General features: G+C 43.5%; 3 protein-coding genes across 7 annotated transcripts in view; 1 reads left to right on the forward strand and 2 right to left on the reverse strand.

Moving 5' to 3' along the window:
* The window catches only part of ino80 (INO80 complex ATPase subunit), a 97,974-nt gene extending 82,145 nt beyond the window's left edge, over window positions 1–15,829 (reverse strand). For 3 of the 5 annotated variants that reach the window (XM_080744242.1, XM_080744241.1, XM_080744238.1), the window contains exons 1-12: window positions 15,694–15,829; window positions 9,290–9,346; window positions 8,324–8,526; window positions 6,943–7,109; window positions 4,612–4,679; window positions 4,108–4,257; window positions 3,857–3,977; window positions 2,892–3,097; window positions 2,470–2,523; window positions 1,703–1,906; window positions 1,226–1,418; window positions 20–87 (exon numbers count right to left, since the gene is read on the reverse strand). In XM_080744242.1, the coding sequence (XP_080600368.1) occupies window positions 20–87; window positions 1,226–1,418; window positions 1,703–1,906; window positions 2,470–2,523; window positions 2,892–3,097; window positions 3,857–3,977; window positions 4,108–4,257; window positions 4,612–4,679; window positions 6,943–7,109; window positions 8,324–8,481 (1,389 nt within the window). In that variant the 5' untranslated portion in view covers window positions 8,482–8,526; window positions 9,290–9,346; window positions 15,694–15,829. Of the gene's footprint in view, window positions 1–19; window positions 88–1,225; window positions 1,419–1,702; window positions 1,907–2,469; window positions 2,524–2,891; window positions 3,098–3,856; window positions 3,978–4,107; window positions 4,258–4,611; window positions 4,680–6,942; window positions 7,110–8,323; window positions 8,527–9,289; window positions 9,347–15,476; window positions 15,606–15,693 lie in introns of those variants that run through there. The other 2 variants (XM_080744240.1, XM_080744239.1) reach the window with 2 other exon arrangements.
* Window positions 15,830–19,484: 3,655 nt separating this feature from the next.
* On the reverse strand, window positions 19,485–31,839 carry vps18 (VPS18 core subunit of CORVET and HOPS complexes). The gene is made up of 11 exons (XM_080743952.1): window positions 31,538–31,839; window positions 30,808–30,949; window positions 29,776–29,867; window positions 29,097–29,347; window positions 27,866–28,219; window positions 26,576–27,193; window positions 25,731–26,006; window positions 24,658–25,026; window positions 24,109–24,318; window positions 22,730–22,966; window positions 19,485–21,338 (listed from the first exon to the last, which is right to left on the reverse strand). The coding sequence occupies exons 1-11, from the start codon at window positions 31,638–31,640 to the stop codon at window positions 21,033–21,035; spliced, it is 2,958 nt and encodes a 985-aa protein (XP_080600078.1). The 5' UTR covers window positions 31,641–31,839; the 3' UTR covers window positions 19,485–21,032.
* A 768-nt stretch (window positions 31,840–32,607) lies between these two features.
* rhov (ras homolog family member V) lies at window positions 32,608–37,693 on the forward strand. The gene is made up of 3 exons (XM_080744076.1): window positions 32,608–32,931; window positions 34,294–34,352; window positions 34,941–37,693. Exons 1-3 carry the CDS (start codon window positions 32,727–32,729, stop codon window positions 35,388–35,390), a joined length of 714 nt encoding a protein of 237 aa, XP_080600202.1. The 5' UTR covers window positions 32,608–32,726; the 3' UTR covers window positions 35,391–37,693.
* Window positions 37,694–72,089: the final 34,396 nt, after the last annotated feature.

The following is a 72,089-nucleotide window of genomic DNA, read 5'->3' on the forward strand; positions in this document are numbered from 1 at the left end:
CTTGTAAAGGTGTACTTACTCTCTCCTGGTGAATGTGGTAGGCTTCCCTGGCATTCCTCAGAGCCTGAGACTTGTAATAGTCACTGTCTGGAAACAGAACACAAAAGAAATGTTAATAAATGTAAACATGTGTACAGTATCGTAGTTAGTGATCTTAGGCGTCACTCCATTATACCCTGGGAATCATAGGGTCATCTTAGCATTGCTGCATGCGTCATATAAGAACTTGTTTTCCAAAAATAAACAAATCAGCCAGGAAATTCATAAGACCTTTGATTCTCAACTCTACATCACCCGGATTGGTAGTAAATCTCATGTTCATGGTGAAATTAAACAGAATGGCTGGCATCAAGGGCCATCAATCAAAATAAAGTCTGGCAGTCAGTGTGTTAAACTCATTCTTAGCCATTTACAATAGGCTTGTGCGCCTATACTGCCAGGAATTTTATTAATTTCCAAGTTAGCTTTAATCTAACCCAACAGGGATCATATTGTTGTAGAATGTAGTACTAGTACTATCCACTAGAGTGTGCCCAACGATAATCTCCTAGAGTCTGGACTAGCAAGTGGACAGCAGTAGACCCATAATGGCGGCGCCCATTGGCGGCCATTATGTCTCCCGGTCCGCCGAACGGGAGCTATAAAACACGATCCGAACGTCGTGCGCACGCCATTTACACTCGTTTTTGCTCTTGAGTGACCAATCTGTCAGTCCAGCCATTTTTTTCCGAATGAAAATCGGTCTAAATATGGTAAAGTTTGATAAGAAAAACGTCAACATTCAATGCTGTAAAAAGGCCCATTCTATGTTATGGCCGAACGACTTCCGGGTTACGTCATCGATGATGTCACTTCCTTCGAATATGTAACTTTAGACTAAAATTAAGCTAGAAAGGTCATTTATAGCTCAAAAAATGTCAAAAAAATACCAAAATGATCAGAAAATGATCCCCAAGGCGACGTTTGGCGATCTGGCTGCCTCACCCTCCTCAAAATGGCGATGGAAGGCGATTTGGCTGGCTAAGAGTTAATGTATTCGTGAATTCAGGCTTTCATTGACTTTAATGGGAAGATGGGAAAAAGACGGCCCAAAGTTTGGCACTTGACTCCTCCCAGTTTTCGTGGCACACACTCAAGCCATATGTCAAATCGCTTGGCTTCATCGGAAATGGTGTGCTTCCATTTTGCTAAGAGACATCATCTTGAATAGTTTTGTTTTGCCTACCATAGTCCTCGTGTCCAACGTTGACCATCACCCCTCCCCCGATGTCGATCTGTCTGTGGGAGGAGGTATCGTCCAGCCTCCTGAGGATGTCCTCCTGGCTGGCCTCTCCCGCTGTGGTCTTTCCCCCCATGAAGTGAGCGTACAGCTCTGTCTGCGTGATGAGGAAGTTCAGCTTACGCTGCTGGCGCTTAGCCTGGGGAGGGGAGGGGAGGAGAATAAATGAAAGAAGTTATCGAAAAAACACAGACAGCTCACGTAATAGGAGGACAGGACAGTAATAGGAGAGACAAGTCTGGAATTCAAAATGTAAAAGTACAAAATTGTACTTAAAGTAACAAAAATAGAAAGTACTATTTATGCTAAATGTCCCAAGTTTTCAAATGTATTCAAAAACTTTTGTAAAGTAAAAGTATCAAAAAATTGTACATACGTTCAGTACTTGTACTTAGTTACTTTACACCACTGGTCGTCACCTACCTCCCTCATCTCCTCGTCCAGTTTGCGTTGCTCCAGCGCCTCCTTCTCGGCCCTCTTGCGGTGCTCCTTCTCCACCTTGTCGTACTTCTTCCAGTAGAGCATCATCTCCTTGGTGAGGCGGCGGGCGCGAGGCAGCGTCTCCTTGCAGTTCTTCTGGGCCTGGATGGCGGCGCGGCGGACCTCCCTCATGCACTGGTGAGCCAACTGGACGGGACAACAACACACGTTCCACACTGTCAAGGCTGTGTTCATTTTGTTGACTTGAACCAGTGTTGATTTTGACAGCAAATTTTGATTTTGTCAAAATGTTGTCTTTTGAATAAAACTTCAGTTTTAATCATATTTTAGTCATCTGAAATGTTTTAGTTTTAGTCGACTAAATCTACAGTTGAATTTGTCGACTAAAATGTATTTATTTTGGCAAGCCTTGGTGGCTGACTTTACACTTGGTTGCAAGCTGGAAATAGCTGATCGACGCCATAAAGGCTTGCGAAAAGAATTATTTGTCGACAATATCAATTGTAGATTTAGTTGAATACATATTTTATTATTTAGTCGACTAAAACTAGAGATTCAGGTGAATAAAACATGATTAAAACTAAATCGAGATTTGCTGTCAAAATCAACACTAGGATATAGTCTGGCCACGTGAGGCTAGAAACAACATCTTTCTGCAGAAATGTGCATACGACGGTAAACAACATGGTGTCTTTCTGCAGAAATGTGCATACGACGGCATTTAACACGCGCCAAACCTCACTGCCTACCTTCTTCGCGTTGGTCAGGACAAGGTTCTTAGCAGACGTCTTCTGCTTGAATGTCTGTAAGAAAAGATATGAACGGGACAGTTACAACAGTGCAAATAATCAGATATAATAAACACTGTTAACCCATTTAGCCTAGAATTATTTAATGCTTTAACTATTTTTGAAAAATCTAGATTTTGTTTTGCAAGTCTTTGAATATATCTTTTTAAAAGCTCAAATATTTGCTTCTGGGTGGTCCCTGGAATAACATATTTTGAGATGGGGGTCCGTGGCCAAATCTATGTAATTTTGGGGGCAAACACTAAGAAGAAAATAATCTTTTCCCACATTTTTATTTACCAAATGAGTTCCCAGATTGATCAAGTGATAATCAGATGTCAATCTGGTGTTACTCGTTATGTTAATGAGGTATACATCCTGACCTTGGGGATTTCTTTCTTGGCGATAGCCAGCCAGACTTTGCGCCGCCGAGCGTTCAGCTGCTCGACCGTCAGGTGTTTCTTCTTGACGACGGGCAGAGGTGCATCGTGGGAGAACTTGGCGAAGATCTTGGAGATGTAGGGGCGCCCCTCCTCCAGGAAGTCCCCCTCTCCTCTCTTCTTCTTCTTCTTCACCTTCTTCAGCTTGGCTGATGGCAAAGAACAGAGACAGGAAGAATGTATTTATTTAAATCACAGAAATATAAGTACGCAAGTAGGTCGGAGAGGCTTAATGTCGGTGTCAGCCATTTGTTAATTCTGAAGAAGGCCTAAGTGCCGAAATTACATTAATTAGAATTACTGCATATGGAGTGGGAGTGTGCAACTTTTTTCCCTCCAATTTTAAGAGTACTCGCAGTAAATCATATAAATATAAACAAATTAAAGAGTAATTTCTTCACCTTAAACATGTCTTAGGTGTTGTTACATTTAAAGACAGAACGACAGATCATTTTAAATGCTGCTATAATTTAGCATTTTCATAAACAATAAATGTGTATATATATATACTGTATATGTTTAATTAATTTAGCTTTTAGTTTCTTGAACTTTCTACAGTTTTCAAGTATTCTCTTTTTGATTATTTCAAATGATGTCTGGAAATGTATACATGTATGTTGTTTTTCATTGTTGTACAATCTCGGTTACGTTGTAAATGAGTGCTTGCGCTCAATTGTATTTCCGAGTCTAAATAAAGGTAACAAACAAACAAACAATACACATTTATGGAAATCGTGTTTGAAGAGCCATGGACCCCCATCTAGGCCAATATGTTCGGACTCTTACAACACGGACAGCTGTAGCCGTTATGGAGAACTTTTTGTCATTTTAAGTCAGTTGTTTTTTATTAGAATTGTATATATTGTTGTCTAGATAGACTAGTATGTAAATAGTTGAAGTTGTCTCACCTTTAAACTTCTTCTCATCTTTGATCTTCTTCTTCTTAGTTCCCAGCAGGTGGCGCTGTTGTTCATAGAAGGGGTCATGGGTGGAGAGCAGTCCAGTGCTGTAGTACTGATACTGATGGAGCTGAGACACACAGAACACAGCTCTGTCAGTGTGTGTGTGTGTGTGTGTGTGTGTGTGTGTGTGTGTGTGTGTGTGTGTGTGTGTGTGTGTGTGTGTGTGCGTGCGTGCGTGCGTGCGTGCGTTTGCAAACCTCGTGGTCAGACTGGAACTTGCTCTGGTGCAGTCTGGTGTAGCGGTGCAGCCTCAACATGTCCTGCAGCTCCTCTCTGGACACACACAGGTCGGAGTCATCCGAGTCGTCTGAGTCCGAATCCGTGGTGTCATCACTCAACAGAATACTCTACAGAGAGAGAGCGAGAGAGAGAGAGTGAGAGAGAGAGAGAGAGAGAGAGAGAGAGAGAGAGAGAGAGAGAGAGACAGAGAGAGAGAGAGAGAGAGAGAGAGAGAGAGAGAGAAAGAGAAAGAGAGAGAAAAGAAGAAAGAATAGATGTTAGTGAGCGACACAACCTTAAAATGTTATCCCTTCACTTCACTTTAGCATTCCTATTCTGGCGGCTAACATTCACAAAGTAGATGATCTTAAAGCACACAACGCGTCACGTTGCAATGTGCTGTGAGCTTGTAGATCTTGGTAGGATCCTAGCAGAGGATAGAAAAAGCAGCAATACTAAAAGACACCAGAACTGGGAATCACCTTGAGCCATTTTCTGTTCTTCTTCAGTTTGGAGAAGTTGTAGAGGCTGGCCTTGTCTGCTTTCTGGTCTGTGGAGGATAAAGACATGAACCGTTTTTTTATTTTATTTGTATTTTCCTTTTTTTCCCCTGACTATTTCTACTGCATAGTACTGTGTTCTATCCGTCTGTCATTCAATGTTATATGAGATACTTCAATGGTTTCCTGTGTGTAAATAAGCCAAGTGCTTTTCTAGGATCTCCGTCATGAAACTGTACCTTTTCCTATGCAAACTTTGAATAAAGTCTTCAATCAATGAATACAATGACTCGCAATACATCCATGATGAATATACTGACTATACTGATCATACAATGATCTGGGTAATTATGTTTTGTTATCTCTCCATGTATAGATTTTTGTGTTTTTCCATAAATGAACGCCCTCCTTGATCATACTACAGTGTCACACGGAGGCACAAAAGCAGCAGATCCACAAGCTCGAAACGCGGCGCGAAGCCATGTGTTTTGAGCTTGTCGATCTGCTACTTTTAGTATTTTCGAATTGGAATCCAGGAAAGTAACTGTTATGGACTTAATTTGGACAGGTTTCCACCCGACAGAGAAGATTCACTAAATGAATTATATCAGAGATCTTCAACAGGGGGTCCGGGACCCCTAGGAGGTCCTCAGAGTTACTACAGGGGGGCCGCCAAATCTTTGTGTGATAGGATCATGTTTTTTACATTAATCACTTAATCAACCCTAGCATCCCTATTCTAGGTCAACATTAGCCCAAAAAATTGCAGATCTACAAGCTCACAACGCCTCACGTTGCGAGGCGTTGTAAGCTTGTAGATCGGCTAAGTTTTGGCACAGAGGATTGGTGTAGAGGGGGAAAAAAGAGCAGACGAGTAGGTATTGACAGTTCAAGTGGTTAAATGTATGAAAATACACATTACTCCAACCTACACAGATGCTACTGTGCTGTCAAACAAGCCCAGGCTGTATAAGAAATCAATGAACATCTGCAACACAATTTTATACGATATGTAGGGTCCCTGCTTCATCTCTCTCTCAGCTAAGGGGTCCTTGGCCCGAAAACGTTGAAGACCCCTGAATTATTGCGACCGTCATTAATCACTTAATCAACCCTAGCATCCCTATTCTAGGTCAACATTAGCCCAAAAAATAGCAGATCTACAAGCTCACAACGCCTCACGTTGCGAGGCGTTGTAAGCTTGTAGATCGGCTAAGTTTTGGCACAGAGGATTGGTGTAGAGGGGAAAAAAAGAGCAGACGAGTAGGTATTGACAGTTCAAGTGGTTAAATGTATGACAATACACATTACTCCAACCTACACAGATGCTACTGTGCTGTCAAACAAGCCCAGGCTGTATAAGAAATCAATGAACATCTGCAACACAATTTTATACGATATGTAGGGTCCCTGCTTCATCTCTCTCTCAGCTAAGGGGTCCTTGGCCCGAAAACGTTGAAGACCCCTGAATTATTGCGACCGTCAGGTCGCAGTTTAGTATCAAAACCTCCACCGGCCGTCCGTCCGTCCGTCCGTCCGTCCGTCCGTCCGTCCGTCCGTCCGTCGGTCACACGTCACACGTCACACCTTTGCCCTGCTCATATCTCCGCATCAGTATGACATCACACTGCTTGGTGTGTGCCGTCAGGGTCATTTGTGTACGGTGTGATGTCATACTGATGTCAGCAGTGTGATGTCATACTGATGTCAGCAGCTATGTCTCTATATATGGAGTTATATGTTGTCCGTGTCCAAATATGGGGCTTGTGAGGTCAGACTTAGTGAGATTCGTCGGTTATCTCCATATATGGAGGGAGAACCAGTTTATGAGCCGATGAGTTGTGTCAGAGTCGAGATCCTGCTTGCATCTAATCTGTCGGTAGATAATGCCGGTCTTATATAAGGGTCATTTGTGTACGGTGTGATGTCATACTGATGTCAGCAGTGTGATGTCATACTGATGTCAGCAGCTATGTCTCTATATATGGAGTTATATGTTGTTCGTGTCCAAATATGGGGCTTGTGAGGTCAGACTTAGTGAGATTCGTCGGTTATCTCCATATATGGAGTGATGTGTTGGTTATCTCCATATCTGGAGATTCAACCTTCAACGATTTTGACATCTTGTTACTAATCTGTCGGTAGATAATGCCGGTCTTATATAAGGGTCATTTGTGTACGGTGTGATGTCATACTGATGTCAGCAGTGTGACAGGAGATAAGCGACCAACGGTCGCTTATCTCCCGATTAGGGAGTCTTACTGGTATCATTTATTTGCCAATAGAGTAAACGAAAAACACAGTCAAACTGACCTTTGACCTGGAGCAGAACGCCATTCAGAGGTTTCCCCTCCACCAGACCCTCCTCCTCCTCCTGCTCGCATGGCTCCTCCTTCACAGTCAACGCCGCATGTTGATTGGTGGGGTCCAAGGATAGGCCCGCCCCCAGCGCAGCATCGTCACTGTCATCACTGTCTTCACTAGAATGTGAAGGAAAAAATAACGGGGGTCCAGAAATGTACTCGAGTAAAAGTATGAAAGTAATGGCATCAAAATGTACTTAAAGTACCAAAAGTAAAAGTTCTAAATGTTTGAAAATAGCCAATCTACAAGCTCACAACACGTCGCATGTGAGCTTGTAGACCGGCCATTTTCAATTAGCCAATATATAAAATAGGGCTTAAGTGGTTTATGTATTGTAACTAGTAACTATAAAAGTAACTAGTAACTAAAGTTTTCAAATAAATGTAGTGAAGTAAAAGTACAATATTTGGATCCGAGATGTGGTGGAGTAGATTAAGTATTGGAAATTGGAAATACTCAAGTAAAGTACAGATACCTCAAGATTGTAAGTAAATGTACTTAGTTACTTTACACCACTGTATCTGATAAAAGAATATTTAATCTGATAGCTATTGTATATGTTACAGCCTGTCTGTTTTGTTATGGTTCATCTTGTCCTTGTAGCAGCTATAACTATTATGGTCTGAGCTCCATCAAGATGGCCTGTCACACGGCCTTGTGTTGTTGTGAATATCGTAGCATAGGTCGCAGTGACAGACACTGGTTGCTTGGAGACAACAAGATATGGGTCTGTTCACTAGAGTCTGAAAAGCTGCCGGACCCCCATAACTCTGAGAGTGTACAAAAATGTGTACAATCTCATAGTTACAGACTTGTAAGGGTCCATTTGGAACAGACTCAAGGACACCTGACGACCCCACTTTGAGAGCCACTGTCCTAGATTTTAATTTCTTTTATTAAACAATGGAATCGGGTCTCGGTATGGACCGTCATGGATATCGCTATCGGGAAATAAGTAATGGTATCGGTATGTCTCTACTGTTCGCCAGCTGGCCGATGAGGTTGTGAGAAAAAAACGCTTCAACACATTCTATGTATAAGTGCTTGTACTCGCTGTGTAAACTTCAGAAACCATCTCGAAAACAATCTTGCAAACCACCAGGAATAAACCCTTTTTTAAACATTTTTAATTAGGGGTTTCCTCTCTTCATTTGGCTTAAATAATGTATATTTGGCTACAGAGAGTTGAGCTGTGTACACAGAATGGGTTTTCGGGGCTGTATTCGAATGTGACCCGGTCTTCTTGTCTCCTTCTTGCATTGAGCCAATCGCAAGCAGTCAGGGCAGGTGCTTGGTCAGAATCCAGATATCTTTAACGAATATACGCTACCTGCTTAATACGTCTCTGTTGAAGAGGGCAGAGGTCTGGCGCAGGAAACAGTCCAGCCTCAGGGAGCGGTCCAGACGCTGCAGGTAGAGAGGTTTGGCCAGACCGGAGCTCCCTGTGGCCCCCGTGGCCTCCAGTCTGCCCTGCTGTCCTGACGCCATGCCCAGGACAGAGACACCTCCACCCAGCAGGGTGGGAGACACTCACTGGAAGACAGAGACCAGGAGGAGAGAGAGAGACAAGCACAATGAGAAAGGGGAGAAACCAGTGTCATATGAAACGTTTGTGAGTGCTGAGCTGTGGTTTCTGTTGCCGCGTTTGCCATTCACTTACAAGGTAGGGTAATTGATATGTTTTGGTCAAAACTAAAGGCACTAGGTTAAAGCACAATATTCTGATAGTAATCGTTGCTATAGAATCAGAGTGTTTGTTCAGTAACCGGAGTATCTCTCTCCAGCGCTTTAATAAATAGAAGGAAAATCAGGAGAGAGTGCCCAATTATCAGCTCAATTGTGTTCCAGTTCCAATATTGTCTGTTCATTTCTTTGTATCATCACTTCCAATTTCACTTTAATGTTACATTTTCCAGGAGGAGCCAACATACTAGAGACTATGCTCTGGGGGTATATGTTATGTTGGTTCATGTTCCGTACTCAAAAGAACTTTGGGTAATGTAGGCTAGAGAAGGCCTCTCTAAAGGTAATGCAGATAATTGTGTACATACTATAGATACCGATATGCCTGAAATGCCTCATTTCTCACATGCCCCTCTTCTAGCGCCACCACAAGGTTGCGGACCTGACAGGTCACTTATCTCCCGATTAGGGAGTCTTACTGGTAGTATTATTGTTTGTCATTGTTTGCTGCAGCCACCTGGTGACAATCAGGTGACAGGTGTGGACTATAACTACTTCAGAACCATGGACAGCGCTGTTTGTTGTGTGCATTTGTGAATCTGTGTGCACATACCTTCTGAATTACAGTCGTCATTTGTAATTCCAAGACTGTCAGAGAATTGAAAAAGACCTAGGGGAGAGAGAGATAAATGTCATCATAAGTCAATTCAATTCAAAGGAGATTTATTGGCATGAGAAAACATACGTTTACAATGCCAAAGCAAGTGTCAAAATATTTAAAAAATGTTGAAAAGGGGAACGTCACTACTGTTGGAGGGGGGTTTGTGTAAACAGAGCTATGTCACATTGCGTCGTTAAGTCACAGGGCCATGCACAGACATTTTAAGGGGCAGGGGATCAAGCTAAAAAGAAACAGGCACTGACTCACCCCACCAACACGCACAATGACCCACACTATCACACTTTTAAGCACCTGACTAAACCTTGTATTAGAAAAGATTCTTAGGACTTTAGTGTTTATCCTCCAACCGCTGTAACCCTGTGGTTTTATTGCATTTCAAATGAATCAAATCTAAATCACACACTATGTCAGTGGTTCTCAAGGTGGGGCCAGGGGACCACCAGGATTCCTTGAGGGGGTTCCAAATGGACCCTTACACACACACACACACACACACACACACACACACACACACACACACACACACACACACACACACACACACACACACACACACACACACACACACATCACTTAATATTTTTGTATTTGTTGCTAAGACAAAATATATAAATATAAAATTATAGTAAATTTACCCCCATTCACTCCAGATAATCAACGGGGGTACATTTATTGTAATCAAATTGTCTGCGACAAATCAAGAAAGAAATGTTTTCATTTTGGGGGTGACCTACTCCTTTAATAGTTTTAGTTTTACAGATACTGTATATGACATAATGTAGAAAACATTAAGTATTGTTTTGGTTTCATAACTAATAGAACTGCCTACCGGAGGTATATCATTCACCTTAACCAAACTGGGGTGAGGCCGTGAGGGTGGGGTCTCTAGCACTAAATATTTTCAGATGGGGGTCCGCAGCCAAATACTACTGATCTAGAAGGCATTTGCAGAATGGGCCTCAGAGTAATGTATAGTGTATGACATGATATCATAATGTTTCAACATAGGCTTGTCCTGTTTCATGTGGTGCGTTGTTGCAATTAGTTTGTTCAACAGAGCAGTTTGATACTGTGGTTTCATAACGTAAAAATTGACACAGCAAAAATAACTTTTACTGTTTTTTTCCCCCAATAAGATATTATCTCTTTTAGCAACATGAACTTAGAACAGCCTTTGGACATTTGTTCACAGCTGTAGAATTTCATACGTAAAAAGTTCAACTCATAAATTGTCTCTTCAGAAGAAGCTGCTATTCTAAGAACTGATTTATTTACACTTTACACAGTCATTTACGTTTGTGTGTGTGGCATTTTGTTTAACGTAAACTAGGGATGGGACGATAAGCGATATTAACGTTTATCGCGATAAAAAACACTCACGATAATGACATCATGGAGATTTAAATTTATTGTGAAATTGTTTTTATTTGCCGAGCTGCATATCCGGTGCCATTTAAAACCTGGTAAAACGTATTTATAATTGCGACCGTAGGTCGCACTTACTACAGAAAGCTCCACCAGGTGTCCGTGCGTCAGTCAGTCAGTCAGTCCGTCCGTCACACGTCAGACGTCACACTTTTGCCCTGCTCATATCTCCGCAACCGTTGCCCCGATCCATGACAGATTTTGCACACACACTCCTTACCTGCCAAACTACAACCTCCAAGGACCCCCGGAGTTCCAGGGACCCCCAGGTCCCTGGGGGACCCCCAGGTGTAAAAAAAATACCAAATGTGCAAAAATGACCAAATGACCACCCCCACGGGGCTGCTCACGGGGAATTCCCGGGGACCACCCACTCCTGCTACTCCAGAACGGATGCAAAAGTGGTGGCGCCCCCAGTGGAGGACCCCCTCCACTGCAGCTCACATAAAATGCCCTAACTCGGCCTAGGAGCGTCCGGGAGAGCCGGGGCCGGTACCTATTCGTCCGCCAAGGCAACGCGGAGACCCCACCCCTCATTTCTCACACGGCCCTCTTCTAGCGAGACCTACGGTCGCTTATCTCCCGATTAGGGAGTCTTACTGGTATACGTATGTCTTTTTTTTCTCTCTCTCTATCAAATCTCTTTGCGTTGCGACGTGTTGTGAGCGTGTAGATCGGCTATTTTTTGGCAAATGTTCCGTCCCAGGATAATGGATGTTGGGGATATTTTGATTATCACGATAATATCATAAATCGCGATTTCTTTGGTCAATAACAACAATAATCGTGATATTGATTTTTCATATCGTCCCATCCCTAATGTAAACATGGATGGTTAAAGCCCTGGCGCTCATGTCCCCTAGCTGGGACTATCATCTTTTAGCACCCCTTGCTCCCACCCCCCTACCCACCATAGCACGCTATACCCTACGGGCAGTCTGGTGGGCGAACGCAAACACACTGCTCACGTTACTTTTAAAGGGGGAGTTCAGTCAAATAAAGATGATAACAAGGGTATTCCCAGTTTGTCACACAACAGAGTAATGTATTATTAACCAACAGACAGTGGTTCAGAAATGACTATTCTACATGTACAATATGTATATAAACAAATAGCTTAATTCCCTGAACTGGGCCTTTAAGGCATGTGTGTGGGTCAAGAAAGCAAAGCACCTTTAGACATACAGGATTTACAGTATAGCATCTAACCTAAAAGCGGTGGTTCTCAAAGACCCTTGGTTCCATTTGTACACTCTCAAGAGTTACAGTATGTTGGCCTGTGTGGTCTAATGCAGGGATTCTAAAAGCTGGGTCCAGGGACCTCCAGGGATCCTTGAGTGGGTTCCAGGAGGTCCCCAGCAAAATGTGTGACATATCCACGACTTTCCAACGTCCCATCGTGCATTGCGCAGAAGGCATGCAGCATTTCCGGCGTTGCAGCTGAGTGTGATCTACAAGCTCACAGCGGTTGCGTTTGCGACGTGACGCGAGCTTGTATGTCTGCTGTTAACCGGATGTGTAGGGCTGTAATCTAGCCCTGTTTTAGGGATTCGAACTTCGGGGGGATTTTCCGAACGGACCATCGAACCTTAGATGGTTCGTTCAATTGAATAAAAACCGAACGTTCGAACCTCCGAACCATCGAACGTACTGTACCTTTAACCAGCTAAAAGTGTAGGAAATGTTTTAAATGCGCTGTTTTATCCATTGAAAACGCGTGGATGCGTGGCTGCATTAACACCTAGGCTAACACTTGGAAAATCCAACCCAATCGGAGAAAGTGTTGCACAGTTTGTTGACGAACAGGCTCAATGTATAGCGGAGTTGCACGGATGATGATTAGACTTGGTGACTGCGTCGGAGCGCGTCGCGTTCGGGCTGAACTGGTCTCGATGTAACAACCCCAGAAATCGCATTATAATCCTTTAGGGGGTTGCAATGAAATCCATCTTTGCTCATGCTTAGGAGAAAGGCTGTTTAATCTTTGGGTGCATGGATGGGTGTTCGCTGTTCAGAGCACAGCAGCACACACACCCGTCTGTCTCTGCCCAGCTCAGCTGCTCTCACTCTACTGTCATCAAGCGTGTGTGCGCGGCCCCAAATTGGAGCGGAATTGGAGCGGAGGACGGTCCTTGATCGCTCCAAGCTGTTCTGGTGCATTTTATAACTACTATAACGGTCACCATTAACTGTTAGTGTTTACCGGTAGGCCTAACTTATTTCGTATTTGGCTATCTCTACTACTGTGATATTCTGAATAGGCCTATCACATTCTGATAATTATTTTTCGTGTAAAAAAAAGAAGAAAAAAAAAAGAAAAAAACCTGAACCCATTAATTTCGAACTTCGATTGCCAACGTAACGAACGAACGTTCGAATCCCCGAAGGTTCGCTTGCAGCCCTACGGATGTGGCCCACAAATAATTCTACAGTGAATTCTGGCGGAAACAGGTGGATATGCTATCCACATGCCGCTCGCCTTCTGCGCAATGCACGATGGGATGTTGGAAAGTTGTGGATAGCCTATAAAAATAATGTTTAACCCTATATATACTGTACATCGTCAAAAAAAAAAGATATTAAAGGGGTCTTTGGCACAACATTTTATTAATATTTTCAGATGGGGGTCTGTGGCCAAATCCACATTAATTTAGGGGTCCTTGACACGAAAATGATTGGGAACCATTGACCTACAAGTACAATACAATGTGTGTGCATGTATCTGTATGTGTTGTTGTAGTTCAGACTTAAGCGCACATAGATATAGGCCTATTCTTACTGTTTTATTTATATTTATTAATATAAAGTACATTCATTTATTCAGGGCTCCAGTGCAGTGTAGGAACCACAGGTCCACAGCTACAACATGTTTGTTTTTTTATCTTTATTTGTCATGGCTTGGTTCTCTCCTCTCCTGTGTTTCTCTCTCACTGCTGTTGCTATGACACCTGACTTTCCCTCTTCGGGAATGAATGTAAAAGGGTTTATCTGGTGTTATTTTTATTTATTTACCACAAGAAACAAAATGTTCATAATTATGCCGTCGCACACACTGATTGGATCACAATATTTAACATGCACGTCAAAGGAGGGGCGTTGCAACAATGTAACCACCACTTAAAATCCATGATACTTTCCCTGACACATGTATCCAATCCATGCAAGCCGTATTCGTCGAAAATAGCAGATCTACAAGCTCACAGCGCGTAGTGGATGCGACGCACGGTGAGCTTGGAGATCTGATATTTTCGGCGCGTGACACACGGAGCATGAATTAGGCTTTTTTGTCACGACTAAACCCACGGGTTGTTTTCAAGTCAGTCAGTTTAGTTAGCACTGCGGGCTAATCTATGATAGCAGGCAGCCGTTAGCTTAGCTACCACACACACACACACGATAAGCTAATGCTAGCTTCTGCTTTCCTCGCTGCAGTGGATCAATGAGAGTGAAGGGTCAAGGTGCTGTAGGCGCGCGCAGACAGACACACACACACACACACACACACACACACACACACACACACACACACACACACACACACACACACACACACACACACACACACACACACACACACACACACACACACACAGTTTACATACCAACAAGACAGCTCACTTAGCTAATCCTTTACTATTATTTGACATTAGCTCATCAAATTAGTTTGACACTTTCCCCACACACAAATAAATAAATACAAATGCAATATGACCTTTATTTTATGGCATATTCATTCATAATATTCATTTTCTGCTTGAAGGCCTTTAGTAGCCTTTTAACTGCATTGAGTAGCCTAAGCCTATATGAACTATCCTACCTCATTCTGTGTATATGACATATTTATACACATATCCCACCCTCCCCAGCACATACACACCATCAGCTATAAGAGGCTCTGTCACTTTAAAGCCAGTCACCTATAATAGTCACATAGTAGGCTACCCTATCAACATTATATAAGTATACCTATAAGGTTGGAAAACGTCCCTTGAAATAAGGAATTGTCCCTTAAAAGAGGTATCCCTTAATTGAACCGATAAGGGACACACTTTGTTCTTTATTTTTTTTAGGGGGAATCAATCACTGACACACATCTTAGTTCAAACAGCCCAGGCTGTAAACCACTTGAACCCTCAGTCTAGACTTAGTAAGTCTCTGTACTTGGAGCTCCTTTATTATGTCTACACACCACCAAATATAAAGAAATAAATAGCGAATCTACATGCTCATTTGGAGCTCTTACATCTGCAAAAATGTTTCTAATGTCCCCAGACTCCCCACCAGAATATGGATGCTGAATGTTCAAGCAGTTCATATAATATAGGCCTACAATACTATAGTTGTACATGAGTACTTTGAGATTTGTTTCAAGTGTAAAGTGCAATATAAATAAAATGTATTATATAGTACAGTCAGTGAGATTGTATCATGTTCTGGGTGTTCCTTTTTCCTAGGAAAGGCCAAATAAGGGACACCTGGTCAATATGAGAATTTCAGGTAGTTTGGCAACCCCAAGTATAACAGAACCCCATATAGGGAGGTCCAAAAAGGACCCTCTGCAGGTCTTGTAACTCTGAGAGTGTACAAATGTAACCGATAAGACCAATTAGGATACATTGTGTACACTCTCAAGAGTTATGGGCCTCCTTTGAAAAAAAAATTAAAGATCAGATTAAGATCCACAGCTGTTTACCAGGGTAGATCTGTCTATAGATCCATATGGATAACATTATTTGTTGGTGGGTGTCTCTCTCTATTAGCACTAGGCCTCGCGTCCTAGCCTGGCCGCTCACGTACACATCGCATCCCAAGCCCCGTGGAGCTCCGTGGATCTAAACTCCTCCACCAGGGCCCGTATTTCCTTCCCGTTTCCCCCCCATCCCCTCGCGTCTTCCCCGGGTCTCTCTCACCTCGGCCGGCCCGTGTCACCCCTCTCCTCTCCTCTCCTCCACCGTCTCTCGTCTCCCTCTCGTCGCCCGCCCCGCTGCCGACTCTCGGCAACGACGGAGTTCTCTCAAAATGGCGACGAGGCACCGAGTCAGCCGAGCGCTGTGCTGTGAGCTTTGGGTCGACAGGCAGGCGGCGAGGAGAGAGAGAGGCGGCCACTTTCTGTTGCTGAGAGGCAGAGCAGCGACACGACGCCATGGCCAGGGTACAAGACAAGGAGCCTAGGGAGGGGAGTCGACGGCCGAGCGACAAAGATCGCTCCCCCAGACCGTTATTCATTTTATGATTGTTTTTTTTAAAGCAGTGGCTCTCAAATAACTAAAACTCTTAACAACAAATATCTATTTATTTATATTTTAAGGACCCTTGTAACTCTCTCTGAGAGCATACAAATCTGGTACAAATTTGTACGCGTACACATTTTTACAAATTTGTAATCGTACAAATATGGTACAAATGTGTACGCGTACGAATATTTTTTCAGATTTGTACGCGTACGTTCCAGATTTGTACAATAACTCTGATTTGTACGCTATCATCAGTTCCATACCGTTTGGAGACCCATCAATCAACTAAGGAACCCCGAGGGTCCCTGCATGCATGGACCCCACTTTATTTGTGAACTATTGTTTCAGAGAATAAACGTTGTTTTATATCTGCTATTTATTTTGTATTTTTTGTTAAATGACTGATGTTTTCGTCGCGCCGGGAGACACGACTGTGTTTTGGTTGAGTTGTTGTGATGATGAGGAGTCGATCCGATTTCGACTGGTAGCGTCTGCCCCCGCCGCGATGACTGCAGAGCGACGTGCGACGTCATCCTAGGGGAAATCCGTTTAAGGAATTGTTGTCTCTGATATTTCACAATTCACATCCATGTAATATTTATTTGTTATACACTAATACAGTTATATATATATTTTTTTTTACATTTTAATAATAATAAACATTTTATTATAATAATTATTAGTAGTGGTAGTAGGATTATGTTTATTATTGGTATTATTATGCACATTATTATAAACATTATCATCATCATTATTAATAATTGTATAATTATCATGATTATTATCATTCTTTTTATGATTCCAGGTCTCAAGCACAGGTTTCTCTTTTTATTAGTAACAAACTTTGTTTCAAGCAGTTAATTCCAAATTATGTTGTTTACTAAATTAATTAAATGAGTTGTATTGCTTTACTGTCTCTGCTGGCAGTTAAATAAATACAATGTTAGCATCAGACACATTCAGGACGAGGGATACCTACAAAAAAATCCTTTATTAAATATTTATTACACCATCAATGAAAACAGCCATTAGACAATCATAGATATGCAACACTTGGATTGCAAAATAAGAGTAGACCTATATTTGAAAAGCCTGTCTTGGTTAGAGTCCAAGAGCTTTGCGTTAATAATAAAATCACAGGGTTTAAAGGTAGGGTAAGTGATGTGTTTTTGTTAAAATAAGTGTTAAACTGCTTTACATATTGATGGTACTCATTGTTTTAGACGAGAAGAGTGTTCGTTCAGTAACAGGAGACTTCCCGTCCATCCAGCTCTTGATTAAACAAAAAATGCACTCATAGGTCGGGATACCAATGAGAAACTCACACATGATACATCTATGAAACAAGTGAAATGTATGACACAAAGAAATGAGCAGACAAAATTGAAACTGGAACACAATAAAGTTTAAGATGATGAATGGGTAGTTTCTCATAGTAGATTGGCCACCCACCTGCACATTTAATTAGTGGCCAAGCCACGCAGTGGCAAAGGCCACTCATCGATATTGTACCTTTTCTCTATTATTCCACCACTTTTTCTCTGGTGGCTTGACCGTGCTGTCGCTTTTTACCAATCAATCAATCAATCAAACTTTATTTATAAAGCACATTTTACACAACCTTAGCTGACCAAAGTGCTGGTTTTTACGAAACTCAGCAGTATGGTAGAGGACTATGCCAAACGGCTATAACACAAGCTCGCAAAACAATTGACCAAAGGGTGGCGCTGTAGGAAGCCTTTGAAAAGTGCAAACTTTGAACAGGTATAGCTCATGCTTTGTTTGAGATACAGCCATGAAACCTGTATACACTTATGCGTCTCCTCATGCTGAACAAAATAAAAAAAAAACATGGTCCTGCGAAGCCGAGAACAAGAACTTTGCCATGGCTGAAGGGCAAACGGATCAAGAGATCCTGAATTGTCTCCAGGAGAACAGTAAAATGCAGCGCCTAATGGAGGGAGTATTCCAGCGCCAAATGGAGTATGAGGCTTCTACACCGGGGGGCAGCTCATCCCCCCCATCCAAGCCTCCTAAGGCCTCGCTGACCCCACCTCAGCATCACAGCCCAGACCGTGAGACCAAATTTGTTTGTCATGGGTGGCGGGAGTCGCGGGACCCCTCAAAACTTCAGTAGGACTTTTCAGATTTGTAAATACTTTTCGTATTTGGGGCGGCTGTAGAAAAGTCCTACCAGTCACAACCCTCTCACCTGCTCCCACCCAGTCCCCACACCTGCACTTACTCATCACTCATCACTAGCCTCCACAACAAAAGTAGCCCTTCAGTTTAGTTTGGTAGCAGGCGTTAAGCTGCTACTTGGGTAACAGGATTGAGTTAAACGTCGTATTATCGACATTCATCTCGTTATTAAAAGTATTGCGTTGTGTCAGTGTAAAGTTGGGCGCAGTAGCGGTGCGAGAAACTGTTCCAGGCGTTGAAGGTGAGCAGGGTTAGGGCCAAGAGTAAGGGTATGTCGTATGCTGACGCGGTAAAGAGAGTGGAGAGGAGTGAGACATAGAGTAGTCTCAGCCATCTTATCACCCTGAACCTGGTTATGCGTCAGTGAAGTACGTTTAAGTCATGGTTCATTGCCTTATTTGATTGTTGTTAGTGCTCTAATGTTTAAGTGCCCATCCCCCCCAGAGTGCTAATGTTTGCATTGATACCTGAATCGTTTGTTAGAATCACTGACCATTGAGAATATTACATATTATTGTATTGTATGAATGAATTGTATTTGTATTTATGTTTAATAGAATAAAACCACATCATCATGAAAATCAACCTGGAACTCTTCACTATTTTCTGACCGATGTACCCATGGCAAAGCCAACAGTCCTTTAAACCAGTCCTCCTGAACAACTAAAACCTATTTTTCAGCTGTGCAATTGAGTATAAATGAAAGATGTGCGCTCAGTAACTTTTATGTCCTACCCGGGATTAGAACCAGGCTCTCCACATAGCCTTTGCGGTAATCCCCACTTGGCCAAGGGAGATATACGGTATATATTGAGCTTATGAGGGGCAGTACTACTACTTGTCAACCAGTAGATGTCCTGCCATACACCAGGGTCTAAATATCTCAGTGGAAGAATAGGGAGATTATCCCCCCACGGTAACAGGAAAAGTGGGCACTAAGGAAGTGTGAGCACCTCAACATAAAATTGTCTATTTGGTCCAAAACGGTCTAAAGTAACATAAAGTATATGTCAATCTATACATGATAGAACATTTGACAAATAAGGTCTAATATTTCTACAAGACCTTTATATCCACTCATTTTGGGTTTACGTTTAAGTCTGATAATGATGTAAAGTGTGTTAAAATCACATACTTTACATTGCTTAAGACAATAACATTTTGGCCAAAATAGATTTTACATCAAGGTGCCCAGTCTGCCCACTCTTCCTTAGTGTCCTTCCCTGCCCAGTGCCCACCCTTCTTATATCCCCTACAACCTCTGTTACCACTGTTAACATTAACATACTCTACCATACAGATTGGTTAAACATTGTTTTAATTAAAGTTAGTTCTGGTATTGCAGCTTTAAGCTTTAGAGAGGGTAATAAACAGACAGGAGAATGACAGATACAACGCAAAGCTGTAGCTGTTACACACAAACAAGTGCATCATTTAAATACGTCTCCACTGGCAACCTTATCCGAGCACGTGCAGTGTCTCTTTCTCTTCACCAGTGATTTTCAAACTTCTTCACAGTTTGATATACATTAGCCCAAACCCCAGGTTCGAGTTGTCTAAGGATCCATTTGGTTCCTACCTTCCTGACTATCAACCATTTAGCTAGGGTGACTGGGGTAGCAGGCACATACATCCACATAGGTACCGCTCAGGCATTGTTATATTAAAGCCACATACATCCACTTGTGTGTGGGTGGGGGTATTCATCCCATCTTCGCTGTGTCAAAACGACAGTCAAATCATGGCCTCTATCGCTAAGGCTTTGCTCAGAAGCGCCAGCAAATCCCATTTGACTGTCCAAACTGTTATTGCAAGTGACCAGATCAGGTTTATGTATTATTCAGACATTGTCGAGTTATCTGTGTCGGTTTGCTGTACTATCAACATAATATTAAATGTGTGTGCGTAATGCTTAAAACCTATACTCCGACATATGACAGTATTTGCTTACTGAAAATAGCCGATCTACAAGCTCCTTTCTTGCAAGTGGAGTGACAGTTACATTTTGAGTGTCTGTGACATATCGAAATCAATCCCTCCCACACTACAGTGTAAATATCAATGTAGCCTAAAGCAACCCATATTGTAGAACAATAGCTTATAGATCTGCTATTTTCGATGAGCGACATGGTCGTACAACAGAGTATAAAATCAGGCTTCAGTGTCAGAGTGTCCAGACTAAGACACATCTGTAGAAATCAGATTTGAATCACATTTCATACCAGCTAGTAGGAATGCGGGTCAAATCTGATAAGCAAAAATCTCCATTTTCCATGTGGATATTTTTTGGGTGTTAAGACTTAATAGGTACAAGTAATAGGTAAGGTAAAGATCTGTACACTGGTTTTAAAGCTCCCAAACTATATTAGGATTATTATCCTGTATTATATATATTTTTTTTTAAAACCAGTGTGCAGATGTTTTACGTTCTTTGATTCTTGCCTTGAAGTCCAACAGCTGGCCAAAATACAGGTACAAGATGTGCATACAATCTCCTCTTTGAACAGAACTGATCAAAACCAATCTGATTCCCATTTGGATCACAGGCCGCAAATCTGATTTATCTGAGGCACCGGTCTGTCTGGACTGAACACGGCCTATATGCATTCCCCTGCGTAGCGGGTGCAAAGTTCTCCAGGTCAGCCTCAAAAACTGTCAACAACACAAACACGCTGAAACCAAATGAAGCCGGTTGTGGGGGTTGTTTGTCAGGCTAGTGGGCGTTCTCAGCGGGCAAGAAGAATCCCCATCATCGCTGAGCGGATCGATCCCACGCCAACCGATCGAGCGACCGAGACACGAACCGTTCTCGTTCACAACCAGCTGTCCCTCTCCTCCTCGAACTTGAGCGGGTCGATGAACGGCTTGTCGATGGACTTGATCATCAGCTCGCCGCAGTACACGCACTCGGACGCCACGATGTCGTCAATGTCCGACTTGATCTGCTCGCGGCTGCTGCCACTGGCGCTGCCCTTGCCCAGGCTGGCGGTGTCGCCCTCGCCCTCCTTGGGCGCCGCCGGGCGATGGCGGGAGCGGGACGACAGGGCGGCGGCCGACAGCTTCTTCTGCAGGTCGTCCAGACGACTCTGCTTGTAGGTGGTCAGGTGAGGGGTCACCTCCTGAAATATCACGATTATTACACTTAATCACACAGTCCATTTCATTGATTATGAAAAACAATCACACCTAGTGTGACGTGAGCGCAGAGCTGTGCTATTTATGAGTTAATTTCATTAAGCGTCACAAGAAGCTCGGCCAATGTGACCCTGGGCGTATTGGCCTTTGGCACAACTTTGAGTGCTTTGTGCCAAGAGGTAGGCCACGCTTCAGATCCCAGAAATGTTTTGGGACCCGGACGAAGCCAGATGTTGGAGGTTAGCTCCTTCCAGGAGCATCGCTAAAAAATGAGTAACTTTCACTTCCATTTAGGATGTTAATAGTGTGCTCACGGCCATCAAAGTAGCTTACCTTTGCGATTTTTATAGAAAAATAACCATCCATTATTTCCAATCGCGGTCTTGTGTAAAAGACGGGCACATCTCTCATGCAATCACGAAAAAACATTCACAACATTATAGGAGCCGCCATTATGAAGCGAGAGGCTCTCCCTTCTCTCTCGGTTGCATCAGTTTTCCAGTTGCACAGAAATAGAGAAAGTAGAGCCAGGCTGAAAAAACGACCAGAAAAGTGATCCCACCGCCATTATTGTTACTGGCGCTACTTCTGCTGCAGAAACCCGCGAACCCCCATCTGCTCAGACAGGCTCTGCCGGGGAAAAGAACGAACTTTCGGTATGGCGGCGTCGCCGCATGAAAAAAGAAACGAACGTTCGTTCGGTGGCAAAAGAGTTAATCATTTAGTTTAGTTGTAGATTAGTCATCTATTCTTATTTTGGGCATGTCATTATAGGTGAACATTATCTAAAGAAATTCAAAAGGAATTTGTGTAAATAGCAGATCTGCGGGCTAACAAAGTGAAGCTCGGCTAAATGGTAAATGGTGCATTTATATAGCGCTTTTATCCAAGGCGCTTTACATAGATTTTGCATTACATTCACCCATTCACACACACATTCATACACCAGAGGCGGAGGAAACCATGCAATTCACCAACCTACTCACCGGGAGCAACTAGGGGTTCAGAGTCTTGCTCAAGGACTCTTCGACATTAACTCAGGGGGAGCCTGGATTCGAACTGGGAACCCTTCCTGCTCTAACGGTTTCTCTACCCCTGAGCTATACCGCCGTGGCTATTTTCTCTATTGTTCCACGATTGTGAGATGAAGTATAACATAACGCTTACTTTTTAATTCTGCTATTTTAAGGTTCAAGTGGTTCAAACAAGGTGGTAATCAGTGTATTACAGTGGTCCTCAAACCTTTTCATGTGCAGACTCCCATCTCAAAAGTAATAGTAACCAAGTATAAAATAATGGTTAAAGTGGTTAACATGTTTGTGACGCTATACTTTAGCTGGGGACCCCCCTGGCTGGGACCCTACTGGTGTGGTACCTGGATGAGGCAGTCGTAGTGGAACATGTGTCCACACAGGAACAGGTAGAAGGGTCTGTTGAGCAGGGGGAAGTCGCAGGCGGCACACTTCTCCTGGGACTCCACCATGCCGTACTTGTTCCTCATCTCCTGGATGTCCTCGCGGATGCGCTTGGCGCTCTCCGTGGCCTCCTCCATCTCCTGCTTCAGCTCCTCGATGTGCTGGTTGTACTCCTCCAGGGAGCTGCAGATGGCCTCCTGACACACACACACACACACACACACACACACACACACACACACACACACACGATAGGCCTAGGATTATCGAATGCTTTAACCAGTGAAAAATAGCAGATATACAAGCACACAGTGCGGCACCGAGTGCTGCGCTGCGAGCTTGTAGATCTGCTATTTTTGAAAAATCGTGAAGATTCGAATTTTGACCCGATTCTATAAGTGTCTTTTGAATCCTTCTAAGGTTTTTTTGTTTGTCAAAGAAAAGGTCCTTTTCACTTAAATGGAGCTCAGTTAGTCTGTTCTTGAGAGACTACTATGTCAACTCTTTCATGTGAAGGACCCCCCAAACTGATATTTATTTGGCCACGGACCCCCATCTCAAAATATCTAGTTCCAGGAACCCCCCAGAAGCAAAATTTGAGTTACAAACGTTCGCTTTGAAAATACATAGTCAAAGATTTGCACACATTTTCACGACTTTTTCAAAAATAGAAGATCTACAAGCTTGCAAGCTTGTATATCTGCTATTTTTCACTGGTTAAAGCATTCAATAATTCTAGGCCTAAATGGGTTAATGCCGGATAATGTTGCTGACAGGGAGAAACCACTTATTATTCTTTTTTTTACTCATAAATTGACACTCTACTTCATACTACAGCGGCACACGAAAGCAACAAAAGTAGCAGTTCTGCAAGCTTGTAGATATTTGTAACTTAAGCTATTTTTGAATTTGAAGGATGTGTATCACTCTTTCAAAATTGTTGTGAAAAAACATCCACCAAGAGACCACAAGTGGAGGTAAATGTAAAAGATCGGTTCATTTCATTAAGCATCCCGCAAAGCTTGGCTAATGATAAGCTCTGCGGGACACATATACGGACGGATGGACGGACGGACATATACACAAAGCCAGATGTAGGAGCGGCACTCAAAAATCTAAAGGAGGTTTCATTCACTGCCACAATTTTTACTTTTTCTCCTTTGTACATGTGTATAGTGTTTTGTATTTGTTGATAACATGTATTATTTTTGTATGCTGTTTGATGAATTGAGTATAGGACCACAATGTTTGTGTTATCCTTTTAGCCTTGACGTCTTACTGTACCACTGGCTGTTTACATTTATTCTGACTAATAAAGTATTCCATCAATCCAAAAAACCTTGAAGTGGTCGATGGTGACGAAGTCAGGGAAGAAGGGCAGAATGTCCTCTATCTTGAGCAGGTTGCAGCTGGACAGGCAGTTCATGGCCTTCTTCACGTCCTTCTCCTCCTGGACCACGTGACGGGCGATCTTCAGCCACAGCTTCTTCCTCAGCTCCTCGTCATCCTCGGGCAGGTCGGCGCACGACTTGGCCAAGTCCACGTCCACCTGAGAGGAATGCCGCAGGTCAACACCAGTTCACGGCGTTTGTCGAATACAAACATGGCAAATAAAATAAATTACTTACAGTATGTTGATATTAAAATATCAATATAAGAGATGAAATATAACTGAATTCATGTTATTCCTCTCACTTTGATATCCCTATTTTGATTGTCACCTGAATGAGCATTCAAGTCGGACATACTTTCCACTGGATTCTGCGTCTGGAGGCTTTCAAAGGCTCTGGAATAATGCCACCAGCCGGGCCTACATAAATCATGTCAGCTCTGTGGCAGTCACACATTGCAACCCACATACGATTTTGAAAACGTGACATCGACGTACCTTCAAGGCCAGATCCACGGCCTCCTCGTAGAGCTCCATGATCCGGTAGACCAGGACGCAGGCCTGCAGGAAGCCGTGCTCGGCGCAGAGCCTCAGGGCATACTTCAGGTCGTAGTGGATCTCCGAGGCGTGGGTCCCCGCCTGCTCCAGGTACCAGAGCAGGGAGTCGGGCTTGTACTTGGCGTAGAGCGACAGCAGGTAGTTGTGGATGGCCTCCTCGGTGACGGTGAGCTGGTAGACGCAGAACTCCATGTAGCGGATGGTCTCGTTGATCTGCTGGGTGCTGCCCATCTGGCTGTAGTTCATCAGGGCCGGGATCAGCTTCTTGGGGTCCAAGCGCTTCCCCATCTGGATCCAGGCGTCCACCACCTAAACACAGTGGTTCCCAAACTGTTTAGCTTGTGACCCAAAAGCTAAATTAGACATTTGCCCGGGCTGCAAACTAGTGAAAATAGCAGATCTACAAGCTCACAACGCAGTGCGAAGTGATCGGCTATTTTCACTACTTCTGACAACTACATTTGTTGTCAAATGTATGTAATTTCTTAGATTTCAAATGTAATAAAACAATATATATTAATTTTTTTTATTCATGAAAATCTTCGCTTTTTGTGGATCTTTTTTTTGGAAATGTTTTGAAATAATAATTAAAAACAAAATGTAGGAAACAAAAAATTAAGGGACCCATAAAAATGTGTCCGTGGGTCCCGAGACTCCTGAACCACTGTTGGGAAACAAGGACAATGACCTTTTTTAATCCCCAGGGATTTTCAGTTTTCATAGAAGTACCGCAATAAGGATGAAACAAAGATACAGGCAAGTACAGAGAAATAGAAACACTATTTGACACAGATATGACACATAACCTAAATACCGGTATACTAAGAAATGACTGACATATTTGACAACTTTATACTTTAGAAAGAACATTGATAGTGGAAATATGGAAATATATATGTATATTTTCAACATGGAAACGATTATGACGATTATGACTAATTACGATTATGTGAAATAATTGCGATCAGACGATTATGTAACAATTGTGACAGCCCTAGTGTATGTGTGTGTACCTTCTTGGGGATGTGCTGCATGAGCACGGGGGAGAACTTGTAAAAGAGCTTCTCGTCGCAGTGCTTGGAGAGCACCTCCAGGGCGGCGCTGTAGTCATCGTGCTGGCAGTGGTGGGAGATGACCCTCTCGTAGTCCTGCATGATCACAGAGAAGTACACCATGTCGTCCACGTTGCCGTGGCTGGCCAGCAGGTCGTAGATGGTGGAGCGGTTGTTGAACAGGCACTCCTTGTGCTTGGCTCCGCCCAGGAAGCGGCGGAACTCGTCGCGGGTCTCCTAAGAGGTATGTATAGGACGTTACTTGTCACTTCTGGACTGTGCAATTTCTGTTTTCAAACATGGTAAATGGTGCATTTATAATATCGCCTCTGTTGGGTGGAAATATGCCCTGAACAGTTACTTTTCAGGATTAAAAAAAATGAAATAGCAAAAGTAGCAGATCTACAAGCTTCAAATGCAGCGCAAGGGATCTGCTACTGTACTTTTGATGCTTTTGTGTGATGCTGTAATGGGGCAGTATTGTATTAGGTCCTCCTGACAGCAACAATATAGTAACTGGTGCATCAATATCCAAATTGTACATTACATTGCATTCACCCATACATTCATATATGCAGACAGCCGGGGAAATCATGCAATGCACCAACCTGCTCATTGGGAGCAGTTAGGGGTTCAGAGTCTTGCTCAAGGACACTTTGACACTAACTCTGGGGGAGTCTGGGATCGAACTGGGAACCTTCCGTTTCCTCAAGCGGCCACTGTACCCCAGAGCTACTGCCGCCTCTATTCAATGCCCCAAAAAAATAAAAATAAATATAAAATGTCACAATTGTGACAGCGCTAACCTGGAAGATGAGCGTGTTCCCGTCGCTCTCTAGCCGGCCCAGGCGGTTGAGGTAGAGCTCTGCCAGCCAGGTGACCAGCAGGGTGATCTGGGTCCTCTCGCTGGCCTTCAGGTTGCTCAGCTTCTTCAGCAGGAACTCCTTCAGGGCGTCCTCCTGCTCCGCCTCGATGAACTTGAGCGCGATCTCCTCGAAGTAGTTCTGCGTCAGCGCGTAGCACTTGGCGCTCTCCAGGTAGCGCTTGTTGGCGAAGCAGTGGTCGGCCTCGCGCGCCAGCACCGTGTCCATGCACTCGGGCCGGTCGCGGCAGTACTCCTTGGCCAGGTCGAACTTGCTCATGTTCATGTACATCTGCCAGACGTCGCGTGCCTCGCGCTGGATGTGGTAGCGGAAGACGGCCTTCTCCGTGTAGATCCACACCATGCCGCCCGCCGGATCCTTGATCATCTTCTTCAGCACGCCGAACTTGTCGGGGAAGACGTCCTCGTACACCGCCTGGCCGTTGAGCGTGCAGATGGCCTTGACGCGGTCGGGCAGGAGCAGCAGGAAGTGGAACTGGGTCAGCACGATGGAGATGGGCTTGTTGAAGCCAAAGTCAATGTCGGGCGTGTACTCCCACACCTGAGACATGGATAGAGAGAAAAGGAAGGAGGCATTGAAATTTTAATAAATGTTTTATAATCAAGTAAATTGTCTGATTAACCTCTTACCTGAAGCTGTTTCTTCTATTCTAGTCATTCTATCGCTTCACTTTGGTCTCACAGGTCTGCGTTGGTAAAAACAAAAATCATGTGCCGTTGGAATCAAGGTGAAACACCCGGAAAAAAGGGAGTCCCAACTCATAACACCAAAAACATTTCCGTATCTCCGGACAACATCAACGCTGATTGGCTGTCAGGACGCGATGAGTGGAGTTGGGGTGAAGCAAAGGTCGCTTCAGTTGGATTTTTCCAACTGGGGCGAAGATACCGAAGCAACCGTTTGTGCCGCCCCTTTCGGATCGTTGGCGCCGCGCCCATTCGCGCATCGTCTCGTCTTTTCATTTACTTTGTATGTAATCTCGCCGCTCGAACCATCCAGGTTTGGACACAGCTTAAGACCTAAATTTGTATACTTTGTCATAAAAGTGCTGCACCAAAATATCCACTATGCAGCTCCATGGTGAGGTTGTAGATCAGCTATTTTGGCTAGTTTAAAAAAAAAAAGTTTTCCCTCTAAAAATGAATTTATTTTTGTATATAAACTATTTGATTAACTGTTGCACACCTACATTAATCCAGACACTCTATTTACCTGTACATCACTGAGGAGGGAGTCGGGCCTGACGTAGTCCAGCTGGCCGTACAGAACTCCATTCCCCATCATCCAGGCGAAGGCCTTGGGACAGGAGCGCAGCTTGGAGGTGTAGAAGGTGATCTCGCTGTAGCCCATGTTGACGGGGAACTCCTGGAAGCTGGGCAGCAGGTCCTGGTTCTGGGAGAAGATGGAGCTGAAGCCCTGCTGCTCCGAGCCCTCCGGCACCTTCCCCACGAACTGGAAGAGGCGTTTCCGGGTGGTGGCTATGATGAAGTACTTGTTCTCCAGACCACGCTCCACCTCCAGGCAGCACACCGGCGCCGGTTTGCCGTCCTCCTCCACAGAATGGACCTGACCCAGGAAATAGGACACATTTCATACAGTGTAGAGCAGGGGTGGGCAGCTTTTTTTCCCAGGGGGCCATACTGACTTTGATGAAATGAAAGAAGGGCCACACTATTGAATTGAAAATTAAAACACATGTTGCTGAATTATGTTAAAACTGCATGAATTTGATAGACACAACCATTTACAATATGGTCAACTATTTTTTTGTTCTACAGCTGTACTGTATCACTCACATTATCAGACACATTTCATTTTATATATTATAATTATGGATCCATGGCAGACTGTTTCACTGTTACATTATAAACATTTAACATTTGAGTATATTCGGATGGAATATGGAATGCAGGTATGTACTCAAATGGTACATTAATTGAAGATATGCTGCCTTTTAATGACCTTTTGGGGGGTCATTTTGTTTTTCTTCAAGGGCCGGATTGAGATGATCAAAGGGCCGGGTCCGGCCCCCGAGCCGTATGTTGCCCATGTGTGGTGTAGAGTGTAGTGACCTGTAATTACTGTATATAAATTCAGTGGATCTATTGAAGCTTTATATACTTTATCACTAACCATTTCCAGTCAATTATGCAGCCAATGTGCCTGAATTTGTATTACTTTCAACCTGGTCTCCCTATTTTGCAGCAGCAGAGTGCATTGACAGTAAAAAGCTCAGTGCATAACTGTAGTCCCAGGTTGACAGAAGGTGGCATACCTGTCAACGGTTCATCAGTTCCATGGCTTGTTTGCTTCGAACCAGAAACAAACATGATACGTGCGTTTCCTGTTCAAATCTGCTGCCAATCAAAACCGAAACACGAAATGGGTATGTCACCTTCTGCAAACCAACCTCAACATGTCCAACCCCCCCCCCCCCCCCCACCTGTTTGAAGTACTGGTCTGGGTTGGTGTTGAACAGGCTGCCCTCCGTGGCTGAGATCTCGGCCTCGAAGATGATGCCCTGGCTGGTGCCCACCAGGATGGGGCCCGTGTTGGCCTCGGTGCCCAGCAGCTTGTTCCAGCCCACGCTCTCGATGAGGTGGCCTCGCCAGCGGGACAGGCTGCGCACCTTCTGTGTGTTTCTGTTCAGGTAGAGACACTCACTGGTGCTCAGGCTGATCACCAGATGGGAACCTAATTGTGATGAGACAAAGGACAGGTCATTATTACATCATGGATTCAAGCAAAAATAACAGATGTTTCTTTACATACAGTATGCTGTATCCAGTATTTGCATATCTTCGCATATTGTCTTATCTCCATTCATATTCTAACTTTTTTTTTACGTAAGTAATGTCCTACTTCATCATACTACAGTGTCACACAAAAGCACCAAAATATCAGATCTACAAGCTCAAAACATGGCACGTGAGCTTGCAGATCTGCTATTTTTGCAATTAAAAAAAATACATTCTCAGCCCACATGATAAATAATGCGCTCTTTAGAAAGCCTGGCATTGCATGATAACACAGAGCATCAGACTGACTCACAGAGTCATTTGACGTGAGTGACTTGACATTATTATAACGCGTGTGTTTAGTTTTAGTTTTTTTTGCGTCACCTGTGGGGTCCAGGAATAGCTTGTGTACTTTAGTGTCATCTTTCCTCCCCAGCTCGATGTGGTTGGGCTGATCCGGCTTGGCCAGGTCGATCCTGAACAGACAACAACATCTCATTACAAATGATACAATGGATCACAAAAACACATCAAAAGTAGCAGATCCGCAAGGAAAGCGACACGTTTTGAGCTTGTAGATCTGCTACATGTTATATGAGGTTTCCACACGACACAGACGACGGAGTAAGTTATGTATCACCACCATAAGTGACATTACATAGTTACCAGTTACATACATACTGTAGTACATATTATATGTGCATGCGACACATATAGGTCTATTAGCTACACAGGGTTCCCACACATTTTTTAATATGTCATTTCAAAACCTTTCCAAAGTATTTTACCTAATTTCCAGGCCAAGAGGTGCAATAATGAGGCTCTTACACATGCAACACGTGCAAAATACGTGACAAAAAGACCACAGATGAAACATAGATCTATTCTTTTTGTCATGTGATGTCCTGTATACATTAGGCTACTCGTATTTCATGTAATGCTGGACGTGTTTTGGGACAAAATCAATAGCCCAAATCGATGTAATATATATCCAAACATTTTCCAAAACATTTGATTAAATCCAAACCTTTTCCAGGTCTGGACTTTTTTCATTTTCGAACCATTTCAAGGATCGTGGGAACCCTGGCTACAGCTACATTCAAACAATGTAAATCAGGAAATCCACTCATTTGTCATTCATTGTATGACTACTACAACTCAACATTTCCAATCGCATAGAATAGAGTAGATAAATGACGCGATTAGAGATAACATGCTACTACACTGCTATCAGTAATAAGCCAATCGTAACCAGGTGTTACGATACCTCTGTATTCAATGCAAAGACAATGTGTAATCAACACGTGTTGTATTGCATGATCACAGCAAATCCAATCAGGTTGCCCCACAATCTTGGATGATCCTTAATAGTGTGTACTACTGTGTCATTAGCTGTGATAAAGGGCTTGTTATAACCTCAGTAGTGTGTCTTTGCCCAGGCTCATGCACAGCTGATTGTTGCACACAGCAAAGTGGTTGATCTTCTCTGGTGGGGTGAAATCGATCCTTTGCTTGTTGAATATCGGCTTCTCCTCCTCCAGTCTGACGTTCACAAAACCTTGGGAGGACAAAACACAAAATGACAAACTTAAACATTTATGAGACAATAAACACTAATGTTGTGTGGTATTTATAGCTATGTTGTTAACCTAGCCTTGGATCAAGACTATGATAGATGTCTTTTTAATCGATTTGATTAAAATAAATCTATGATAGTGACCCCGCCCTGTTCTTTTTTACTGTAAATACCATTTATTTAACAAGCCCAAAAGCTTTCTTGTGGTCTAGTTGACCTTGTAGTTGACTGTAGTCCCGTACCTATAAGCCCTATGCAAACTTCTAATAAAGTATTCAACTCAAATCAAATTGTATTTAAAACTTTAAATATAAACTTTATTTAATAAAGTAATCAATCAATCAATCTATGATAGTCTTCTGATACAAGTCTAAGCACATAATAGTGGTCATCAAATTGGGGTCCTCAACCAAATGCATTAACAATTTTGAGGGGTCCCTAATATTTTCATGTCAAAGGACATGTCAGGAGGATCAGAGTGGTTTGGTTTGGTAAAGAAGTATGAGAATCATATTGAACATCTCTTGAGGGGCCCCAGCAGCCAGCAGAGCACCAAGCTCCCCGGTGTACCTGAGTGTGTGATCCCGATGTTAGTAGCCTGTAGGCGGCTGTACTGCTGGACGGACTGCCTGGTGTTCTGCGAGTCCTCGTATTCATCCAGAATGGAAGCCATTATTATTGTTGCTTAATTTAATCAGAAAACGCTTAGAACATAAGCGTCCCTGCTGATACAGAACCTATTATGGCGCCGCCTTCTTCATGCGTCTATTTGAAAGGAAGTGCTGAATACGCTATGATTGTTAGGGTATTAAATTATGGAATAATAAGTAAACATGACACAGTAGCATAGCTTCCGTGTGTCCAGACAGACAGTCAGGTGATAGCTGTGTGTTGGGTCATGTGACCAGAGTTGATGTAATGCTGTTCGTTTGGCAGCAGGGGTCGCAGTTCTCTCACATTTTAGCAGTAGATCACCATTCCTTATGCTGACTTATTTAGCTGATTTTGTTGTAGAAATAATAATAATAATAATGATGATGATAATAATATAATAGTAAAGTAAAAAAGTACCAGTCAGAAGAATTGTACTTGATAGGCTACAGCTTTGCTTTCCAAAGGGGGTCTTGGAGGGAGGGGTTCCAGGGGGTCCTCAGCAATAGAAGGCTATAGCTTCACAATAACTTTAACCTTATTTAATACTCTTTCACTATTCAAAAAATTGCAGGTATTCTATTTTTGAAAAATCAGTAGCCAATACATATTTTAAAAGCATTTTAACTCAAATCAATCTCAAAATAATTTTGAGATGGGGGTCCACGGCCACATACATATCAATTTGGGGGCCCTTGATATGAAAACTTTGAGTGGTGTGTGTGTGCTGCAGACTACAGTAAATCAATACAGTACAGGTACTTGAGTAAATCAATCTATCTATTACAGTAGGCCTACTACTCAACTTCCCATCCCACCACTTGTGTGTCAATCAAAGGGATTTTTTTGAATGGGGGTAAATGACGCAGAGAGGGCGTGGCTTTATCCATATGCAAATCACACAACCTGTCTGACTGGGGCGGAGAGTTAAAATCCGACACCCGCATTTCGTCACTCGGCATTCACACTGGAACTACAGTAGAGGACAGACCATACATAGTAGACAGACATAGACATACTGCAGTGCGTACATAAACAGTTGTCTCAGTCAGCAGCAGTGGTGATCATTATCCCAGTAGTTTTTTAGGACGTTAATGTTGTTCTCGACATGCCACCCCACATGGATTACTTCCACCATGAGTCCAGAGTGCCGTCTGCCTGCGGCTTCAGCCAGGAGGACGAGCTCCAGAGCGGCGCAATCAACTGCATGCTGGTCGGAGACCCGGCCGTGGGCAAGACCAGCATGATAGTCAGCTACACCTCCAATGGGTACCCTGTTGAATACAAGCAGACGGGCTTCGACGTCTTCTCCGGTGAGTTCTCCTGCATTTATGTTATTCCAGAATTAGAATTTATATAGGCATATAAAAAAAAAAACTATCTATAATTGAAGGTTTTTTTTTTCTCCCTAGGGTCCCCAGCAAAATGTCTTTAGGATATAGACTACTAATGCTATATCCGAGCATCAATCATAAGTTTTAAACAATTGTATTATTTCGGATATTCCAGCCAATCTTCAAGTTAACAACGCATGTAGATCTGCTATTATTAGCCTATTATTAGGCTATTATTATTATTACAGTTAGGAATAATCTTGAATTGTTTTAACAACAAGTCTTGGGGCTCCCATATAGGCCTATATAATGTGTGGTCCGTGACATGAAGATATTTGACCACTGATCTAGAGAAAGTCAGACACCGGCCAAACGGGATTTAATTTTCCCAAATAAAACACGCTTTTTCCTTTCTTTCTTTTTTAAACTAGGCTATGGTAAATGCATTGAAACTCATTAAAAACGTTTATTTTAATAGGACAAAGTGCAAGAAAAACATTTGAATAGGCCTACAATTAAAATTGTTCAAGTTTGTTAAACGTCTATTCTATCAGGAGACCAAAAGGGAAGGCAAATGTTTCCCATGTCTTTAGTAACATATAGTGTTTGTATTTGTTGACAGCATGTATTGTGTGTTAATTGTGTGTGCTATATTGATGAATTGAAAACATAGGACTACAATGTAAACAAGTCCCCTGGACTTTTTTTGTGTTATCCTTTTAGCTTTAATGTCTAATGTCTATACTGTAGCCTACCACTACCAAAGGCTGTTTGTATTTCTGACTAATAAAGTGTTCAATCAATCAACAAGGAAGTCAGTGGCATGCACTGGCAACTTCTAGCAACTGCGTTATAACTTAATAAAGAGATTCCACAGCAGTGTGTTCTCTATTGCAACCAGTCTTGCCAGATTGTGTGAGAGAGAATAAGCAACCAGGTCTATGAAAACAAGCCCAAAAGAAGCACTTTAAATCGATATACATCGGCTATTTGAAAAATAACCGATCTACAAGTACACAACGTGTGATCCCGTAGTTTGGTGTCTGTGATCAAATACATATTGATTTGGAGGTCCTTGACATGGAAAATGTTTGAGAACCACTGGTTTTAAACAACATTTAGGAAGGCATGCCCAAATAAGCAACTACACTTTGAACAAGCCCCAAAAAAACACAACCCGCCAGGCCCACTACCAATATTTACGAGCAAATATACAGAAAAACAAGCCCAAAGTCGCTTATAATAAGCAGACATGGCACACACAGCCGGTGTGTGACTCTGTTCTTTGACTGGAAGTTTGTGCGTCTCTGACTCATGTCCCTGTGCCTCTCCTCCTTACAGGCCAGGTCCAAGTGGAAGGAACCCCTGTCAGAGTTCAGCTGCTGGACACCGCTGGACAGGTACGAATATTCATACATATTTAATATTTATCATGGTCATGACAACAAGAAAGTTGTTGCTGTCGGGGGGCAGAAACCTCTTATCTCCATATTTATTTCAGATCTGGAAGCTCACATCGTGTCGCATTGCGACGTTGTTTGGCTTTCACTGCTGTAGGACTGCCCCCTCATTGTCGATTAATTGATTAATCAGTCAATTTGGACTTAGTTAATTGATCCCACCCCTCCCTCCATGTGCATCTCTAAATTCTAGAGAACCATTTAATCATTCCAGCTGTATCCATTCTGAAACACATTAAGTCAGTTCTCAACCTCAACAACTTGAGTTAGGCTGCTCTGTATGGTTATATGCAGCAAACACTATTTTACACAATTTGTAGATTAAATCAAGTCCTATGACTTATTAGTCATTTAGTTGAGGACAACCATACACTTTAGATGGTTTATGCAACATGCATGAAGTCACTGTCACAGAAACCCAATGAAGCTCTGAGTCAGACTGAATCATGTCAGGTTCATTTCACTGATAGACGTCAGATCAACAGTACATGAACTAACCCGTTTCCTCTCCACCTTTGTTCCCACCAGGAGGAATTCGACGACTTCCGCTCGCTCTCCTACGCCCACGCCGACGTTTTCCTGCTGTGCTTCAGCGTGGTCAACCCCACCTCCTTCCACAACGTCACCAGCAAGTGGGTGCCGGAGATCCGCGCCCGCAACCCCTCGGCGCCCATCGTGCTCGTGGGCACGCAGTCGGACCTCCTCTCCGACGTCAACGTGCTCATCGAGCTGGACCGCTCCGGCGGCGTGAAGCCTGTGCCCGCCGCGAGGGCCCGGAGCCTGGCGGAGAAGATCAGAGCGTCGGACTACGTGGAGTGCTCCTCGCTGACGCAGAAGAACCTGAAGGAGGCGTTCGACGCCGGCATCTTCGCCGCCATCAAGCACAAGACACGCAAGGTGAAGAAGAGGCGGTCATCCGAGAGGAAGGCCAAGGCTTTCTCCAGGTGTAGCTGGAAGAAGTTCTTCTGTTTTGTATGAACTGGACTGAGCCGCCCCTCTCTCTCGGTGGGGGGTCGTGGACAGAACTCGAGTCGAGTGTTATTTATTGCAGTTGGAACCCAATCTATTTTCCTTGGAGGCGCCCTGCTTTCTTTATACATCTGACAAAACCTGAGACCCCCCACCCCCCTAAACGTGCAAGCATGCACGCACGGACGCACTTGTGTTTTTCCACTTAGGCCCCTTTCAAACAGTTTCCGAATTAGCCAATCCACAAGCTCACTTGAGAGATGAGGAGGTTGTAGATCGGCTGTTTTGGAAACCTTTTTTTGAAAAATTATTTCCATATGATGACGAGCTGGACTGATATCACATTGAGAACATACAGGCAGACAAAGTGCAGCAAAGCAACTTGCAACATGTTTTTTTGTTTAGTTTTTTTGGACTACCTCCAAAAAACAGACATGGCCTCAGATGGTCCCTGTGATCTTTGGCAACCCCCCAAGGGGGGCCCGCAATCAGACCCCAGATTGAGATTTATTGGAGCCAACAATCCCCTTCCTCTCGCCTTGCTCCACTTCATGCAAAAACAGTGACATAAAACGGAAGTGAGCCCTAGGTGGAGGGGAGATTTGGGTACTTCCAACAGCGAGCTCTACGGGAGGCAACAGTTGGGATTCTGGGGATTTTCATCTCTCTCTCAGCTGAGTCGTCTCCCGTTGGCACTCGGTCAAGGGTGTCATCTTTCAATCTTTCAGCCCTGCAGTGTCAGCTACGTGTTTCACACGCTCGTCTGCTTTGTGTAAACAGACAATGAAAAAACAACGCAGCGACTTGCGCTGTGATGAAGCAATCAAAGAGCAACACGTCTTCTGTCATATGAATCAACTGAAAGAGACAGTGAGTCGTCGGACTGAGAATCAGCTGAACGAACGCTCTGTCTGTCTGTCGGAACGGGGAAACGAACAGTCATGGAAATAATAATAATGTGCTGCGGATTGGCAGGTCTGGGTGGCTGTCTGTTCTGTTGTTGCCTGCAGTGTATGTGTGTGTCTCTGTGTGTTTGTGTGTGTGTGATAGAGAGAAAAGACCAGAGTGTGTGATAAGATTGAAGGCAATCGTGTCTTATTGTTCTTCTCTCAGGGCTGGGCTGTTTATGCTCCATTCATATGCAGCAGGAGTCTGAAGGCTCCATTGTAAAGGTACTCAGTTCTTACCTGCATGTGAAAGCCTTCCTGGTCAGCATCGCACCGTTATCACCTGGCCTCTGGCGCTCAATCCACAACGTTTAACAACCACTGGGAGTTGACGTTTTAAAGTAAACCAGTGTTGGGCCTAATTAACTTTGTTTGCTGTCGGGAGAGAAACCTCTTATCTCTATATTCGAACTTTTTGTGTATTTTCGTAAATTAATGAATCCTACTATAGCGTCATACAAAAGCATCGAATCTAAAAGTAGTTCTGCTACTTTAGCTTCTTATGAATTCGAATCCTGAAAAGTTACAGTTTTGGAAATATGAGGTTTCCACCCGACTGAGACAACTTAATAGTATAGTCACTTACTACTTCTTTAAAAAAAGAAATAATATTAAGTTACTTAGGAATTGGTATGAACTATGAAGAGTAACTAGTTACATTACAAGTTATTATATTACCTTTCATGATTTCACGAGTGGACGTGTGGTTAGAAATAACAGATCTACAAGCTTCTACAATGTGTCGCAACATGACGATAGCTTGTAGATCTGTTCTCTTTTTTTTCACCTATGGAGTATGAAATATAGGCATAATATAGCCTAAAAACACACTTGTGTTCATTATAACTTGGTTACTCAAAGATGAATAACTGTAATGTTATTACTGTTTCGGCAAATGTAATAAGTTACATTAGTTAACCGGAGAAAGTAATATTACAGTAACACATTACACTGCCCAACACTTTCATTTAACACTCGCCGGTCATCTTTAACACCCGCCGACACTTGACACCCGGCGGTCATTTTTAGCAACAAGCGGGGTCTCAGCAGGGGTGCTTTGTAAGCGACAGATCAGATACAAACGTGGTCCCTGCTTCTGATTAAAGAGCTGATAGATCAGAGAGACGCTTTATTCGTGACTTCTCCCCAGTCCGTTCCCGTGGCCCGGAGGTTTGCTGAAGGGTGTGTGTGTGTGTGTGTGTGTGTGTGTGTGTGTGTGTGTGTGAGTGCTCGGGGTTAATCCCTGGGCTTTTCAGGCCTGACAAATCTGCATCTGTAAAGACAGATACACCGCTGGAGGCTGTGGGTTCCACCCCTGCCGACAAACCATCCCCCCTCCTCCTCCAAGCTGCCAGGAACCTGGACGTTAACGCCAGGGGTCCATTTGTAACAAAAAACAGAGGTGGTGGTGGGTGGGGGGGCATTTTCTTAGACACTTGAGAAAATACAGAAAACGCTTATTATGGTTGCTGTCGGCCAGAAACCTCTTATCTCCATAGTCTAACTTTTTTGGGGGGGGTTTTACGACCTACTTGATCACACAAAAGTAGCAGATCCACAAGTGTGGCGCTAAGCGACACGTTTCGAGATTGTATAGATCTGATCTGCTACTTTTGAATGTGAATCCTGAAAACGAACAGTTTTTGGACAAGAGACGATATCAAACCTATCAGACAGTTCAACATATCCCAAAAGGAAAAGGCATGTATTTAAAATTCAGTAGCAGGAGATAAAACATATCCCCCCACCGGGCCATACAAAATGAGAGTAGGGAGAGTATATCAAAACCAGGGATATGGATTTACCCTCCATACCCCCCTGGCAAATTAAATTGAGGGTGTAACGCTCTCCCTCGGCGCATGATAATTTCAGTAAAGCCCTCTCCATGTGTTTAGAGTTGACTGCTGCTCTGTGCACAAACATGGCCAACAAGCTCCGCTTGGATCTAAACACACTTGTAATAACCTCTGTGTCAGTCACATTTTGTGCATTACTCCCCCCCCCCCCCCCCCCCCCAACACAAACACACACACGTCATTTGTCACCAACACACGGTTGTTGTGAGACAGCTCTATTGCTCAGTGCTTCTTGTGGAAGTGTTATTATGTATGTATTATACTAAATCGATTCTGTTTGTTTAAAACAGTGTGTACTATTTTGTAAATGTCTTGTAAATTGTAATTATATGTGAATATTCGATGCAGTTGTGTATGTGTTGTGGAGTCTTCACGGTCTGACATCAAACTTATGCTGTGAATTCTGTGGCAATACATGTTGGGAGCGCGCTGGAATATCAATAAATTAAGTATAAAATGACCTGTGCTACTTGTATTCTCTATCTAACTACGGTAGTATGCTGTATATCTTCTTCTAAACATTGTTGTTTACTTTTCAGGATTCAAATTCCAAAACCGCAAAAGCGAGCTTGCTGATCTGCAAACTGTCGTGTGATGAAGTAGGGCCTTAAAATAAGAATATCGCGATTTTCTACACCGAAGATAATGTGTATAGGCTATAATTCACTGGTGTTCACACCCAGGAAAAACTGGTTCGATTGATGGATTGAATAATTTATTAGTCAGAAATGTAAACATCCTGTGGTACAGTCAGAGTACCAGGGTACACAAAAAAAGTCCTGGGGATTTGTTTCCAGGCACGCGCACACATAGACATCAAAGGGGGCTTGAGCCCCTGCCCTTATATCCGTCTGTAAAAAGTGCCCTCTCCAGACCATGAATGAAGTTTTTACTATGGTGAAAGAAATGCAAATGCCTCCTTTCCATGCCATACCTGAAGGCAGCGTTCAAGAGAATTGCCTATTCCAAACTCTCCCGAACTTGAATGCTTATCTTATGTTGAAAGAATTGCCCTCTCTGTGTATAATTCCATGCCGTTACACCACATCTCCAGTATTGACTTGCTTATGCTTAGTTCAGCGTGGTATCAAGCACCGAAAATAGCCGACCTCCAAGCTCACAACACGTTGTGAGCTTGGAGGTCTGCTATTTTCGATATTTTCACCAAAAAGGCCCTTTTAGAAATTTCAGCCCCTGCCTCTTTAACATTCTCTGCACGTCCCTCCCTGCTTGTTTCCATTGTGTTCCTATGTATTCATTTCATCAACAGGTCTTAGCACAGTCATCTTACAATAGCGATAGGGAGATTGTGGACTCCCTCTTTCCTTGGTGTTTCGCCTTGATTGTGCTTAAACCCTAACATTTAACTTAAAACTAAAGCTATGCCTAACCTAACCTCAAACACTATGCCTGAGCCTAACGTTAAAGGGATAGTTCACCCACAAAAACCTCCATGGAGACTTGAATTCATGGATATTTTAGTTTTTAGTTTTTGTCGCATTCCTAAGCCAATAATTGGATGACCAGCAGTGGTTCCCTGTGGAGACCCCAAAGAGCCTGCTTTGTTTCCAACAGAGACACGAAGAGTCTCCAAATTATTGTCTTAGGAATGGTTACACCCCGCCACTCCGACATGTCTCCATTCCGACACTAACCCTATCTCTAACCCTTACCCTAAACCTAACCTCTATGGAAGTGTCGCCACTCCGACAATAAGAAGTCAATTTTGGAGTGGAGACATGTCGGAATGGGAATGCGACAAAAACTGAAAAATATCCATGAATTTAAGTTTCCATGGGGTGAGTAATCGATTAAAAAAAACTCATTTTGGGGGGTTGAACTTAGCCTGATACTTCAGTCCGCACATCACCACCCCCTGAAACGTAGTGTGAGATGTCTGGCGCTCGCAGTCAGGCAAGGTTGAACTGGCCTTTAAACCCTAACCTCACAGAAGCAATGCCTAAATCTAACAGGAAACACCTGGGAAAGACATCCTCCCAGGGAGATTGAGCATTATTCTCCACAGGAGGGCTCAGTACCCCCTCCCCACAACCACGTGTACTATATGTACTGTAGTGTCCCTGGGCCCAAGCAGATGACAAGTGACCGACCCCGCGTGACTGCAGCTGTGAGTGGGTCGACTGTTCCTAATCCATTCCACATGAGTGACGCAGCGCTGGTGGCAGTCATGCTGTGACTGATTGGCTGTCACATGAGTGGCCCTGCGCCGATGGTGGCATCAGTCACGCTGGGGACCGATGATGATGGCCGTGTGTGATCCACGGTGTTGCCATGTCTGCTTATTATAAGTGATTGTAAACATTGGTACTTGCGGGTTGTCCACATATCCCCATCTAAAAAGATTTTGTGCCGGTGAATGACCCCAGAACCAGATTTCTTTCCCAAGATTCTTTTGAAAATACAAGATCTACAAGGTGCTATTTTCAATAGCAGAATGTATATAGGTTTAAACTGTCTTTTGGGCTTGTTCTCATAGGCCTGGCTGCTCATTTCTCTCGCAAAATCTGGCAACACTGGACATGTGTGTTCTGTGAGTCGCTTCAAGAGAAGTGGCAGAACGAACGGTACTGGACCAAAGGGTGAATGGAGCGATTGTAAGAAGTTTGTTTATCGGGAAGAATCTAAAATGTGACAATTAATTGCCACGCCTGGTGAGACTTCAAAAGGGACATTTACTTTGGCACACGGTGCCGTGGGTTCAGAAAACAACACACAAGGCACAGGTCAGCCTACGACAAGTAATGACATTGATCTGCCCTATCAATCAGATTTATTTATAGCATGGCCTTACATCAGATGGTAAAGAGCTGGAAGTAAAAAGAGGAAGTGAGAGGATGTTAAATAAAGAACATGAGCTAAATAAATACAATACAATAAAAGAAGAAAAGTCAAAATGATAAAGCTATTCTAAGAAGGAATGGGTTAAGTTTTGAGGACATCTATACTCTTAGATAAACACAACTTAAACTGACAGAGGAAGGGTATTAAATACCCAGTATACTTTCTTGTCTCTCAAATAGTCAAAAAGCAGATTTACAAACCTATTGTGGATTTGACGAATGCTCGGATTGCACGCCTATTTTTGCAGAATGTTCACCTGTTTTTTCAGAATGTGCACCTATTATATGACACAAAAGAGAACCTAGAGCTTATGTGGTTAGAAGAATTTAAATGACAGATGAAATGACACATGCATACAACCCAGCATACACCCACGCACACACACAACCCATTGGACACAAACACACACCAACCCTGCACGGGCACACACACAAAGCAACATTAAAGGGATATTTCACTTAAAAAAAAAAGAAAAAAAAAACTTCTGTAATTTTATCGTCTAATCTGGCTTTTGTGACCACCACCCTGGACAGATTTTAACCATGATAGATTCATTGAAAACACCCATTCTTTTTTTCTGGTGTATTAGACGTGTATAAAAAGACAATTTTTGGGGGAGAGGAAAATCTTTTGAAATACATATTTTTTAAATTATTGGAAAAGAAAATGGGATTTTGAATGGAGTCGTCCACGACCCACTGTTTGGGAAACATAATGCTGCAACATGTTTACCAGGAGTCGGCATGCTGTCCCTCTTGAAGGCACCATGTCTGAAACGGCTGTTATCTGTGAGAGAAAACAGACTGGGGCCAGTGACCTCTGCATCAGAAGAGAGAGGTCATGACCTCTCCCCTTCTGTGTCATGCGAGAGCCTGGACACTAGAGGAGCTACGGTACACTCTCAACACAAGAGGTTCAATATGCACCCCAAAAAGATCAGTCTAGGACTTTTAAGTCCTATATTTAGGACTTGAGTCCTATTTTGGAGACGATGGTGTCGCGTGGTGAAAATAGGCCAGCCAACCTACGTACACAATCGCAATGCGTGACGTTTTTATGCCTGCCGTACATACCCAATGGAAATAAGTAAAGTAAAGAGTAAAGATGAGGATTTGAGCCAGTACCATTCAGTTATTCTCATGGAACCATTTGGTAAAAGCTTATAAACGTACCACAGGATATATATGTGTTGTGTGGAACTACATACTGTTCTCAAACCTTGAAATTTGAAGGTCTCCCCTTAAACTTTGACAGTGTACAAATGGAACCAAATGGACCCCTTAGGGTCCATTTGGTTCCATTTGTACATACTTGTTACATACTTGTAAAAAGGGAAATTTAGACCCCAATAAAGGAACCCAGAGAGTCCCTGAAAACCACTTTGAGAACCACTGCTGTACACATGGTTCCCTGTCTGTAGAAAGCTTTTTCGTAATAGCGCATGTTGCACTGTGAAGTGACCTCAGGCTCAATGTGTCAGACCAGTTACTGACTGACATGTCTGTCCAGGTTGCTCTCTCTCTCTTATCTACTCTAAAATACGCTGGCATAGCCAGACGATCAGAGCTATAGCTCTATACCTTTAGTGGTTTACAACCTTTTTTACCCCTTACATCTGAAGAAAAAGCTGATACCACCCCCCACACGGCACACGTACGTCACGTACTACACGCATGCACGCCCACACACACTTTTGTTTTTCAGACATGTCAACCACTTACTTTTTGTACAACAATTAGTTTTTTTTTTTTTTTTTTTTTTTTTTTTTTTTGGGGGGGGGGGGGGGGGGGGGTAACTTCTTAAATTTTGGTCTACCTCCAAAAATAACAGACAAGGCCTCACCCCTTAGACTGTCGCAAGGATGGCCTCTCCAACACTTCTTGGGTTTTTCCTAATGTCTATTACAGTATTTTCTGGACTATAAGGCGCACCTGACTATAAGGCGCACTGTCAATGAATGGTCTATTTTCAAACTGTTTTCATATATAAGGCGCACCTGACTATAAGGCGCACATAATAGACGCTACCGTTGCGTTATGCATCCAACAGATGGAGCTGTGCTAAAGGGAATGTCAATGTCAATGAATGATCCATATATAAGGCGCACTGGACTATAAGGCGCACTGTAGTTTTTTTAGATAATTAAAGGCTTTTAAGTGCGCCTTATAGTCCGGAAAATACGGTACTCATAATACTCTCTCTCTCAGCTCAGTCAGCTGTCCTACTGTCCGTCTTTCCAACATTGTCTCCCTCTCAGCTTCCCCACTGTCTGTCTCTCCTACACTTTCTTTGTCAGCTTCCCCACTGTCTGTCTCTCCTTCACTTTCTTTGTCAGATTTGCTACTGTCTGTCTTTCCAACGTTGTCTCCCTCTCAGCTTTGTGCTTTGTTAGCTTTACGACTGTTTGTCTTCCCCACACTGCCTCCCTCTCAGCTTTCCTACTGTCTGTCTATCCAACACGGTCTACCTCTCACCTTCCCTGCTGTCTGTGTCTCCTGCACTGTCCGTCTCAAAACAGAAAGAAATTCAACAGAAAGTGGATTGACCACGCTACATAAAAATAGACGCTGGATATGCTATGAGGAGAGACAGACAGTATGGACAGCTGAGAGGGAGACAGTGAGAGAGAGAGACAATAGGAGTGCTGAGAGTGAGACAGTGTATACTGTATGTGCAAACACTCACATTTCAGATTAATGAGACAAATGATATCAGATCCGTAGACGGGTTAAAGTGAGGTAAAGATTAAAGAAACGACTTTAACCTTGATCCCAGGCTTCATCATCGTATTACGGTTGCTTTGTGAACACAACAATGATCTTTTATCTTCGCAAACTGCTTGAGCTTGTTGTGCTCTGCATCAAAGTAAAGGAGCTTTGAATCCTTTAGAAAATGGATGATTTACAAGCTCACAACAACACGTCGGCACGTGGTGCCGTCATGCGATGAAGTATAAATCGGGCATTTCCAGGTGAAGATCTATCAGCCCTGGGGGCAGCGACCCCTCTAGGGTCACCGGTCCAGGGGTCGAGAGGGGCCATGAGACTGCCTGAGATCCCCAGTAGAATGCCAGCTATACGGCTCTCAACACAGGGGGTTCCCCAAATCATTTTGGGGGGGTGTCCAGATGATTAACTTAATGTGGAACATTGTTTTCTCACTCAACCTGGCATAGTCCGGGAGCCAAATGGTGATTTTTGGCTGAACGTGGATTCGCCTGTAAAAGTTTTTTTCTCAACTGATTCTTGTAGCTTGGGGTCACCTCTTAAGGATTCAAGATGATGACCAGTGATATCCATTGAGCATTTTTTATTATTAATAATAAAATCAAACCTCGGTTCGAAGTGGAGCGGTGAATCTGTGTGTGTGTGTGTGTGTGTGTGTGTGTGTGTGTGTGTGTGTGTGTGTGTGTTTGTGCCTGCACAACAGCGCCCCTCCTTTAACTTGTGTGGCCACACAAGGTATTGCCAGGCTACAGACATACCCAGCCAGCCAGCCAGCCAGCCAGCCAGCCACATAGCCAGCCAGCCACAGACATACCTGTCTATTGGGAGCGCTTTCACCGCTCCAAAAATCAAACCTCGGTTCGAAGTGGCGCGGTGAATTTGAGCAGCTGTACCCTATGTGAGTGAGTGAGTGAGTGTAAACTGTGCCTGTGAGTGAGTGGTGAGTGTGCCTGGCATGCACAAAACAGCGCCCCTCCTTTAACTAGTGTTTTGTGTGTGGCCACTCAAGGTATTGCCAGGCTACGGACATGGCCAGCCAGCCACCCAGCCACCCAGCCAGCCAGCCAGCCACCCACCCACACACCCACGGACATACCTGTTCATTGGGAGCGCTTTCACCGCTCCAAAAATGCTCAATGGATATCACTGGTCATCCTCTTGAATCCTTAAGAGGTGACCCCAAGCTACAAGAATCAGTTGAGAAAAAAACTTTTACAGGCGAATCCACGTTCAGCCCCACGGCTCCCAGACTAGCATGTTTCCTCTGCTGTGTTATTGTGTATGTAAATGGGTGAATGTAATGTGCATTGTAAAGCAATTTGGATTAAGGCAAATACAGATCCATTACTATTTACACACACCCACATATGTACATATATGCAGACACATATCAGACACAGAAACCCAAACATGCACACACATACAGGCAGACACATGTAAACGCACGTACGTGCTCGCTCGCTTACACACGCACACGCTTACACACGCACACGCACACACACACACACACACACACACACACACACACACACACACACACACACACACACACAGTCACAGATACAGTCATTGAGTAATCATAAGGGCCATGTTGGACAGGTTTTTGCTTCCCATGAGTCAAAACACTGTTCCTCCTTTCTGTTAGTCACCTGTCCTCCTTTCTCCTCTCCTCTCCTCTCCTCTCCTCTCCTCTCCTCTCCTCTCCCTCCCCTATATCTCTCCCCCATATCCCTCCCCATACTGTCCATGCTCTCAGGCTCTCATACGCAGGGACGTGCAGAGAATGTTAGAGAGGCAGGGGATGAAATTTCGAAAAGGGCCTTTTGGTGAAAATAGAGAAAATAGCAGACCTCCAAGCTCACAACGCGTTGCAGTTGGTTAATTCAACATAAGACGCTGAATTCAAATTCAGGAGAGATTGGACATGGCAATTCTCTTGATTACTGCCTTCAGGTATGGCATGGAAAGAGGGCGTTCTTTCACCACTGTAAAAACTGCATTCACGGTCCGGAGATCGAGGGCACTTTTTTACAGATGGATATTAAGGGCTCAAGCCCCCTTTGATGTTGTCTATGTGTGCACGTGCCTGTTCATAGGGTGTACAGTCAGGTTGCAGTCACAGCCAGCAGACTCTTCCTCACTCAGTGCTGCTGGCTCCAGGCCAGTTTCACTCTCTCCCTGCCTGGGTTTCAGTGGAAGGCAGAGCTTGGCAGGGAGTCCTGGGAATCAGCAGGTGCACCGACAGGTCCGCCTGGCCGCCCAGGAAGCTTATTGGCTCACAACACTGTTTCCTCTCCCTGGTCATCCACAGCGACAGTTAATGCTGTTAAGCCCCGAAGGGGAGAGACAGAGAGAGAGGACTGTTTCGCAAAACATTGGGACACGGGCCCACGTTTGTGTCGCAGAATAATTCTTATGGGTCGCGAGTAAATATCGCCCTGTGTTTGCTATATTTTAAAAAGTATAAATACATATATTATTTCAAAAGTTTAAACATGAATTACTCCAACATTCAGTATTTAATGAATAAAATAAAATAAATCATACATAAAAAAATCTGCAAAACCGGTGGATGTATATAAACTGATTGATTGAATACTTTATTAGTCAGAAATGTAAACAGCACGAGGTACAGTCAGACATTTGGCGAAAAGGGTAATACAAAAAAGGCCTGGGGACTTGTTTCCATTCTAGTCCTATGTATTCAATTCATCAAATCATGTTTTACTAATGTGTCTAATCCTAATTGTAAACGTATCTGTAAAAATGTATTTTCAACCATAATAAAAAATAAATTCATCTGTGAGGACCAGAAAATCGGCCTCATAAGGTCTATTTCTCATATTCTACTTGTGGGACCAATTTTGGTAATAGTAGTAGCCTAATAAAATAAAATGCATTTATATAGCGCCTTTAACCAAGATGCTTTACAATGAGTGCATTACATTCATTCATTCACACACACATATTCAACGATGGCAGAGGAAACTATGCAAGGCACCAACCTGCTCATCAGAAGCAATTAGGGGTTCAGTGTCTTGCTAAAGCACACTTCGACACTAACTCTGGGGGTGCCCGGGATCAAAATAGCCGATTTAGTTATACTGTTTTAGATCTATTTTAGATCAATCAGCAACTATTCCCTATTTTCTAAAGGGCTTAACCGCACCATTCTTCTTTCTAGTTACTTTCTACACCAATCTCTTAACCAGAATAAGGGGTGTTGGGGTTCCATCCATCTTCAACCGCTTATCCGGAGACGGGTCGCGGGGGCAGCAGCTCCAGCTGAGAGCTCCAAACTTCACTCTCCCGAGCAACATTAGCAACTTCCTCCTTAGGGATCCTGAGGCGTTCCCAGGCCAGTTTGGAGATGTAAGGTTCACTTGGTTAAACCCTATTGACCAGAGTACCCCAGGCCACCCTCCCCTTTTCCCTACTTGTAGATCTGCTATTTTCGCAGAATGTTCACCCCAGAATCTGGACACTATAGGATTATACGTTGCATGCTAAATGGTGCTTTTATATAGCACTTGTTTTATCCAAAGCGCTTTACATAGATTGTGCATTACATTCACCCAATCACACACACACACACACACACACACACACACACACACACACACACACACACACACACACACACACACACACACACACACACACACACACACACACATTCATACACCGATGGCGGAGGAAACCATGCAAGGCACCAACCTGCTCATGGGGAGCAATTAGGGTTTCAGCGTCTTGCTCAAGGACACTTCGACACTAACTCTGGGGGAGCCCAGGATCGAACTGGGAACCTTCCAGTTGCCAAGCGGCCACTCTACCCCTGAGCCACTGCTGCCCCACTAAATAGGGTTATACATGATAGGGTAGGGTGGGCTACTAGTAATGATTAACCACTCATAACCGTTAACCGTTAATCCTTTATCATAAGCATAAGGGATCAGACATGATCTAAAATAAGCCGACATGCCAATCAAAAGCACCGCAGCGGGCCTGTTTCATTAAGCTCTCTAATCATTTGTTTCACCAGAGCATAAACTGTGAGTTTCGGCTGCTCGTCCCAGTTGTTGCTGAGCAGACGGTGTGTGACAGCACCTGCCCTGCAGGCTACAAGCAGGAGCCGTTTGTTCTCACAGTCAAAAACCGCTGCGTGTGCGTGGTGCCAGGTTTCAGGAGAGAAACAGGCAATCCTGGTCTATGAAAACAAGCCCAAAAGAATGACTTGCATTATAGGCCACATGAGCATTGATCTCCAAGCATATATGGCCACATGCATGTATGATGTTACAACGACTTAAAAAATTATTCAACATGTGTGGTGGGGGGGGGGGGGGGGGGGGGGGGGGGGGGAGAGATACATATATGAAAATATTCGAGAACCATTGGCTTAAACAACAAGCCCAAATAAGAAACTACACTACACAAGCCCAAAATATATCAACCCACAACCACCAATATTTACAAGCGACTTTACAGTCCAAAGTTGCTTATAATAAGCAGACATGGCAACACTGTGAGTGCGCTGTATTGTCTGTTGTTTATTATATTTCATCCAACTTGCGGTTGACTTATTACGCAAGGGAAGGGAAAACCAATTCCTAACTGTTCTACTTTGTCAAACAAACCCCCAAAACATCATGCAAATCAACAGACATGAGAGCACACACAGAAAGGCATATGTATGCAAGTCAGTGTGGGAAGAAACTGTGTATTTTACTCAAGTACTGTACTTAAAAACAAGTTGGTTGTACTTTTACTGTACTTGAGTATTTGAGCATGTTTCAATACTTTATACTTCTACTCCACTGCATCTTAGAAGCAAATATAGTACCTTTTACTCCACAACAATTATTTGCTTTAGTTACAATTTAGTTTGCATATTTAGATTATTAATACAAAACCTACATTAAACACTTACTTACTTAAGTGCTATTTTATACAGCTATTCATAAATGGCAGATTTACAAGCTCACAACGCATCAGCTTGCAATGCTTTGTGAGTTTGTAGATCTGTGAATGGGACAGACATAATGAGAGTTTTTACTTATCCAAAACTTTTTATTTTACCCAAGTAAAAAAAAAAGTAAATACAAGCCTTTTACAATGATTTTCTAACTTGTAGTACACTACTGATACTTAAGTAAATAAACTGAATTCTCCTTCCACTGATGTTCTTAAAAGTACTTTGTCAAACAAACAATATGAGAACACATAGAAGTGCTGGCTGTGCACATAAGTTGTGTCTCTATTCAAAACATGGGTCGTGTCCTACATGCACTGTGGAAGTCAGTTATGATTTATTATATCCATGCAGGATCTTGTCTGTTTATTCTCGTTCTGTGTGTGTGTGTGTGTGTGTGTGTGTGTGTGTGTGTGTGTGTGTGTGTGTGTGTATGCTCATGCTTGCGTGCGTGCGTGCGTGTGTGTGTGTGTGTGTGTGTGTGTGTGTGTGTGTGTGTGTGTGTGTGTGTGTGTGCGTGCGTGCGTGCGTGCGTGCGTGCGTGCATGCGTGTATTTGAGAAAGCCAATGCCACTTCTGAGGGTTTCTGACGTCAGAGTAAAGAGTCCTGATTGAGGACTTGAGTAATGGCGTTCATTTCATGGTTGTGGGTTTGCAATATACACAACAAGGCCTTTCATAACCGATGGTGGGAAGAAACTAAGCACATCTACCCAAGTAATGTACTTTAGTACAATTCAAAAAAATCGTAAATTATGCCCTACTTGATTATACTGCAGTGTCACACAAAAGCATCAAAGAAGAAGATCTACATCAGTGGTTCTCAAAGTGGATTCCAGGGACTGTGGGTTTCCTTTAGCAGGGTCCTAAATTGACCCATACAAGTCTGTAACTCTGACACTGACAGTGTACAAATGGAACCAAATTTGGTTGCATTTGTACACTGTCAAGAGAGTTAAGGGGAGACCTTGAAATTTGAAAGTTTGAGAACCACTGATCTACATGAGCTTGTCGTCAGATTGTCTACTTTTGCTATTTTTTCATATTTGAATCCTGAAAAGTAACAGTTTTGGACATGAGGTTTCCAGCCGACAGAGACGATAATACACATGGGCCTACTTCTACTCCACTACATGGGGCAAATGTTGTATACTTTTTACTACACCACAATTATTTGACGGCTTTAATTAGGCTACTAATAAAATCAGCCCAAGCTTTACGAGCTGCAAAGTTATGAATATGAATATGAACACATTATTGCATTAATCCAATATGATTAAAACATTCAGCAAGGAGCACATTTATGTTTGGTACTTTAAGTACTTGATGCCAATACAATACGTTTGTGGGCTACTTTTACTCAAGTAAAAATGTGAATGACTTTTACTTATAACTAGAGTACGGTATTGTATTATTATTATTTTTTTTTTATATTTTTTATCCCACGGTTTTTGCAACACATTTTTCTCACCCAGTGCCAACTACCTAACCTGTAGTCCTGGTTTCCGCTCTCCCCCTGCCGCGCCAGGGGAATTGGGGAGCACCTGGCTGGCTAGGGGGAGGTAGTATAGAAACCAGGACTACTGCATGTTTTTGTGAGGGCATCTACCCTAGGAGAAACGGGGAGAACATGCAAACTCCACACAGAAAGGCCCTATCGCCAACCCCACCTAGGGTGCGGGCGCTGATGATGCTGAGGGAGGAACACGTACGGTATTTACAATTCACAATTTAGGAATTTAATCCAGAGCGGTTTAGATTAAGCAAGGTAAACACACACATCAAATGCATAGACAATGTAGTGGCTCAGTAATCTAGGATTAGGTAAACTAAGAACCTACAAGCATCAGTCTAAAACCAGTGGTTCTCAACCTGTGGGTCGGGACCCCCGGGGGGGGGGGTCCTCAAATTATTTTGAGGGGTCCCCAGATGATTAGCTTAATGTGCAACATTGTTTACTGTTGAGTGAGAAAACAAACCAATATAAAGTTTAAGTGTATAGAGGGTATATGCACATTTCTAAAGTGATAATTTAAGGACTTTTTGATACCTCTGCAAATTAAACATTGGCCAAATTGTCAAACATTAGAGGCAGAAATTGTGAAAATAGCCGATCTACATGCTCACAACACCTCGTAATGCAAAAAGAAAACGTATACAAACTATAGGATCACCACGTCAACAAATGAACGTGGCATCTGTCTACACTACAGAACATGCTATTGAATTTACATTTAAACCTTTGCATAAGACTGCATTGTCGTCAAGACTAGGTCAAGTGCTACGTCCTACAGGCTATTTGTACACAGTTACAATCTTTACATAATTAAGCTGTGACCTACATCTCCAGTCAACAAATATGATATAATCCCTCCACAATCTCCATTAACCTAAAGGCCCAAAACATAACATGCGTATTTGCTCCGAGACAGGCGACACCTTTCGGGCTGGACAAAAACGACCATTGTCATTTCACTGCCATCATGAAGTGCAAATGAACCCAACAGTGTTGTTTCAGATGCACGGCTGACGTGCCCGATGAGGGGATGATTAGCACATCAAAAGCAGCTCAGCCAGACTCACATTACAACAGTGATGATGATGGGCCTCAGAGGCCATGGCATGATGAGACCTTTTCACTCGGCACTCAGCACAGTGTCATGCTGATTGTGTTGTGAATGAGGAGGAGGGGGACACGGTGCACAATGAGCCTCCTTGATGAGCCTGCGTCACCAATAAAGAGAGGACAATGTCACTATCTGCTCACCATCTAGTCTGTCTGAGCTAAACATTCATGTAGCTAATAATCAGTCAGTGGTACTCAAAACCCCAGCAGTTCAGTCAAAGTATAGGGAGGCCCACTGGATTATACTCGTCATGCCTACATGCCATGGTTCTGCTTTGAAAAGGGTTCAATAACTGCCATCATACATGAAGCTGTATCCAGCCCAGGGGGTCCCCAGCAAAAGTAACTAGAAATCATTCTAACCACTTTATCCATGTATATGTTGTCTATTCAATAGCAGATCTACAAGCTAAAGCTGTGCTATATTTGAAAACGTTTATTTTGAACACTAGTAAGACGCCTTTGGGGCGACATGCGACCGGTTACACCCCGCAACTCAGACATGTCTCCTTTCCGACATGTCTCCATTCCGACACTAACCCTATCTCTAACCCTTACCCTAAACTTAACCCCTATGGAAGTGTCGCCACTCCGACAATGTCGGAATGGAGAGCGACACCCCATGCGACCTCGCTGTGCCAATTCTTGGCCATATGGCCAGTGATGTACGTATATCGGACCAGTTACCCATATATGGAAACCCCTGCATGATAGTCAACAATGTTATGTCAAAACCCCATATATGGATGTTTTTATTGAATTGATCCTTTATTAATAATAATATTATGTATCCATATGCATACAATATATTTTATGCCCATACATGGAGATCCCTATCTGAACCAGCCACACAGATGAGCCATGGTTTGGCCATCTGGCCAGTGATATATATCGATGACATCAGGGATCTTCATATATGGGCATAAAAGAGATTCCAGGGAATACCCATATATGGACTTTTACATAGGTGATGTCACCTGTGATATCACCTGTGATGTCACAGTGAGAAGGGAACCAACCAATAGACTGTAAAAATGTGTACTGACTGACACAGAGACAAGCTGCGACATTTCTCATGGTATACTGCGACCTTCGGTCGCAATAAATCTTCTCCTCTGGGGGTCGATGCCACGTAACATTTTCAGATGGGGTCCACGGACAAATACATATCAATTTGGGGTCCTTGACATGAAAAAGTTTGAGAACCAATGTTTCAGAGGATGGCCTTGTAAACCTGGGGCAGAATGAGGAAACAGCTAATCCATTTAAAACAAACAGCAACATTTCAAAATCCATTCTGTATTATTTCACAATGCAAAGTGAAGCCAGAATAGGACAGAAGCGTTGTGTTCTCTTCTTTCCGTTGTCCTAGTTTAAAAACCTAGCAGCTGCTTTATGAATCATGTGTAAACGAGAAAAAAAGGGGTTGCATGGGTCAACCCCAAATAGAGACAATTACAGTGAGTCATGACTAATAACTCATCATGTCATGTTCTGAGCTCAGAGACACCTTTCGCCTCCCCCACCACACTCACACACACACACACACACACACACGCATTTATATTATTGTACTTTTTAAGTACATTTTATCCTCTAGTCGACCCTTAAGCATTGAGTATATACTCAGTTGCAGTGCTTGTGTTGAAAAGCACTGGAAATAGTCTATTATGCAAGATGACCACACGTCATCCGATGCACATCATCAGCGCATGAATGAGCATACATCAGGCCTTATACTCCTTCAACCCTAACCCTAATCTATAAATGTCTAATCCTAACACCAATTTAAATCTAGTCTAAAATATGTTTTAACCATCAAACAACAGTTTTTCTAGTTGTGAGGACCGGGGAAATAAATGGTCATCACAATGTCTATTTCTAAATGTCTTTTCTGTACTTGTTGTGGGTATGAGCACATGCGCATGGACACACACACACGCACACACAAAGAAAAGCATCTACGCCAGTGGGAGTTCCCAGATGATTTGCACTCAACAGTAAACAAACCAATATACAGTTGACAGGGTATCTGCACATTTCTAAAGTTACAATTTGCCTGAGAAAGAGGCAAATATTGTAATATTTATCTGTGGAACCGAGTCAAACTAATTGTAATGCCTCAACTCCTACAATTCCAAGTTCTTGTCAGGGTGGGGGGGTCCCTAGTTCAACTTCGAATATGATTATTTTGAGGGGTTGCGGCCTGAAAAGGTCGAGAACCACTGACCTACACTAGACCCACTTTTATCCTTCATTAAAGTTGTCACATGCTTATCAGCATACAAAGTGCCCGTCCTCTGTGATCAGCAAAGTGATCACCGTTATCTCTCCACATTACACACAATGAGGGGCTTTTCGCACCTCTTAACACCTCAAATCTGTGTTTGAATATAAAGAGAATGTTTATGTGATGTTGAATGGTTGAGAGAGAGGGGAGGGGTGGGAATGGGGGGTAGCCATGCGTAGCCATCATCAAGGTGAGATACACATTAGTTGTGGATTAAAGTAGACAAACAGGATCATTGCTTTTGTGCCAAGTGGTGATCATCAGACACTTTAAAAACACTTATGGGGGTCATTTTAACACCTACTTGGGCTTTTGTGTGTGTGTGTGTACTCCCGGATCAGGGGTCTTCAACTTTTTTGAGAGAGAGATGAAGCAGGGATGAGGGGGCACGGTGGAGCAGTGGTTAGTACTTCGCCTCACAGCTAGAAGGTCCTGGGTCCGATTCCCGCCCGGGGATGCTGTGGGTGCTGGGGGCGTGTTCCAACTTCCTCCACCCGTGTCATCAGCGCCCACAGCCCCACACTAGGTGGGGTTGGCGATAGGGCCTTTCTGTGTGGAGTTTGTATGTTCTCCCCGTGTCTCCTTGGGTATATGCCCTCACAAAAACATGCAGTAGTCCTGGTTTCTATACTACCTCCCCCTAGCCAGCCAGGTGCTCCCCAACCTCCCTGGCATGGCAGGGGGAGAGCGAGGGAACCAGGACTACAGGTTAGGTAGTTGGCACCGGGTGAGAAAAAATGGGTTGCAAAAACCGTGGGATAAAAATATTAGAAAAAAAAGAGATGAAGCAGGGACCCCCACTAAATATTGTATAAAATTGTGTAGCAGATTCGACTTTTTCATAGATTTCACATGCAATGCGATGCGAGATACAGTCTAACTCTATAGCCAACACCAACTTGGGTGGGACTCGATCCTGAATAGCTGCCCTCCACATTCTCCTATCTAACTCCCTATCTATCTGCGGTCAAATACATATCATTTTGGGGGTCCTTTGACATGAAATTTGAATTTCTGTGGGAACGGTAATGGTAATGCAAGCGCATGTGAGGATGCTCACTGGTAAACCTGTTATGCAAAGTAGACAATTGTGTATTGTAAAAAATACCGTGGGAACGCCATGGTGTCCCGTGTAGCCATAGCGGCCAAAACACCCCTGGCTCAGGGGCCGGTAAAGCGGCCAAATGAGAACCGCGAGGTTCCCAGTTCGATCCCGGGCTCCCCCAGAGTTGTTGAAGTGTCCTTGAGCAAGACACTGAACCACTAATTGCAACTCGTAAATTAACACCCTATTTTTGTTATTTTTGGATTAGATTTGTCTTTTTTTCTAGGTTTTCACCCAACAGAGACTATTTGCATGTTGTATGAGTTAATAACATGTATCAATATAAATATAAATGTACAGAAACTACTATGTTTCTATTATGAATGTATCATGAATCATAAGATTGCGTGTGAGTTTTTGAATAATTTAGTTTGACAATTTTCTCCTAAAATAGTGAGGCCAGGTTGACAGTGGTTTCTATACCACCAGACAGAAGTCATTGATACAACCTGACATGACTTGTTACCAGTGTGTTACCTCAGACTTCAGATGTTTCAGATCAAAGATATCCATGTCAATGTTATTTTGAGTCAGAGGTTTACTTTGATATCAAATAAGTTCTTTCTAGAATCACTCATTAGTCAAAGTAATTATATAGTAATTATTATTTATTTTAACCGGTGGGGTTGACACTAAGGTCTTAGAGGCACTTGCCAGTCAGGCAAGTACAGGTCATGTTCTACTTGCCCAAAGGTCATGCCCACTTGCCCGAAAAGTAAATTGTGCATTATGAAATGATAGGTATAATTTGAATTATTGTTCAGTTTAACACTTATTTTGTTTTACTTTCTGGGGCTGCGTGATGAAAACTGTCATACCAAATTTTGTATCCAAATACCTAAATAGCTATGATTGAACATGACTATGGGTTCACACCTACAGTTTTGGACACATGAGTTTTAAACCCGACAGAGACGATATAAGTATAGATCTCCCAGGGATCTACATGTAGTCGTCTCCCTTTTTCTAATCTATTCACCAAAAACAGTATCATCAGGGACATTTACCGCCCCAACCATGGTCTGTTTACACCGCTGCTGCATCCACAGCCAGGCGAACGATACATGAGCATCAGGAAAAACATCTCAGTCTCGCGTGGCCAGACTGTTGACTGCCGCGATTTGCAAATGCTCCTGTCATACAGTCTGGGACAACGGAAGTCTTAAGATGAGTATGGGATAAAGCGGATGTGACGCTGATGCACCCGCTCCCTTGGTGCACTGTCGATAACAAGTCCTACTGGAAGTCTTCTTTCAATATTTTTTGTGCCGTTATTTTGTCTCTCTCTGGTGTTGTTGGTGTTACTTGATGTTTTCAAATGTATGCCGCTCGAATGACTGTCTGTGCTAGTCAGTGGTGTGATATGGATTTTAGAAGTGTGGGTCCTCTACATTGATGACATCATGCGCGCACGCTGTTTTTATTGTTAATTAGTGTGGATATGAGGCGCGCGTGCGTGCAGCAAAATAATGGCATCTCACCCGTGGCATATCACCCCTGGTGCTAGTGTATTTCTGTTATGTTTCCAATGTGACTACAGTTCTGTGCAGCAGTGACTACTTCTGATACTCGCCGTTCGGGAGCTGTCGTTCCAGACTCTATATAGCATTCGGAGATTGTGGAATAGTTGTCTGGCTACGCAAGACTAGGAACAACTCCACCAATTAGCCGATCGCTATGCCCCTCCTAAAGCCGTGCTTGCCCAATGCCACGTTTAGCGACAGGTTACTAAGGCGGGTGCCTTGGCAAGCTGCCATGGCGGCGTGCAGCAATAGCACCCAGCTGCAGACTAACCTGCCACAAACGTCCAGGAAGAAAACAATAGCCTATACTAAAGTCAGATTAACAGTACACAAGTGTTACCAGTTATATTTTCTCATGAAGTGCTCCTAAATTATTCCCGTGGGTTGGTTTGTGTAGGTCAGTGCAATCCGTTCTGTTTTTGTTTCAGTGTTTATGACACGGAAGCGAGTGGGTGGGACGTTCGCGAACGAATCGAGTCTTTTGAACGGCTCTTTGAAATGAACGATATGATTCGGTTCACAGTAGGGAGCCGTTCCTTTCTATGAACAGTGGTGGGAAAAGTACTACATTTCTTTACTTAGGTAAACATATCAATACTGCAATCAAGTTTGGAATGTTATTAATGTAGGCTACTAGAGTAAAAGTAAAATAGTATTGGTATCAAAATGTAGGCTACTTAAAGTACCAATATTAGAACGTACTCATTATGCAGAATGTCCTGTTTCACAGGTTTTCTAATGAGTAAAATGTAGAAAAATCATTTGCAAATAGCTGATCTACAAGCTCACAATGCATCGCAACGTGACACATTGTGAGCTTGTAGATCACCTATTTTCAAATGCCAGAAATGTATCCAATGGCCAAAATGTACAGGCCTATTTGGGTGGAAGTGATTTACAATCATAATCAAAATCTACAAAGTAACCAGTAACTAAAATCAGCCAGTCTTTTGAACGGCTCTTTGAAAGGAACGGATCTCAGAGATCCGGTTCACTTCAAAGAACCATAAATCCCATCTCTATCTAGCAGCCAGACTAGCGGTACACCGATGCGCGCCGCCATGGCAGCTTGCCAAGTCTGCTGCGTTAGTAACCTGTTGCTAACTTGGCATTGGACGAGGACGGCTTTAGGAGGGGCATAGCGATCGGCTAATTAGACTGCTGAATAAGAGCCAAGACTGTTTCACAGACTGAACTGATCCGTGTTTTTAATGGACTCTCCTTTACTTTACATACATTTATGATGTAAATTAATCCCATGTACGACTTGTCTTTTTGTGTGTTTTTAGCGCCTTAACTAACGCCCATGAGTATGTTGTGCACAGTATAGCCCTTTATCGGCTGCTATTTGTTTTTTCTTGGTAAAATTAAGGTTTCGCCCTGCATGACAGCCACCATGTGAAGATGTCATCATTCTCAGTGACAGTTATTCATGTTTATGAGGGAAATGTGAACAACATTAACATATGGGATGGGAGGGTTTCTATTGGCTGTCAGCTGGCACAGGGGGGGGTGTGGCCACGTCTGGGAATCATGGGGGTGTTATTTTCTCACACCGTAAGTTTTGGATGGTGTAAGTGTGTATGTGTGTGTATGTGTGTGTGTGTGTGTGTGTGTGTGTGTGTGTGTGTGTGTGTGTGTGTGTGTGTGTGTGTGTGTGTGTGTGTGTGTGTGAGAGAGAGAGAGAGAGAGCGTGCACATGCGTGCGTGTGTGCACACACAATTGAATGTCACTGAAACAAGCGTGGACACGATGCAGTGACACACATCTGACTCCGGTGTCCCCCTGTTACACACACACACACACACACACACACACACACACACACACACACACACACACACACACGCACACATACACACACACACACACACACACACACAAATACACTCAGACAGACGTGCACGTAGATATACAGTATAACCTCTACATGCACACAAAAGGGCATATGCTTGTACACACCTGTGCGCGCGATACAGTATTGCATGAATACATACATACATGAATGCAGATGCACGCGTAGTCGCACACATGTGTACTGTACACACACACACACGCACACACACGCACACACACACACACGCACACGCACACGCACGCGAACACACTTGCCCAACAGTTGAGGTGATAGGTGTATTACAGTGTTCGTTAACAGTGTGACTAAATGATAAGAGTTGTGTTACAACTTGTTCCACTGAGACTGAGATGCTGGTGGACATTACCAATAGTACTGACTCACTGTCTGTCTCACCCTCTGTGTCTCTCTTTGTCTGTCTCACTGTGTCTGTCTCACTGTGTCTGTCTCACTGTGTCTGTCTCACTGTCTGTCTCATCCACTGTCTCACTGTGGCTGTCTCTCTGTGGCTGTCTCACCCTCTGTCTCACTGTGTCTGTCTCACTGTGTCTGTCTCATCCACTGTCTCACTGTGGCTGTCTCACCCTCTGTCTCACTGTATCTGTCTCTCTGTGTCTGTCTCACTCTGTCTCACTGTGTCTGTCTCAGCCTCTCTTGTCTCACTCTCTCTGTCTCCCCACTGAGGGGGAGTCATGTTTCATAATAAAGAAAAAAGGGGGCCTTTGGGGGGAGGGTGACTGTCACCCGGTCCTGTAGGTTCACACTCTATAACATCCGTAAAGTCAGACTCTTCCTCACCCAGGAGGCAGCCCAGCTCCTCATCCAGACATCTGTCACATCAAAATTTGACTCTTGTAACTCTTTCCTCACTGGCCTCCCGGCATGTGCACTTAAACCTCTCCAACTGATCCAAAATGCAGCGGCAAGACTGGTCTTCAACCAACCAAAATTATCACTTCTCCCCCCTTCTCCGCGCTCCCTCCACTGGTTCCCGGTTGCAGCCCGCACTGAATACAAAACACTGATGCTGACCTTCAAAGCAGCCAAAGGTATGGCTCCTCCATACATCAAAAACCTGATCAACTCCTACAACCCCACCCGTACACTCAGATCAGCCAACACAGTAATGGAAAAAAAAGAATAAACTCCCTGTCGCACTTAGAACAACAGACTCACTACCTGACTTCCGCCGTGGACTGAAGACTCACCTCTTCAGACTCCACCTAAACCCATAGCACTACTGTAACACTCCCCCTTCCCTCAGTGACCACCAATGACCATACATGAAGCTAGATAGCATTGTTATTTTATTTTATAGGGTTTTTAGACGTTTTTTTTTAGGTGCGTGGTCTACCTTTGTTATTGTTTTTCTAGATTCTCTCTCTCTCTCGGTCGTCCTCAGACGAGCTTCCCTCGGAGTCTCCAATCGTTCCGTTTCTACATACACCCGGCCAGCTTCGAGGAGCTTTCAGCTCCCGCATCCTTCTTCAGTTGATGGCTTTCCTGAGCGCGTAGTCCAGAGCTATGATAAAGAGGAAGGGGGCAAGAGTGTCTCCCTGTTGCACCCCTGCTAGGATTTCGAACTCCTCGCTGATGCCATCTGGGGTTACTACCTTGGTTCTTGTGCCCTTGTACATGGCCTCTATGGCCCGAAGTAGATTCGGGGGGACCCCGTAAGCCTTGAGGATTTTCAGCATTATGCCTCTCTCTGTCTATTGAATCAAATGCCTTTTTGAAGTCAATGAAACACAGCACTGCTGTCAACTTTTCTAGATTGATATTCCTATGCATTTGTTATATTGTTATATTGTTGTTAATGTACTGACATTATCTTGCTTATTATAGTGATGTGTATTACCTGCATATTGTAAGTTGCTTTGGATTAAAAGCGTATGTTAAATGCCTAAACTGTAAACTGTAAACTGAGCCAGCCCAAGACCCCCAAATGTATATATATTTGGCCGCGGACCCCCATCTGAAAACATTTCGAGCCAGCTAGGGAGCCCCAGAGGAGAAGATTTGTGTTCTAAATCATTCAAAGGTTTCCAATACTTTCAAGATATATATATTTTTTTCTTCTAAAAAATAACAGATCTATAATCTTGCAGTGCTATTTTTGAATAGCCAATGTATTAAATATGGATAAACATGATCGACACGACCCATCCTTGCCTAATTCATCTGTAGTGTGTTGCTGGCTGTCAGGTGACGTAACTGTCACTGTGCGTGTGGAGCGTGTGGAGCATGTCTTTGTCATGCAGCAACTACGTGGGGTATTTTTAAACGAGATGACGATATGCAGATGATTACAGATCGTCTTTTCAAACTGTACGCACATACCTCTCCATTGTCAAACAACAACAATGACGTGCCCTATCATTATTACCATAGGGGAGGTTCAGTGCTGGCATGCTTGCAGTATAACAGCAGAGCATCTATTCTACAGTATAAATGTGGTGGTTCTTGACTTTTGAAATTTCAAGGACCCCCAGTTTGATATCGTCTCTGTCGGGTGGAAACCTCATACTGTATATGCCCAAAACTGTTTCTTTTCCGGTAGCAGATCTACAAGCTCAAAAAGCTCTGTTTCGCGCCGCGTTTCGAGCTTGTATATCTGCTGCTTTAGATACTTGTGTGACACTAGAGTATGATCAAGTACGGCAGGGGCGTCCAAAGTGCGGCCCGGGGGCAAAATGCGGCCCGAGGACAAATGTCATACGGCCCACGGCTTCATTCCTAAATTGTATTATAAACGTCCCACCAGCACCGTCAAACAAGAATATTTTCCCAGAGTATAATTTGTCAGCATTCCTTGTTCCCTGTTGTCTCATTCTGAAGGGGTCAAAGAAAGGCTATTTTATTGTATTTTTTACCTTGCACGTCTGGTTACATTTGGACGGTAATGTGAAATAAGGCTTTATTTGTTATCTGTGCTTTGTCCAGAGCACACAAATGACAAAAAAACATTCGTGCAATGCATATGTATGTGATTTTGTTATGGCCGAACCCAAAGTACATTATGTCAGGAGATATAGTCGGCCCTTGAATGCTCGGTGGCGCAGAGGTAAGGTCCTGCCCACCACCACGGAGGCTGTGGGTTTGAATCCACCACGGTACATCCGGCTTTGTCGGGCGTCTATACGAACACAATTGGTCCGAGTTTGGGGGGAGAGAATTCAGGAGGGGAGGGTGCTATTGGTCAATGCACATACTCCTATACGGGCTGGGGCGGCACCTCAGCGGGGAGTGTTGGGCGGGAGGAGTAAAGGACTAAGGTTATACGTCCTCCCGGTGGGGGCTCCTCACTGGCAGGTGAGTCCGTAGGATACAACAGCAAGAATACGTGTGGGGAGGAATGAATTGGCATAAGGACTAAATTGGGGGAAAAAGGCGGTAAACAAATGAATTGGCTACTCTAAATTAAAAAGAAAAAAATGGAGATAAGGTTTCTGCACGACAGCAACAATATGCTGACAGACTGATGTGTGCAATATGACACATGGTTATCATTAGAGACATGAAGGCACCAAGCTAGCAATAGCATCACTATATCTCCTTCTTAACAATTGTACAATCACTGATAAGGCAAGAACCACACGCACGCACACACACACACACACACGCCCAGATTCATACACAATTTAGTAATGTTATGGTCTCCATTTCTATAGCGTCTTTATCCAAAGCGCTTTTGTCGCGCGCACACACACATACATACACGTCAAGGAAGAGACATTATCATTGTATATTTCTGCAAAATGATTATTACTTTTATCTATTCTTAACGTTTCACAGCAGGCTGCCATCAGCAGCAGGCTTGAGGCATGAGGTGCCCTCGAGCCACAGGTGCTAGCTGAGCAAAGTTGTCGCAAAAAGCCTGTCGTCGCCAAAAAACAGTGGTCACACATAGCGCATGGTCGTAAAAAAGGGAGTGGTCGCACAAAAGGTGTGGTCGCACAAAGTGAGTGGTCACTGTCTCCCCGTACATTTTAGGATTATGTTTAAAATCGTATTGTTTGTTTTTAAATCTTTTCACACACACACACACACACACACACACACACACACACACACACACACACACACACACACACACACACACACACACACACACACACACACACACACACACACACACACAGACAATAGTTAGGCTCAGGTGCTCCATGCAGCAGATGTGTGTTTAGGATCTCTCCCCCGGTCAGACCGGTTGAGCTGGGCAGACTGAGCTCATGTGAGCGACAGCAGGTCTGACTAGAAGGACCTCTCAGTGGATGTATACTGTATACGCCTTGCAGCTGACGCTACGCTAGCATGCAGCACACTGGTTAGAGGCTCTCAAACCTTATCATTTTAAGTACTGTCTCCCAAACAGTGGGTCGGGACCCATTTGTGGGTCACAGACACATTTTGTTTTTAATTTATTATTATTTCAAAACATAAAAAAAAGCTAAGATTTTTATGAATAAAAAAATACAATTGCAATAATTTCATTATAAAATAAAATAAAGATCTAAGAAATTGTATAAATTAGAAAACAAATGTTTAAGAAGTAGTGAAAATAGCCGAGCAACAAGCTCACAACGAGACCAATTTGACCAGACCAGTGGTCTCAAAGTGGTCCGCGGCACGGCGCAGCGCAATGCGCATTGAGCTTGTAGTTCCGCAATTTCTTATAATAACACTGTATTATTATAAAGTTGAAGATGCCTGTCTGTCTTTTATGCATGTCCACACCCCAGGCCGAACTTGCGTATAACGTTATAATCTAGGGAAGTGTCAATGGTCAAGGCCACACCCACATATAAGCCACACCCTCTCCAACAGCATGGAAAAACAGTCGTTTGTTGACCATAGGGTTAATGTAATTTACTCCAATTACACACTTAGGTAATTGATCTGGATAAGAGCATCTGCTAAATGGCTACATTGTAAAACGCCATCGCCATGCCACACCCACCAGGTCAGCCTTGACATTGTCCCACAAGACTCAATACAGGGGTTCTCAAAGTGGGGTCCAGGAGGTCCGTGGGGACACCTTTTGACTGTTCAAAAATAGCAGATCTACAAGCTTGATGTGCTGTGAGGAGCTTGTACACCAGCATTTTATTTTTTATTTTTTTCAAAAAGAATATTGAAAATGTTTTGAAACTTTTGAATATTTCCTTTTTTCTTTTGTTAACATAATCTGTTCTGGGTGGCCCTGGTACAAAACCTTTTCAGATGGGGGTCTGCAACCAAATACATATTAATTTGGAGAACCAGTGGTATAGAGCAGTGGTTCTCAACCTTTTCAGGCCGCAAACCCCCAAATAATCATATATTTTAACTGGGACCCCCACCCCCCCCCCCCCCACCCTGAAGAGCTTACTGTTGAGTGAGATAACAATATTGCACATTAAGTTAATCATCTGGGGACCCCCCAAAATAATTTGGGGAACCCCCTGGGGGTCCTGACCCACAGGTTGAGAACCACTGGTATAGAGACCCATAGAGACATTGTATGACATGACGTCATAGATAGTACTGACATCATAGATGTCTGATGTCATAGACTGGCCTCCAGGAGATGGACAGTAAAGTGTGGACAAGATCACGGGAGGTCATAGACAGGTCAAAAGCCACAAACTGCATGACCTGAAAAACCACTGCAAGGCTTTTGCTGTGCAGTCTTAAGTGGTGAGGACGTTGCTGAATGGGTGTCATTGAGGAAATGGCAAGCGAACAGATGGATGTACGTTCAAAGTAAATAATGTCGACTCATAAACAATAACGCTGTCGTCTGTGACAGAGGAGGAGCAGGGTTTTCCTGTCCTGGGAAGGAAAACGGCGGCCAGCGTGTAAACACAAAGGAGATCTCCTCTGAAGCAGCTCTAATTAATTACCTAAAAGCAAAAGTCTAAAGGTCAGAGGTGTACGACGTATGTGGTTTGAAACCCGTTTTCTATCCATCTAGGATGTTGACTGCATTTACCTGCTGTCCAGATGTCTAGAAGAGCATGTCAGAAAGAAACAGGAATATAACTGGGTCAAAAAGCCATTTGACATTCTTTGTTTAAAGATTTTGTTGATAAGGTTTGTTTAAATTCTTTGTCTGCCATTTTTTTGTGCAAGAAAATCAGACTGTTAAAGAGCTTTGATGCTTACTTCTCTGCTTCTTCATATGCCTGTTTTTTGTTAAAACAGGACATTAATTGGGATCAGGGATCTCACACCAAATTCTGCGCCCTGGGTACTTTAACTATTGAAAAATAGCAGATAGGTGCTGCGCTGCGAGCTTGTAGATCTGCTATTTTTTTTTTTAAACATGAAAATTTGTGCAAGTCTTGCACAAATTGGGTGCTTTACCTATTGAAACGGCACGGCGCTCTGTGCCGCGCTGTGAGCTTGTATATCTGCTATTTTTCAAAAGCTAAAGCATAAAATAACTAAGGCCCCTCCACCCTGGGCCCTATAACTCAGTCCCACTTTTCACCCCCTTGTGACGCCCCTGGCTGGGATAGAAAACCAGCACTACCAAAGAAAGGAATAACTGGTCCTAAACAGTAAAAGTCTGAATAATGCATATAATTCTTGTGTCTCAAAGTATATGCACAAGAGTTATTTTTCAGAGTGACACAGTAGCCCTCACATAATGCAATATTTCAGGAGCATTGTTTTGAGGGGCGGTGGTGGGGCCTACCGGTTGAAAGCATCTGTTGTGTGTTAAATGATTCCAGAACGCGGCCGTCTCTCTCTCTCAAGCTGCAGAGGACGAAGGAAGCTTTTATAGGTGAAGGTTCACACTGCAGGGACACGCAGTAAGACCCTGTGTATGTATGCCAGCTGGCACACCATCAACACTACACAAATAGTCATATCGCTGCTGTAGAGTGGAAACCTTTTATGTCCCCCCCCCCCCCCCCCCACCCCAAGATCCTACCCCAAAGAAAATCCTTTTCTTATTACTATTTGAAAAGCATTTCAAAATTGTGAAAATTGCCAATCTGTTGTGAGCTTGTTGACCGGCTATTATTTTCTACTTTTGTGCAACACTTATGATGAAGTAAGGGCATTGATTTTTCTACGCAACAACAATGATATGATCAGAGGGCTCTCTAGTAGTTTGGTGGTGATGATGCCTGCTGCTGTACATCTGAGCCCCCAGCAGGCTCTCGCTGCTGGCGGTAAGCAGCCGGACCCCTTTCCTGGAACAGTGACAGGTGGGGAGTTTGACTGGTCAAACGCGTTTTGAGCTTTGTAGATCTGCTACTTTTGATGCTTTAGTTTTGTGTGTGACACTGTAGTATGATCAAGTACGGCATTAATTTACACAAAAACGTATAATATGGAGATGAGGTTTCTGCCCGATGGCAAAGACATGTATTACTGTAGTCAAACAGACATGTGATGGTTTGACAGTAGTGTCTTCATCCTACGGCCCACAGGCTGCTGGCACAGCAGCTGCTCATGGTGTTATCTGATATGTGGTTATAATCTGGACATCATCTACAGTCTGTTTCCTGGACAATTTGTAAATGGAGCCACAGTGGGCGAGAGCCACATGTTTGATCGATATCATCCTATGTATCATTTGTCAACAAGATTAAAAATAAATCACAATCAAACCATTCAGCGCTTTGAGACAACTCAACTCAACGCGATACAATCAGTGTTGCCAGATTTTGCAACAGAAACAAGCGGCCAGGTCTATGCAAACAAGCCCAAAATAAGCAACCGGTTATACCACTTGAATCCCCATACTATTTGATCTAGAAGCTCAGAATCTACAAGCCCACCAACGCGTTGTGAGCTTGTAGATCTGCCATTTTCAAAGAAACCTTGATGGAATTATGTGCAATATTTGAATACATTTTTTGTAGAATCTTAATTGACTGCCACGTGACGAGATTGACGAGATATAGAGGTCTGTCCCCGCTGCCACTGACAAGATATTTATTTTATTTCATATTTAAAAAGAATATTAAAAAATATAAACCGCGACGTGGTGCCGAAGTGCCCGGGTCTGGACAGGAAACAATCTTGTTTGCGGGTCCCTGCCACAACATATTTTCAGATGGGGGTCCGTGGACAAATTACATATTCATTTGGGGGTCCTTGACATGAACATGTTGGAGAACCAGCCCAAATAACCAATATTTACAAGCAACTAGCAGAAGAACAAGCACAAAGTCACTTATAATAAGCAGACTGGGCAACATTGAGAGGAGGGGAGTATAAGTCAGTGATGGGAGGAGGGACTTGCTGAGATTCAAATCCCAACGTCATTTCTCAAACTGACACCAGCTTCCACCTGCTGCCGCGCACACGCGCATGCACTCGCACGCACGCATGCACGCACACACACACACACACACACACACAGCCTTGACAACAACAATGCAGAGCGGAAGCATTCTATGAAAACTGGCACACTTCATGAGCTATTCATTCGAGGACAGTACAGTAGATTCAGATCTATTTCCAAGCTGTTCAGCTGTGCCAACCGGACAAAAGAGGATAGTCATTTTGTATTTTAAAACAAAATGCAATCAACAAAAAGTTGATCGGCTATATACTATACCAGTTCTCAAAGTGGGGTCCGGGGAACCCCAGGGGTTCTTCGGGGGGTCCCCAGTAAAATGTGTTTACAGCGTCACAATCATTGCAACCACGTCATCCATTTATAGTTGGCTATTCAAAAATACCAGATCTAGAAGCTTTGTGGCATGCTGTGAGCTGGTACATCACAATCTTGAATGTTTTTTTAAACAAGTTTTGTCTTCTGGGGGACCCTGGCACAAAACATTTTCAAATGGGAGTCCATGACCAAGTACACATCAATTTGGGGTTCCTTGGTGTAAAAAGGTTTGAGAACCACTGTACTACATCTCTTTACAACAAATCTCTGCGCAAATTGACGATCTACAAGTTCACAGTGTGTGGAACTCTGTGTTTGTGTGCAGTGTGTGAGTATGCGTGCCTGTGTGACTGTACATGACTACAGCGATTATGTGTACTAGAAGCTCGGCCGCCCGCCCTGGCCAACTCGGGAACAATGTAAATAGGGAATGAATGCCCCACCCTTTAATGCAAACCCCATTATACCTGTTGTCATAGGATCTGTTTTGACAATCTGTTTGCGTGTGTCCATTTATGCCCATATATGGAGATATGTCTACTGGGCGGCCGAGCGTCTAGTGTAAATAGGGAATGAATGCCCCGCCCTTTAATGCAAACCCCATTATACCTGTTGTCATAGGATCTGTTTTGATCATCTGTTTGCGTGTGTCCATTTATGCCCATATATGGAGATATCTGTCTGTCTGCGTCCGTTTTATGCCCATATATGGAGATGGGCGGCCGAGCGTCTAGTGTAAATAGGGAATGAATGCCCTGCCCTTTAATGCAAACCCCATTATACCTGTTGTCATAGGATCTGTTTTGATCATCTGTTTGCGTGTGTCCATTTATGCCCATATATGGAGATATCTGTCTGTCCACGTCCATTTTATGCCCATATATGGAGATGGGCGGCCGAGCGTCTAGTCGGCGCCCTGGCCAACTCAGGAACAATGTAAATAGGGAATGAATGCCCCGCCCTTTAATGCAAACCCCATTATACCTGTCTGTCTACGTCCATTTTATGCCCATATATGGAGATCTCTGTAGGACCCGTTTTGACCATCTGTTTGCCTGTGTCCATTTATGCCCATATATGGAGTTATCTGTAGGACCCGTATTGACCATCTGTTTGCCTGTGTCCATTTATACTCATATATGGAGATATCTGTCTGTCTGCATCCATTTTATGCCCATATGGAGATCTCTGTATCTGTTTGTCTGTGTCCCTTTATGCCCATTATGGAGATCTCTGTATCTGTCTGTGCCTCCGACTGTGTTGCAGACAGTGCCGGTTCCCCCTTTAATGCAAACCCCATTATACCTGTTGTCATAGGACCCGTTTTGACCATCTGTTTGCCTGTGTCCATTTATGCCCATTGACTCATGTGGTGTACGTGATGTCAGAGCCTTTTATGAAGTGATGTCACAATGAGTCAGCGCTTGCGCCGATTTCCTCCGGAACAGCCTGATGTCAACAATCAGCTCTGCATAAGGAGATTCCGAAGACTTAATGAGATGTGTCGGTTGTCTCCATATATGGGTTTCAACATTCAATACGTAACCATACGCAACCTGTCAACTGCCCGTATGACGTGAGAGCAAGTGAGAGCCTTCGTAACTCACCCCTTACTTTACTTACAGAGCGCCCTGGAGTTCCCTAGCCCCTGGGCTCCTTATTCCCCTTTATTATTTAAGTTTAGCGTGAGAGGGAACTGCCCGGGCTTATCCACATTATTCACCTGGTTCTCTTAAAGGCACAGCCCGCTAATTCCCCTGAACCCAACCGCTCTGAAGAGCACCCTGAACTTTGCTCACCTCGAAGTGAGAAAGAAAGACTTTAGTTTATGCCACACTCCAAGAGATTTTTTGTTGAGTCATCTAGCGTATGTGATGTCAGAGCCTTTTATGAAGTGATGTCACAATGAGTCAGCGCTTGCTCCGGAACAGCCCGATGTCAGTCATCTCCGCATACGGAGATTCCAAACCTTTCGAAAAACTGTGTATCGGGTCGGGTCCAGGCCTAGCTAAGAACGTAGGCAAAGGTCTGAGCTGTCTGTGTGCGAAATTTGGAGTCTGTAGCACCAACCATGTGCTGTCAGGGCTCATCCATGCGATTCGGGCCAATTCGGATTCGGCGTCCATTGGCTTCAATTTAGTAGTCAGGACTCCGCATATGGAGATTCCGAACCTTTCGTGTTGGTTCCGGAAAACCGCAGATCGGGTCGGGTCGAGGCCTAGCTAAGAACGTAGGCAAAGTCTGAGCTATCTGCGTGTGAAATTTGGAGTCTGTAGAACCAACCATGTGCTGTCAGGGCTCATCCATGCGATTTGGTCCAATTCGGCCTCGGCTTCAATTAGTAGTCACGATATCTATGTCTTTAAGCGTGTGTGTGTGTGTGTGTGTGTGTGTGTGTGTGTGTGTGCGTGCGTGCGTGCGTGCGTGCGTGCGTGTGTGTGTGTGTGTGACTATACAGTACCTTTTCTAGTGGTATCATTATGATTTCATCTTTAACACGCATCCTTCATAAATGCCAAAAATGCATTCCAGAGTCTACCCTCATGAAATGCTTTCAACCTGGCATTCCTGTTTTGGGCATGGTGACATCATAGGCAAATCTTTTCAAACTTTTCCAAAACATTCCAATAATGTAAAAAGAATCTATACATATCGTCACTGTCAAACCGTCACAGGCAAAAACCTTGTATCTCCAAGTTTCACATTTGTACGTTTAGTAGTAAAGCGCTGCTTCATCATGCAAGGCCGTCCCACAAAACTAGTGAAAACGGCAGATCTACAAGCACACAACGCCCTTGTAGATCATTTTTAAAACGATAAATACAAAACGAGCGGTTTTGGACATACAAGGTTTCCACCCGACAATGACGATATACATTGGTTAATGTCATGATGAATGATGTTGGACTAAACTCCAGAGGTTTGGATAACATAACAGCATGTTTCAAACCAAAATATGTTGATGCATTGAATACCATGGACCCCAATTGGAAACAAGACCGCAATCCTTTAGACTAAGTGTTCGTGCTGTTTTACATTTTTGCCTAATGAGATATCTTATAAATTCAATCGGAAAACTCAAACGTTTTCATGTCAAGGACCATGTGATGAGTCATTTGACGGCAAGCTGTGAGCTTGTAGATTGTCTGTTTTTCAGATGTGTCAATGTATATCCGGTTAAAGTGGTTCAAATGATTGGGATCTATATTATATTAGCTAGTTTTGCCCGGGTACCCCTTTGAACCCCCCCAAGGACCCCTGGGGGGGGTCTCCTAGACCCCACCTTGAGAACTGCTGCTTTCCCCCAAAGGATTACTCCATGGGGGATATTGTCATTCTTGTGTGTGTGTGTGTGTGTGTGTGTGTGTGTGTGTGTGTGTGTGTGTGTGTGTGTGTGTGTGTGTGTGTGTGTGTGTGTGCGTGCGCGTGCGTGTGTGCGTGCCCGCACTGCAGGGGGTCAGGGTAACTCCCCAGATCAGCGGGGTGCCAGTCCTTACCCAGGGGTCTCCCTGTCTCTCAAATCTCACCAGGAAAACAGTAAGCACTGTAGGCTACATTTTAAGGTGGGTCTCAAATTTCAGCCAATCAGATGCCAGAACCAGATGCCAGTGAAAAAGGCAGACCAACACGAGGCTTTTTTGATTTCGGTCAATAACATTATTAGGCATATTTACTGACATTGAATTGAATGACTGTCAACAATAAGTATTGCCTATAACTCACGTTAAGTCCACATCAGACACTGGAAACTTGTGGATTATATGGATATGGATGGATATGGTCATTATAGTTCGTTATAATAGGGCCAGTCGGACCAACAGGATGTTGGAATAATCATGTCGTTCACGCAATTTTTACCACTTTCAACCTGGTGTCCCTATTTTGGGCATTTGTGGCATAAAAGAAAATACTGTTTTTAAAAAAAAGTTGAAAATCTCATACATAAAAAAAAAACGGCACAATATGTTGCATTTGTAGGCTACATTACCACAGTAGGCTACATTACCATATATGTATTTTGTTTTGTTGACAAAGCCTAAAAGGCGAACAGAAAATAATGTAAGATATATTTATATGTTCCTATATTCTATGTGCAAACACAATTAAAACATTAATTTATCACAATTAATTGTATAGCAATTTATTGTCAACTAAAATAATATGGTCATGCCAGCCCTAGTTTACCCTACTACTGTAAACTGTGGCTGCTGTGAAAAGTTGTTCACAAATCTTCAAGACTTTTTGAAAATAGCAGTTTTACAAGCTCTCAAGTAGCCTATGTATACAGGGTTAAAGTGGTTAAACAAATTGCCATAAATAACACATTTTACTGGGGACCCCCTGGAACCCTCAACGACCCCGGGGGGTCCCCGGACCCCACTTTGAGAACCACTGCTATAGAGAAGAGCCCAATTTGTGTCCTTTGCTTTGTTTGTTTTACCAATTATTTCAAAAGAGGGAAGTTATGCGGGACGCCTAGTGAGTGGAAAAAATTCACTTTCTGGCCTTGACAACCCATACACTCATACAAAACAGACCAATCTGATTGCATTAACCTATATTAAACAACGTCAAACTCACTTTGCCACTCATTTTGCCTTTGACTTTATGCATGCGCCTCTATTGCAGTGGTTCTCAAACTTGGGGTCGGGACCCCAAGTTTGTTTTGTGGGGTCCCCAGATGATTAGCTTAATGTAAAAAAAGGAATTCTCACTCAAAGTTAAACAAACCAACATAAGTATATACAGGGTATCTGCACATTTATAAAGTGACTATTTAAGGATTTTCAAGACTATTTTAATACCAAACTGGCCAAACTGTCAAATATTAAGTAAGCAAGAGGCGAACATTAATAGCCGATCTACATGCTCACAACGCTGCGAGGCGTTGAGCATGTGGATCTGCTATTTTCACAATATTCATCTGTGCAACCGAGTCACATTAAATGTATTAATACCTACAATTCCAAGTGCTTGTCAGGGTAGGAGTCCCCAGTTCATATATTATGTTTATTTTGGGGGTCACAGCCTAAAAACGTTTGAGAACCCCTGCTCTATTCTATCGGGACACCTAAAATATATCTTTGTGGGTCTCAAGCTAAAACAGTATGTGAACAACCAGCACTAGGGTTTATACTACAGGCTGCTTCACAGGCCCTGAGGTGTGACACCCAGCCAGGCGGTGTCCCCTGCTTGTCCCCCTGGACCCTGGCTGTTTCACACCTCCAGGAGGGCCTGTTATGCCGTCATATAGAGCCACTCTTCACGGCAGCGTGACAGCGTGACACCTTCACCCTGCGGAATTCACACCCTGATGCTTGTTCT

The sequence above is a fragment of the Nannobrachium achirus genome (assembly GCF_963921795.1).
Source record: "Nannobrachium achirus genome assembly, chromosome: 16".
NCBI classification, from domain to species: Eukaryota; Metazoa; Chordata; class Actinopteri; order Myctophiformes; family Myctophidae; genus Nannobrachium; species Nannobrachium achirus.

Excerpts from the sequence above, each read along its gene's own strand:
- rhov (XM_080744076.1), top strand. The coding sequence starts at position 32,727 with ATGCCACCCCACATGGATTACTTCCACCATGAGTCCAGAGTGCCGTCT. Across the intron at positions 32,932-34,293 it reads GGGCTTCGACGTCTTCTCCG|GCCAGGTCCAAGTGGAAGGA; the intron begins GTGAGTTCTCCT and ends TCCTCCTTACAG. Across the intron at positions 34,353-34,940 it reads TGCTGGACACCGCTGGACAG|GAGGAATTCGACGACTTCCG; the intron begins GTACGAATATTC and ends TGTTCCCACCAG.
- vps18 (XM_080743952.1), bottom strand. The coding sequence starts at position 31,640 with ATGGCTTCCATTCTGGATGAATACGAGGACTCGCAGAACACCAGGCAG. Across the intron at positions 27,194-27,865 it reads CCCTCCTCAGTGATGTACAG|GTGTGGGAGTACACGCCCGA; the intron begins GTAAATAGAGTG and ends TCCATGTCTCAG. Across the intron at positions 21,339-22,729 it reads ACTACGACTGCCTCATCCAG|GAGGTGACCCCTCACCTGAC; the intron begins GTACCACACCAG and ends GTGATATTTCAG.